Here is a 60,948-nt window from a genome sequence, read left to right on the forward strand (position 1 = left end):
TATGGCCATATGATCACAGAAGCCCTGGGCTCCGCTGAGGACTCTCACCTGAGGGCTGGTGAATAGCATCTACCTCACCATGGCTATCTTGATGCAGAGCTCACAGAATCCTGAATTTCTTGCTACAAAAAAATAAGAAAAGAGTTTGGGTTCATGCATCAGCATAACTATACACCTCCAGCAAATATGTGCAGATGTCTCTTAACTTAGGTGTTTCAAAAGCAAGCTTCACCCTTGAAGGAGCTAAAAGACTAGGGGAAGAGCTTATGCCAAACACCAGCACAAGCTCCCTGACAATCTGATTTGGGGGGATGGAGGGGAAAGGGATATGGCAGTGAAGAGAGGTAGCTAGTTGGCATGGTAGATAGAGTACTGGCCCCAGAGTTGGGAGGACCCAAGTTCAAATCTGGTTTCAGACACTTACTAGCTGTGTGACCCACTTGCTTCTATGTCCCTCCAAAAAAATCTGACATAGGGAATAGTGTATCTTTAAATGGCTCAAAACCCAACCACAGCTCCCAGCTCCTATTTTTATATCTCTATTTTATGATTTCAACATTTAAAAAGAAATTTAAACCAACTACCCCCAAAGCATGGTATTCTGTTATGACAACTCATTTTTGTTTGTGGATCATAAAAGCCTAGACATAAAGCCAGGAGGAATATTAGAGCACATTTAGTCCAACTTCCTCATTTTACAGATGGAAAAAAACCTATGACTCGGAAAGTTCAATAATTTGATTAAGGTCATGTGGGTGGTAAAGAGAGCTAGTACTTGAAACTAAATCATCTGACTCCAAATCTAGTGCCTTTTCTCTGTATCATTTGATAAGAGGCAATAGTCATTAAGATCAAGTATTGGTTGTCCCCTTAACTCTCATCTGGTACAACTGTTGAGTGCTGATCAATGACCCACAAGATGGGAATGTAGGAAACATTTGGAACAAATGTTTCCTACATTTGGGTTCTACTCAAATCCCACCTCCACCAAACCTTCCCTGGCTCTTCAAGCATATGAATTCCTCTATTGTGTGTGACTTTTTAAAATATTCATTTAAAATTCTTTGAAGTCACAGCACCATCAAATAATAGCAGATAGATAGATTGTACAATAACATCATTTTACTCATTTGAAGAAAGAGAACAAGAAAAAAAACCAATTGTCCAAAGTTCCCTAGTGAGCTAGAATTAGAATCCAAATCTCCTGATTCCCAATCCTCAACAAGTAGTCAAATGTGAAGGAAATGGGATGCAGAACAGAATGCTAAGACGTCAAAGCTAGAAACAATTTCATTAAGAGACTAATCCCTTTCCTTCTCCAGCTCATTTTACATATGAGGAAACAGAGGCAAACAGGACTGAGTAACTTGCCCAGGATCACACAGCTAGTAAGTGTCTTTTGAGGCCAGATGAGTCTTAATTCCAGGTCTGGCACTCTGTCCACTTTGCCATTCATCTGTCCATTTATACAACACCTACTATGAGACAGGTACTACGCTAAGCATTCTAGAAATATTAATTCATTTAATCCTGACAAGCAGCTTGTAAGGTAGGTAAGGGTATACTAAATTTCAGTGAGAGGTTAGTGAAAAAAAAAAAAAAAAATATATATATATATATATATATATATATAATATATACACACACACACACACACACACATATTCACACACACACATCCAAGGTGAGGACAAACTAAATGTCAGTGAAAAGTTAGTGAAAAGAGATATATTTTTTTCAAAAAATGATATCTGTTCAAGGACCTTCAGTTAAGAACCTCTTTTCTAGGCCATCCCTAGTTCTACTGTTGAGAAAACAGGTGAGCAGAGGCTAAATAACTTCCTCAAGGTCAAAGAACATAATAAAACCAACAATCTCAGGACCTCTGACTCCATATGGAGAGCAATCATTGAATCTGGACTTCTCTTTGCTTAAATGTTTTTACTTGTTACAAGGAAGAGAGGATTTCTGGGGCCCGTAAGGAGAGGACTGGGAGTAAGACCCTTAAGACGTTAATGACTACGGTGTAAAAAATAAAAAAATAAAAAAGGCAACAATAAAACTTTTCTTTAAAAAAAAGTAAAGAGGTGAGAGACTAGTCCCTTCTCCTTTTACATTACATACCCAGAGAAAGGAAATTACTAGTCCCAACGACTAGTCTTTTAACAATTCTTCATCTTTCCCTGCAAGATTTTTTTCTCCCCAAGTACTTGGGCAGCGGCCTTGGGCCAAGAATTCCAGTTTTTCCACCATCTTTATCAAAATCTAGCACACAATAAACACTAAATAAATATTCGCTGAACCAACACTAAATAAATACTTGGAAACGCAAAGAACATTGATTTGGAAAGAGTTGAAACTTAGTTGATTCTGGGTCATTTCCCCTTTCTAAGACCAAAGATTTGCCGTTCATAACATTCATGGGCCGGACTCGATGATCCCAGAGGACCTTTCAAGAAGGCAAGCCAAAAAGCATTTATTAAGCGCCTACTATATGCCAGGCCTTGAGCCAAGCGCTGGCGATTCGAAGACAGGGAAAAAACGTTTCCGACGTGGAAGTGACAGCCTGACACTCCTGGGACGCTGGAGAACTGAAAGAAGTCACATTCTGGCCCGCCGCCCGCCGATCTGGCGGAGAGGAATCTGAGGTGCGGGGAGGGGGCAGCCTCTGGGGCCTCCCCCGGCCCGGGGGGAGGGGGACGGGAAAAGCTGGGCGGAGCCTCGCTGGTGCAGCGCAAACCTGAGGGGCCCCGAGGGCTGTTACCCCTGGATAAGGAGGGTACGGGGTGTCCTCCTGGCCCCGGAGCTCTCCCCGGAGGCAGCGGCCCCGCGCCAAGCGGGGCACCGGGAAGCAGGAGGTGCTTCCTTCTAGCCCCGGGCTATGCCTGCAGGGTCACCGGACTCTCGGCTCGCCGCCCGGCACCGCCACGCCCTCGGGCTCCCCGCGGCAGCGGCCCGGCCAGGACGCCGCCCTCACCTGCCTTTCCTCCCCATTCTCTCGGGCCCATGGCGGTTGCCTGGGCCCCGGCCCCGGCTCACCTGCAGCCAGGCAGCTCTAGACGTGGCTCCTCCTGCCGGAAGTGCGAACCCGGCTTCTGCAGCCGCCATATTGGGAAGGCGGGGAAAGCACTTCCGGCGGAAACTACGCCTGGCGTCGTGCTGCGCCTGCCCTCCTCTTCCCTCCGCTAGAGAGCCTGGAGCCCCCGGGGTCGCGCGGGCTTCGGAGCTGGAGCCGGCAGTGGAGGGGGCCTGGGGGCAGGCTCGGTTTCTCGGCAGGCTGAGACAGGATAGCCCGGCACCTTCAACGTGCCTCCCCTCAGTTCTAGGTCAGGAGCTCCGTGAGGGCAAGGTCGTGATCAGCCCAGTCCTGTAGTCCCGGGATGTCAACGTTCCCTCCGAAGGCGTTGCTAGCATCCCGTTCTTGCCTGCTCACGTAGCGCACTCCCACCCGTGATCTCCCACGAGTTGCCCTTCACAAGAAGAGCAAAAAGCCTTCCAAGTTTTCTCTGACCGCCCCATCTTTTCCCCCCAGCTGACAGTTTCTTCACGGTAAGAAAATCGGCTGCCAACATTTTCTCAGCATGACCTCATCACTTCCCTATTCAGTAAACTCCAGTGGCTTCCCGTTACCTCCAGAATCAAATATAAAGTCCTTTTCGGCTCCCGGAGCCCTTCCTAAGCCGGCCCCTTCGCGCCCCTCGAGTCTCCTTCCGCTTCTATCCGCGTGTTCTGCCATCACTGAGCATGGGCTGCCCTCTCCCTGGTACACCCTCATCCATCCCCTTCTCCAGACTTAGCATCCCAGCTGAGGTCCCTGTAAGAAACCTTTCCCGGTCCTTAATCTTCCCAGTTTTCCTCTTATCCCTTGCCTATCTTGTTTATATATAGTTCTTTGTGAGCACCTTGAAGTTAGGCATTGTTTGATTTTGTCTGTGTCTCTAGTGCCCAGCAAAGTGCCAGGCATATAGGAGGCACTTCGTGTTAGTTGGTAACTCCTCCACTACTTCCCCATGTACAATTTTTATATTTCACATTTTGTTGCCATGCCCTGAGACCGCTGTTTTCAACATTAATAACAGCGTTGATGTAGCACTTTAAGGTTTACAAGACACTTTTGTCTTTACAAGACAGATCACATGTCATTTGATCTTTACAGCAATCCTAGGTTCCTCCATTTTTCAGAGAAGGAAACTGAAACTGGCAGAGATCGTCACTTGCTCAGGGTCTCAGGTGGTAGAAATTTGAAGCAGGTTTCTTCCAGTCTCTACCTACTACCCCATGTTCACCATTCAATCCACCGTGTCACCTAACTGCCACAATAGTAACAGTGACTAGCCTAACTCCCAGCACCTATGTTACAATTCACCTCTCCTCAAAAGTTCTTTCTTTAAGAGGGCTGAGAAGCCTCTATCCTCTTTCAAGGTTTAGCCTCCACTGATTGTGTTCCCTCAGTTTTAGTTAGTTCAAATATCCCAGTTTCATTTAATCACTTAAAAACCCGATTAGTTTGAAAGCCAAAGGAATGTTTACTTCAAAGGTATACCAAAACCAAACATTTTCCCCAACAACTGGGGGGAACTTCCCAAGTTCCCCAACAACTATAATCCTTGATTTCTGGGAAGGGGAGGGAGAATCACTTCTCAGTTTAGCTACGGTCCTAGATGGCAGCAACTCCACCAACATTCAAATTCAAAGTCCCCCTCAGCTCAAATCCCAGTACCTACCTTCTCAGAGCAGTTTCTCTGCTCAGTTGTAATCACCATCTGGCCTGTAATTTTGGTCTAAGATCAAGCTCCAAAGTTCAGGGACTCCACCTAGAACTGAAGGAACAAATAAAACAGACCAAAACCCCAAACACATTTCTTGGGGACACAGGACCAAAAGAGAAAGGATAAGGTGACTGTTTACTAAACATCTCCTTCTCTTCCCTCACCCCCTAGCCTAGTGCTGTAGGTAGACACAGCATGGACATCCGTGGAGAGTGCTCCACTGGCCTTAGATTTAAAAGTAACAGACAGTAATGGTAGGTGAATGCAGGAATATAGAACTTCAAAGAAGCAGGTCCCTGGCTTGGGGACCACACAGAACCCTCTCCATCCTGGGCAATCTGGATATATGCCAAATAAGTTTCCTTCTAACAGTCTGTTATTCTAAGATATCTTCCAACTCTAACATTGGAAAATGTTTATTATGTACTTGTTATGTGCAACTATATAAGTTCCTGCTACCGAAAGAATGTACATTCTACTCATGTTGTATGGGAGAATAAAGGAATGAATGAAAATATACATAAAACATAGTAAAGATGGGAAAGAGAAGAGCAATAATAGCTGAAGGTATCAGGAAAGGGCTCCTCAGAGTGGTGGCACCTGAACAGAGATGAGGGGGTGCAGAGATAGCTTATTTGAAGGCAAAAGATAGAATATCCTGGGTCATAGAGCCACAACTTGACTAATCTGGTTGGACTGGAAGGATTGAGGGGAGCAATGTGAAATAAATTGAGGAAGAAAGGCTGGGGCTAGATTGTGAAGGACTTTAAATGTCCGGGGTGGTGGTGGGTGGGGGGGGAGGGGGAAGGGAGGAAGGGGAAGGTGTTGACCTATAGAAGCTTCTACAGTAGTGTTATGATATTGTGTAGGCCTGTATCAACACTGTGTTCTTTCTTCTAAAGTGTACTTCCACCCCCCACCTGACATTCTGATTTGTTTCTTGTTTCTTCGTCTGGAATGTATTCCTTCCTTCCCTCTGCTCAGTCCCATAGGGGTCTTCCTCTAAGACGCAGCTGAGTGTGTTTGTGTTTGTGTATGAGTATGTAATTGGATTTTTTAAAGTTTCATGTAAGGATAGTTTTCAACATTCATTTTAAGTTTTTATTACAAATTTTCTCTCCCTCTTTCAAGGCAACAAGCAATCTGATAGAAGTTCTATGTATATATTCATTTTAAATATATTTCCATATTAGTCATGTTGCAAAAGAAAACTCAGAAAAGAAAAAACTAGGAAAAAAAAAAAGCAAGCAACAATAAAAAGGTGAAAATAGCATGCTTTGACTCACATTCAGTCTCCCTCTATTCCAAATCTACTGGAATTGTTCTGGATCAGAAGAGTCAAATCCATCATAAGTTGATCATCACATAATTTTGCTGTTACTGTGCACAATGTTCTCTTGGTTCTGCTCACTTCACTCAGCATAAGATGCAGCTCTTAATCCCATTTTCAGCAAGAATCTTTTCCTAATCCCCCCCAAACATTAGAGGCCTTCCTCCCATGCTACCTTATATTTAGCTACTTTGTAAAGATTTAAATTTATCAACTTGAAAATTATGCTAAATATCATATATGTATTTTTTGTCTTGGAGGCAGCTAAGTGGTAGTGGTCAAGTGTCAGGCTTGAAGTCATGAATATTCAAGTTCAATTTCTGCCTTAGATATAGCTGTGTGACCTTGGACAAGCCATTTAATCTGTTTGAGCCTTATCCAAGGCTCACCTCATAAAATGGTTGTAAAAATAATCATTATTATGGTTGTAATAATAACCATATTATTATATATGGTTATATATAATAGCCCACCCATAAAATGGTTATAATAAAATTCACTTTACATGGAGTTGTTATAAAGATCAATGAAACAATAAAGGGTTTTGTAAACTTCAAAGCACTACACATGCTATTTTTGTTAGTTTTACCCAACAGAATCTGAGTTCATCCTAATAGAGATTTTTTTCATTTTTCTTCCCTGAACCCAATCTTCTCAGTCCAATTCTGAAATGACGTCACATCAGGTGACTTACAGCAAGCTCAAATCAGGGCCTAAAGAAGCTGAAGGCCAAGGCAGAAAGTGGGCTGCTTTCAGCTGCAGGTTGCCATAATGTATCTCTGCCCAAGGTCCCCAGCTCTATTCAGAAATCTTCAAGGCCTGCCTTTTACATGTTTCCTGTGACTACTAAAAGAACTTCTGCCCTTCCCATCCCTCCTCACAACATTGAGAAAAGGTATCCATTTACATCAACACCACCTTCTCCTTCCCCCCCCCCCCCCGCCAATCGCCTCTTCAGCTTTTGAGCAACAGCCTTAAAGCATCAACTGGAAGATCAGATCGGTGTCTCCTTCATGCACAGATCTGGGTGGCTCATTATAAAAATCATGAGGTAGAAGCATAGTGAAGAATCATGTGTATGCAAAGGGGCGGATCTTCCTCTGCTATACCCCTTGAGTTTCTGTAGAAAATAAAAGTCGGCACAGCAATTTCCCCAAACGTAATTAGCCAGGAAAGATAGGGGAAGAGAGTTAGGGGTTCCTGGGAGACAGCTAAGTACTGAATCAGGAGCATTCAAGTCTTTCTAACACATTGGAATAAATGATTGTCAAGGTGAAATCATCCCCTTTGGGCAAGAAGTAAATAGAGAAACATCTGTTAACCGACAACTGCAGTCCATACATGAGAGTATTTATTGAAAACAGTTACTGACAGGACATTCCTCTCCTGCCCTCCTGAGTACTCTTACATTATAATCTTGGCTCAGAGCTCATCTTGTTTTTCCTTCTCTTCCCAATTTCATTTTTTCACAAAACATTCCATCCTAGAATAGGTGGATCTTATATAAATATAAATATTTATATATATGTATGTATATATATACACTTCTGTATAAGTATGGCCTATAGTAGAGAAAATATATAGTACAATCTTCATTGGACCAGTACCTTCCACACAAAACTACCATGACCAAATGCAGCTGTGTTCAAGGGAAATGCCTGGGGGTGTTACATGGTAAGCTAGGGAAGTCCCATTTGCACAGCTATAACCTCAGGCCAACTCCTTGAAAACCAGGCAGGAGGCAAAAGCCAAGTTGGGGGAGTGCAAGGCAGATTTCTTGGGGTCCAGAGACCAAAAGGAAATTGGAAACAGGTCTTAGGGCTGAAAGAGGCTGATCTTTCGATTCAGGTTACCAGGACTGGTTTTTGCTCCAGAAGGAATGAAGAAAATTAGATAGATAGAGGCTGCCTTCAAATATGTGAAAGGCTGTCCTGTGGATTAGACTTATTCTGCCTTGCCCCAGACGGTAAAAGTGACATGAAGGTAGAATAAGGCCCAATATAGGAAGAAGTTCTTAACAGTAAGAACTGTTCCAAATGGAATGGGTTGTCTCTAGAGGTACTGAGCTCCCCATTACTGCAAGTCAGCGAGCAGAAGCCATAGATGACTACTTGTTAGGGATGCTATAAAGAAGGAATTCATGCTTCATGTAGGAGCTGCCCAATCACCTGCCTCTGAGGTCCCTTCCATTTTCTATGTTCTAAGACCTTTTCCAGCACTGATTCAGATACTGTGAAATTAAGTGACATCATCCATTGCCAAAAAACAAGTGTACCAGAGTTTGTTTCCCTCTCTAGCCTCTAAGAGGCCCAAGCTCCTTCTGACAGAGAAGGGAGGAAGCAGCCATATGGCTTTTCAACTCCAAGGAACCCAGATGGGGCTGCCCTGCCAGCTGCTGGGTGCGGAGAGATGTGGCAGTTTCTGAATTTAGAGAAACACTAGAGTTGGACTTCCACAAGAACAGCAGCAATGCCTTGGCACCATGTAGGAAAATGGGCACAAAAGGAGTCCTCCAGCACAGAAGAGGTCAGATTCCGAGCTTCCCTCTCTATATACAGTGCGGGGGCGCTGCCACCTTTGGGCTATCCTTCCTCAAGTTCTCTGCCCCACCCCCGCCGCAGAAGAGCTCTGCTGGGCTGCCTCCAAGTTTGGACAGGGCCGGCCACCTTAGGGGAAGTGTGTGCCTTGTGCCAGCCAGCTGTGGGCTGCCCTTTCTGGAGAGCAGAAGAGATGCTGTCTGCTCGCTAATGTTCCAGCCTTTGCACAGAGCTCCCTTTCCAGTCCCCAGAGTCTGATCCACAGTAGAAAGAAGGTATGGCACAGAGGCCCCATTTCCCTACTCTGAGCTGACTAGAATCAACAGGAAGCTTTGGGGGCTAAAACATGGGGTTGAGAAATAAGTGGCATCAGCCTGGCCACAACAGTCAGCACAGACTCTATACAAGCACAGGACAAGGCCCCAGAACCTAAGCCTCTCTCTCCTGGACCCAATCCCCCCTTCTTGGTTCAGACTCAGCCATAGTGGTAGACAAAGTCATAGCTGCTGGGCTCCTTGGGCACAGGGGGAGGGGCCTCGGGGATCTGGATGTTCTCCAGGTCGAGCAGCCGAAGCTTCATCTCCATGCTCAGCAGCGTGTCCAGGTCACTTTTGGTCAGCTCACTGGACATGTCTTTCCCAAGGAGAGCGCTAAGACCATCGATCCAGATACAGTACTGTGGAGAATAACAACAACTCACACTTCAGTTTTTCTCACAACAGTTCTGTGAAACAGGTAATGTATTAGTTCCATTTTATAATGAATGAGGCTCAGAGAGTGACATGGCTAGGCCCTTGGACACACAACTATAAAGCATTAAGAGGCATGATCTGAATCCTAGGCTCCTGATGAGAAGCCTATCATCTTTTTACACCAAACGATCCCTCTTCTACATGTACTCAATGACAACAATAATGGCTAATATTTAAATAGCACCTATTATATGTCAGACGCTGTGCGATCCTCACATCATTCTGGGAGGCTGGTGCAGTTATTCCTATGAATAATGGGGAAACTGAAACAGACAGATTTAAGTGACTTGTCCAATGTCACCCAGCTAAGTCGTGTTTGAGGCCATATTTGAATCTGAAATCTTCCTGCCTCCAGGCCACCCATGGGGAGGAACACCCATAATGTTCCTCAGATATAGCTTAATATGGGTGGATTTTGTTTTGAGTAACCTTCATCTATGAAAATCCAAATTTATAACAAAGATAAATTAAGCAGTGATTGTTCACTTTACAAAAGGCTCTTTCCCCTCTAATCTTTAAAAAAAAAAAAAAAAAAAAAAAAAAAAAAAGATTTAAGACAGGATTCCTTTGAAAGGTAAGCTTTTCTCATGTATTTAAAACAAGAACTAATTTACAAAAACTCAATTTATGCTTTTCTGGAACTCATGATATAAAGTAAGGGACACCTATAATTAAATTTGATGTACAGTTCATCAACTAGCTGTGTTGTATAGCCTCAGCAATCAGGTTTAGAAGAATGAGACATTATTAGGACCTAAACTGATGGTAAATTAAAAGGGGGAGCATCTTCCCAGCCTCAAGATAATGAAGAGCAGTTTAAATGTCATTTCCCCACAGAAATTCTTTTGGGATGCCTGGCTCACCCTACTGTGTATTCTAGCAGTTTATACTCCTGTCTCAGCTCCACAGCCCTCTGGGGGCCATGTGTGTAATCAGTGCTCAAGGAAAGTGCTAAGGGGGTGCACAGCCTTCCACACACTTGCTGCTCCCTGCCTTTTTCTTTCATCTGAAATATCTTCCTTTTATTTTTTTCTTCAATGGGTAAATCCTAGCCATCTTTCAAGCCTCAACTGAAGGTCCATCTCCTCCAAGAGGAGATCCTGCAGCTTTTCATTACATCTTGTTTTTAACCTAATGCTCTCAAAGAGAAGCAGTTGGACACATGGCCTTGGAGTCAGGAATTCCTAGGTTCAAGCTCTGCCTCTGACATGCTTTGTGGCCACAGGTAAGTCACTGATGCCAACATGAGGACCCAGGGCCCAGTAACAGCAGGCCTCAAGAACCCTTCTCTTTCTCTGCTTCAGTTTCTACTGTTGGATACACTGTTCTGGCTAGATGCTCACTCTATCCTCCTCCTTACTTTACTATAAGGAAGCAACTATAAGGATAGCAACTACTATAAGGAAGGCCCTCCTCCTCTCAAACTCCTAGTCCCACTAACCCCTTTCCCAACAGTCAATTGCTGGGCCACCGTATCCCCAGGTCAATCACTGGCCCATATAGCGTCAGGGCCTTATCATTTGCCCTGATGCTGAACCCACTAGAAAAGAGGTTGTTTAAGTAATTAGAATGAGAGAAAGGACAGCCTCCCTTTTCTGTTGGTATTTTAACACCTAATACAGGGCTGGAACCTAGAAAGTGCTTAAGAAGGGCTTTTCTATTCCATCTCCTGAAATTTCCTCATGTCTTTAGCTAACTCTCTAGGACTGCACATTATAGCTAAGTGGCTGATGTGCATCAGCAAAGTAGTTTCCATACAGAGTTCCTACACTGATGAAATCATGAAACATAAGCATATTTCATGACAAAACCATAAAATCACTGGCTAAGAGGGCACTAATAGTATTCTATATGTAATAATCTGCTGATTTCTGCTAAACTACAGCCCCATGAGATCCAAAGCGAGGCCTCAGCTTTGTATTTCCTAGGCCCAAGCAGTCACAGGTGTTTATTTAATAACCAGTTATTGAATCAATATTTTATAAGAAACCTTGCTCACTTTCATTTCTTTCAGTACTTGCCCTGACATGTGGAGGTGGGAGCAGAGACGCAGGTGCTCATTTTACAAACAGCAGAACATCCCCAGTGATATGATAGCCCTCCATGTTTGAGTGGATGGCAATGGGGGACTTTATCCTTCAGACAATTGTCTTAAACATACCGACCCCCACACTCCAAGGTGAAGGCACTTGGAATCAAATGCAACTACCCTGGGGGCTGAGCCTGTTCCAGCAGCTGAGTTTACCCTTCTCTTCCCCCACTCTAAAGAACTACAATCAAAGCACTTTCTTTCCTACAACTCAGAAGATAGTGCAGGTATTATCAACCCCCTTCTTCCTATCCCGAAACTAAAGCTCAGAGGACTGATTGTGCTGTGGCTAGTGATTGGGGACTGGGAATCCAGCTTCTCTCTTCCCAGGCAAGTGCTTTCCCCATTACAATAGATTATACAAGACCTTCCATCTTTCAAGAAAGGCCTATGCTCACCTCATACTTATTAGGAGCGATGAAATTTAAGGTCTCGTCAGGGTCATAGAGGATAGAGAAGGCCAATTCCAATACTTCCTGAGGGGGAAATCATAGTATTAAAGATTATGAAACACTTTCTGTTGATGTTTTCTGGTATTTTGTTTTCCTTCCCAGGTTTTTTTTCCCCCATATCCAATTTTCTTTGTGCAGCAAGATAACTGTAGAAATGTGTATATGTATATTAGATTTAACATATATTTTAACATATTTAACATGTATTGGACTACCTGCCATCTAGGGAAAGTGGAGGGAAGGAGGGGAAAAGTTGGAAGAGAAAATTTTGCAAAGGTCAATATTGAAAAATTACCCATGCATATGTTTTGTAAATAAAAAGCTTTAATTTAAAAAGAGAGAGAGAGAGAGAGAGAGAATGTGAAAGTTGAAAAGGACCTTAGAATATAAAATGTCAGAAATGGATGAATTCTTTAAACAGAGAATGTCAACACTTGGAAATTATCTTGTCCACATTTTATGGATGAAGTCTTCTAACTCCGTTTGGGACTCTTTTTAGTGCCCCACACTGCTTCTGGGTAGGGTGGGGATTATCACCATTTGAGCAATGAAAACTGAGGTCCAAAAAAGACATGTGACTTGGCCACAGTCACACAGCAAATTAATAAAAGCCCTAAATTAGAAGCCAGCTATTCTAATTCTCAATCAATTGAAACCCTTTCTCCATGTTCAACTGAAGCATTAGAACCTTGTCTTTTCTCAGAAGCCTCAACCTAGACTCTGAACAATTTACTACCTTCAAGTCTTTTAATCCAATGCAAAGAAATAGATGGGACACAAAATGAAGCAAGTCTAATCAAACAACTCACCGATCTTAACATTTTGCCTATGCTCTAATTAGTTCCCTAGTCTTCAGCTGACACACAGATTCCAAAAAGCAACTTCTTCCAAACTCACCTTGTTCTGCTTGAGAGCACTTTTCTCTTTCATATGAGGACAGTCTTTCCCTGTGACAATGGCCTTGATATCTGCAACAGGAACTAAATAAGAGAAAGTCTTATAGAAGAGCAATTTGACTTGTTAAAGCTTGAAACTATAAGCTGGCCTCTAGGCAACGTAGTTTGGTTTTTTAAAAGTTAATATTAAAGGTTATTAACAGGCTGTTTTCAACAAAAGAAATGCAAACTATCAACAACCATATGAAAGAATGTTCTAAGTCACTGATAAAATAAGAAATACAAATTAAAACAATACTAAAGTTTTACTCCTCCATCAGATACCCAATTCATCAGATTGAGACTGGAAACTAATACTCTCTTCTAGTCAAATAGATGGTAAAATATGAGTGCACAATAAAGCAGACACAGCCAGAGACAAAAGTATTGGTATGGCTTAACTTCTTTATTAAAAGTAAAGTTCTATTTGGGGGTAAGGGGCTATTGGGAAGTGATAATGATGACTTTATTTTAAAGCATCAATAAAGCATTCATTAAAAAAAAAAAAAAAAAAGATTGTCCAAGGGGTGGCACCAGGACAGGACAGCTACTCCATTACCACTCCTACTTTTAATTAGCAGATGGGTGTGGAACCTAGTTATTAGTCATGTGATCATGAGCAAGTCACTTAACTTCTCTGAGCCTATTTGCTCATCTGTAAAATGGATTTTACTTCCCTACTTGCCTTAAAGGACTGACCACTGGCCCCTGCTAATCCAAGGCTTAAGCCCAAGGTTAAAAGAGTTAGCTGGAGGTTTCAAGACCTTGACATCTTTGACTCTTCCTTCTCCTTTCCTCCTCACCCCATAGCAATGAAACCATCAACATGTATATATTAAGTGCTTACTATGTACAAGACAAGATAGCAACACACAAAAAAAGCACAAAAAACTCTTCCTATTTTCAAGGATCATACAAGGGAATGGGAGAAATTAACCTATCTCAATGTGAACGTCCAGGATGAATCCCGAATAGATAGGAGGCCACCTTAGAAAGGATATCACCAGCAGCTAGGGAGACAAGGAGAGATCTCCTGGGGGCAATCTGAGTTGTTCCCTCTGTCAACAAGGCCATCAGTTCAGTTCTGGGTCTTATGGGGGTGGGGGGCGTGGGGGGAGGCTTTTTAACCTTTGTATTCACAGTTCCTCACACACTCTCTGCTTTGTGCACAACAAATAATTAAGATCTGTTGAATAAATGGAAGGTCATAGGGCAGTGGGACAACACATCTATCCCTGGGATTTTTCCCAGGTGCAGACCCTCACACCCATTCAATAATGATCATAATATAATCAACACTTTAGACTCAGAGAGCATTTTATATTTTCCAAAGCACTTTAACTGATACTCAACAATCACACGAAATGGATAGTAATAACAGCTCCAAATTCTATACTATTTTACATTTTACAAAGAACTTAAGTGCAGGAGCCCTATAAGTCAAGGAGGGCAAGTATTATTATTCCTGTTTTAAAAATGAAGAAACTAAGACCCAGAGAGCTGAAATAACTTATCTAGCTTATGTATTTAATTTGCCCATGCCTTCTGACCCCAAGAGACTAGTGCTCTTTCCATGATCACACACTACCTCTAGGTAGGAAACAATTTATTATCCCCATTTTACAGAGGAGGAAATGGAGTCAAGAGACAAGCAACTTGCCCAAGGCCATACATAAATTAGAACCCAACCCAATATGACAGCATGAGCTTTCAGTCAGAGTTGTACCTACTTTTCTCCTGCAGAGATTCAAAGGTCACCTCCCCCTGAGGATTGTCATCCAGATCTCCATAGTGCAGAACCTTGTGGTTCAGGGCCAAGCGGCAGTACCAGAACCGCTCTGAAACACAGAGGTAATAATCATACAACATCACAGCTCAGATTTCCAAAATAAAGCCAGGTTAGTGAAATACTTAGCTCACAAATACCCCTTGAAGTATGTTGTCCCAAAATCCCCCTCTACTCTGACTTATAGTTGAAATGACTGTATCTCTGTTCCTTGAACATAACATTCCCATCTCCCCTCTCTGGTCACTTGCTCTGGCTGTCCTGAACTTCCAGAATGCTTTCCTTCCTCACCCCTGCTCCAAAGAATCCCACTCCATCTTTCAAGATGGAGTTCAACAAAGAGTGAAGCATTATTTTTCTATTTTCTTAATTTTTCTTGTTGCCCTTTTTTGGGGAACATGATTAATGTGGAAATGTTTTACATAACATTACATGGACACCCAAAATCATGCTGCTTGATATCTCAATGGGTAGGGGAGGGGTGAAAGGAGGGAGAAAATTTGGAACTCAAAATTTTAAAAAAGAACCTTCCCAAACTACCATGCATTTAACTAACTTTGTATCTTTTCCCTCCTTAGAATATAACCTCTGTAAAAAATACTCCAATAAAACTTTTTTAAAATAGAAGGCAATCCATTCTCAGCAATGAGATCAACCAAATCATTTCCAATGGAGCAGTAATGAACTGAACCAGCTACGCCCAGAGAAAGAACTCTGGGTGATGACTAAAAACCATTACATTGAATTCCCAATCCCTATATTTATGCACACCTGCATTTTTGATTTCCTTCACAAGCTAATTGTACAATATTTCAGAGTCTGATTCTTTTTGTACAGCAAAATAACAGTTTGGTCATGTATACTTATTGTGTATCTAATTTATATTTTAATATATTTAACATCTACTGGTCATCCTGCCATCTGGGGGAGGGGTGGGGGGAAGGAGGGGAAAAATTGGAACAAGAGGTTTAGCAATTGTTAATGCTGTAAAATATATATATTTTACATATAACCTGTAAATAAAAGGCTATTAAATTAAAAAAAAAAAAAAAAAAAAGGCAATCTTCTGTTCAAAAAGGATTGCTTCATCCATTGTGTTTGTATGCCTAGTCCAACACCTAATACATAATAAGCATTAAAAAAAAACTTGATTAATTGTAGTAGGTGGTTGAAATACGATCCCCATTTCTCTAATAAGGAAAGAGTGGCTGAAGAAGAGGAAATCATTTGCCCAGAGTCATATATTTAGTGATGACTAAATCTAGGCTCCCTGACTCCAGGCAAGTCAAGGGGAACAGCTTTGGAAAAGCACTGGGAGTAACAGAAGAAAATTTGTTCTAAGTTTGTTCCTTGTGCCAGATACCAAGTGTGTTGGTGCCAGTGGGACTGGATCCTCCCTTATAGAGTTTTGTGAAGAAGGATCAGGACAAGCTCAAGCTACTTTCCATCTCACCTTGCCGCCGCCGATTCCCGATTTTCCGGAAGCTACTCCCTTCACAGAGCCGATTCAGACGCTGTTGCTTAATTAGCTCCAGGATTTCTGGCTGGATCTTTTCCCTTAACTCCCTAGGGAAGGATACACAACAGAATAAGGATTAGCTCATGGAGGCAGTTGAATCTTTGGAAGGGAGACAGAGCTGGCAAGTGCTTCCTTTATGTCCCACAAGACTTACACAATCGGTGGGGACTGGAAGTCATCCTGACTCATCCTCTCAGACTGGCGCAATCTCAGAATCTCCGAGTAGCTCAGGCTTCTAAGTTTGCTCTTGAACTGATCTAAAGAGTTGGGCTTAGATGGTAAAGCCCGGGTGATCTGCTCTCGTACCACTTGCATAACCTGAGAGAAAAAGATGATGAGCATCACTACTATGATGACCCTGAGCTGGGAGCTGAGAGAGCTGGACCCATCTCTGCCTCCAATTTGGTGTAGTCCAAGGAAACTCACTTTAACATAATTCAGTTCAACAAACAAAGCACTTAGTATGTACAAGGGTCTATGCTAGTCACAATGGCAAGAAAGACAAAACAGTCTGTGCCTTTCTTTTCTGAGGGATTCAACATGTACAAGAATAAATTCAAGAGAAGGAAAATTGAGGAAGGAGAGAATACTCACAACTGAGATCAGGGAAGGCTTCAAATAGGAAATGACACCTGAGATAAGCTTTGAAGGAAGGCTAAGGATTGAGAAGTAGAAATGAGGGAAAAGTTATATTTAGGCATGTGGAAGGCTTATGTAAGTGTATGGAGGTGGAAAAGGAAGTATCAGGCTTATGGAATGGCTAGTAGTTAGGTTGACCAGTGTATAGACTTTTTGAAGGGGAATAGTTATGTAACAGAAATAGAAAGATAGATGGGAGCCAAATTGTGTAGGGCCTTAAATATCAGATTAATTAAAGAGTCTTTTTATCTTATAGGCAATGGGGAGTCACTGAATGTTTAAGGGAGAAGTTACACAATCAGGCCAATGCTTTAGGTGTGAAACAGCCACTCAGTGAAGTGAGATAGAATCAATCAAAGGAGAATAAACATTTTGCCATGCCATCAGTGAAGGCCTGAAACAATAATTCCTAATCATTAGGATTCTTAATTCTTAATTTCCTTCTTTATAAAATGACAGGAGTTAGGGCTAGATTATCTCTAAGGTTGCATCCAGATCAGACATTCTTTAAGTCTGTAAGGCTTTAAAGAACTCTTAGTACCTTAAGGATTTTGCAAATTTTATTTGTAAACATTTGTATACAAATAAAATTTGCTTTTTCACACTGATTTAAGATTCTACAAAATGAAGCAATGAAATCTCTATTTCCTTTTACAGATGAGAAAGCTAAGGCTCTGAGAGATGAGGGACCTTGCCCTAAATGCTACAAAAATAATAGCTTAATGCAATGAACGTGCCTTGGTATTTCAATCCTGGCAAGTGCTAAGAGACATAAAAATAAAGCTTCTTACAATATGTTTAGATAAAAAGGAGTTTACTTGCCCAAGCCTAAGTGCTAGCAAAGTTTCTGAATCAATCACCTTCAATTATTACTTTCAGCTTTATATGAAGACCTATCACTTAAAATGATTCGAACTAGGTGCTGAATGCCATAAATTTCCATGCCCAGGGCAAAGCCCTCACAATGCCCAAATTATAGTATATGGTAGTTGCTGCTAATACATTTGAGTTTACTGTGACAATCCACATCAAACCTAATCTACCCCACAGCATTCTGCAGTCTGATAATAACAATTACAGGGAAGGCATTCTGCTCCTCAATCTGGCTTTAAAAAAGAGTGGTGGGGAAGCTCCAGGCTGACAGTCAAGAGAGTTGTCTTCATTCCCACTAGCCCTGTGCCCCTGGGCCAAGATGATCTCTCCATTTCTCAGTTCCCTCCTCTAGAAAGGGGGAGAGCGGTATCTGCGCTGCCTTCTTCCCAGCAGCCTGGGGGCACACCAGACAAGGGCTCCCATCTCCCAATTCAGTGATGCTTGGATCTCGGCTGGAAGCAGAGTCTGCTCAACTCTCTCTGCCTCAGCAGGTTCCCCACCACAACAATGACCTTGTTGAAATCTTCTGCTGTTGCCCTCATCTCCTTCCAGGTCTTATTCAACAGCTGGATGCAGATTCCAAAGAGCTCCTCAAATGCTCGGTCATGAGTGAAGAACATCGGGTGGTAGTCATTCCGTCCTTCGTTTGCTATGAGGAAAAAGGACACAGGAAAAGGATGAGGGCCCCACTCTCGGATCCAGGCCTAGAGCTTCTGTGGCTTTGAAAGCAGAGGGGGATGTGGCCAAGAATCCCAGCAACTGCTGTGTGAGAGGGGCCTGAGTTTCAGCCTTCCCTTGTCTGCAGGTTTTTCCCGCCTTCCTGACCACTCCACCCTTCTTCTGAACAGGAAAGGACCAGGCCCATCAACTGCCAGGAGCTGCTTCATCCTTATGTCACCACAAGTGCCCACTGGTATCTTTAATCAGCTAATAACTTATGCTTCCTTGACCCACCCTTAGGTCCCATATTTTCTTCTCCTTACTTCACTGGAGAGGTAAGAGAATAGGTGAGTATCAAAGCAGTGCAATCTCATCTCAACCACAGCTAACCTATTAGGAAATGCAATGGGAGCACTAGTAAAGAGTCAAAAGGCCTGACTTACAGATCTAGCTCTGCTATTTATAAGTTGTGTAGCCTTGGGCCAATCCCCACTCCCACAATTTCTCTGATCTTGCCCTCATCTATAAAATAGCCACTCTCTCATTTTCACAATATTTCTACCAGTACTTATGGTAGAGAGATCCCCATTCTGTGGGCCACCCCGTTAGTAGCCAAGTGGCAAAGCTGGGATTCTAATTCAGGTCTCCTGAGATCTGAGCCACTGTTCGTCCTTTCCCAGCACTCCAAATCTTCAGAAGGCAGTGACGAGGCAGACCCACCTCACTTGCTCTCTTGGTCAGTCTACTTTCACACAACCACCACTACTGGGGGTGAGAATCAAAAAATTTGGATTTGAAAAAAAAAACCCAACTCTGCTATTCATTAGCTTGATAACTGAGCAAATTACTTACCCTTTCTATCCTGTTTTCTCATCTGTAAAACAGAGATAATACTGGCACAACCTGCCTTACAAAAGTGTTGTGAAAAAAAATTTAATATAGAGCACTCTGACATAGGACTAGGAAGTACATTGTTATTCTTGTCACAGTGAAGCATACAGGAAAGCAGCAGTTCCAGAAAGACTTACGCAGCTCCCCAACTTGCAGGATCTCACACAGCATTTTGGTGAGCTCAATGGCACTTCTACCAAAGGGACATTCATGCTTGTCCTCCCGACTGCTATTCTCCAGGACAATCTACCAAGAAAGAAAGAATTGGGGTGTAAAGAGAGTCAGAAATATATCCTAGAGGAGAAATGTGATTAAGAACCAGGGCCCAGGACAATCTTTTTTTGCCCTTACCCTGATATAGGTATCCTGATGAACTTTGGCCAAGTAGAGCATGTTGTCTAGAGCCAGCATCCCTGGAGGAGTCTGGGTAAAGTCCATAGCTGGGTTAATGTGGTTCTAGCAGAAAAAAAACAATATGACATGAGCATTATCATCTCTCAGGGTGCGTCCTCATCCAAAGAAAAATCCTGTGAAACCATTGCCCTCTGGCCCAAAGGCTGTGTGCTCAGCTCAACTCTTATGGAGAGTAATGACTCCCTGTTTAAAAGTTTTGTAACCTTGGGTAAATCACTTTACCTCTGTAAAATGGGAACAATAATCCTAGTAGTGTCATGAGCATCAAAGAACATATATATAGACTTTATACCGTCAACATGCTATGAAAATGTAAGCTATGATTCACTTGTGAAAGGCTTGCAGCCATGTATGTAGGTCAGGGTAAAGGAAGGGCCACTGAAGGTACATACAGTGAATCCCAGCATCTTGTAGTCCTTGGTGTACATGGCTTTTCGTTTCTCTGTCCCACTGCCAGTGACGCTTGTAGGGTCAGTCTCTGCATCAAATGCAATTCTCCTTAATTCAAATATGATATCTCTTTGTGCCTAAAGGAAAATAAATATAATTGCTTAGATACCTAACAAATGTCAGGAGAACAAATAGCAGGGCAACCTCTTTGGCAATTCTAGCGCAAAATTATATCATTGGTAGCACTATCTCGCTTTTTTTGTTTTAAAATTTTTTTTGATTTCTTTTATTTTTTATCACCTTCATTTGCCAATATATCCCTACCCCATCCAGCAAACCATTCCTTATAACAAAGAAAAAAGAAATATGGAATAAGCTCCACAAAAATAACTAATACAATCACAACCAAATCTGACATTATATTCTTTGTTCATCACCTACTGTTTTCTCACCTCTGAAAAAAAAAGGAAAAGTACTACCAAATCTTTTTTCAGTACAGAAAAGAAAAAGACTTGGCAATGTGTGATCCCCTGCTCTTGGTTGATCAGAACGGATCTTAAAATTTCCAGGATTAGGTAAAATGTCCTAGAAGAGATGTCACTGACTATGAAGGGTCACAAATATGTTATCACTCACAAAAAGCAGAGTAGGTAACATATACTTGAGATTTTTAATTTCCCTGGTGGAAGAATAGGGAACAGTATCACTGGACCTAGTATTAACCTGATCATTAGGGTCCATCTTGGTCATCATCCTTTCTTCCAGGAGGTTAAAAGTCAGGACTTGAAGTACATAGAGCTGATGAGCCATCTCTGTTTTGATTGGGCGATTACCCCGAATAACATGCTGAAAAATCCAAAGGAAAAGGAAGAAACAATTGAATGAAAATATACACAAGTCTTATACACTTTCTTAAGTGATTTTGGTTGCACTCTGTGAAGAATTTATACCAAAACTGCTCTTCTTAACACCTAACACTGTCATACCCAACCCTACTGAGCAGAAAACCTTCCCCCCAGAAAACCTTCAGAAATATTTTATCAGGCCTCATTTCCAAAATATATAGAGAATTGATTCTAATTTATAAGAAATCAAGCCATTCTCCAATTGATAAATGGTCAAAAGATATGAAGACAATTCTCAGACAAAGAAATTGAAACTATTTCTAGCCATATGAAAAGATGCTCCAAGTCATTATTAATCAGAGAAATGCAAATTAAGACAACTCTGAGATACCACTACACACCTGTCAGACTGGCTAGAATGATAGAAAGATAATACGGAATGTTGGAGGGATGTGGGAAAACAGGGACATTAATACATTGTTGGTGGAACTGTGAATACGTCCAGCCATTCTGGAGAGCGTTTGGAACTATGCTCAAAAAGTTATCAAACTGTGCATACCCTTTGATCCAGCAGGGTCACTACTGGGCTTTACCCCAGTGAGATACTAAAGAAGGGAAAGGGACCTGTATGTGCACGAATGTTTGTGGCAGTCCTTTTCGTAGTGGCCAGAAACTGGAAACTGACTGGATGCCCATCAACTGGAGAATGGCTGAATAAATTGTGGTATGTGAATATTATGGAATATTATTGTTCTGTAAGAAATGACCAACAGGATGATTTCAGAAAGGCTTAGAGACTTACACGAACTGATACTGAGTGAAATGAGCAGGACCAGGAGATCATTATATATTTCAACAACAATACTACATGATGATCATTTCTGATGGATCTGGCCATCTTCAGCAATGAGATGAACCAAATCAGTTCCAACTGAATCAGTAATGAACTGAACCAGCTACACCCAGCGAAAGAACTCTGGGAGATCACTAAGAACCATTACATTGAATTCCCAATCCCTATATTTTTGCCTGCCTGTTTTTTTTTTTTTTTTATTTCCTTCACAGGCTAATTGTACAATATTTCAGAGTCTGATTCTTTTTGTATAGCAAAATAATGGTTTGGACATGTATACTTATTTTGCATTTAATTTATACTTTAATATATTTAATATATATTGGTCATTCTGCCATCTAGGGGAGGGGTAGGGGGAAGGAGGGGAAAAATTGGAACAAAAGGTTTGACAATTGTCAATGCTGTAAAATTACCCATGCATATAACTTGTCAATAAAAAGCTATATATATATATATATATATATATTTTTTTTAAATCAAGAAAGCAGAGACTCTTAATTCAACAATTCAAATCACTTCAACATTATCCACCATTCTTTCTTCCTCAGATATGATCTAGTCAGAAGAGATAGTCCTTTTCCTTGCCAATGCCAAGCCCTTTTTACTTGTGCCCCTTATCCCATTCATTCCCTTTATTTCTCCAGGAGCTTCCCCTTTAATAAACCCTTTTATTCTTCCTAATTTTCTCTTTTTAAAATGGTATTATCTATTGTTATGAATTTAAACATCAATAATCATGAACATTTTCATGATTTTATAATGTCATTTCTAAATATAGTGTTGCTATAACAAGAGGAGTGTATATAAAATTGTGAATTTCTATTGTATGCAGCTTGGTTTTTTAAAAAAAAGTATATTAACTCACCAAGCTGTCCTACTTGTCTGTATCTCCCTCTGAACTGCCTTCTGTTCTCTTCAGAGAATTTTTTAAATGTTTCAATAATGCTTTTTTTTTTTCCTTTGGGGGGCATCATCACTAGCCTCCCTCTCCCCTTCTAATTTTCTCTTCTCCACCCCAAATAAAAACCAAAACTCTCCACCCTTATAAAAGAAGGATGATTATGCACAATCAAGTAAAATAAATCTATTTATTGGCTATCTCCATAAATGTATAGCTCATTTTATACCTTTACTTTATCACCTCTTTATTAAGAAGAGAGAACATGGTCCATTGGGAAATGGGTGGTCTAAAAGATCAAGTACTAGATTTAGGGTCAGGAAGATCTAAATTCTAATCTCCCTTCAACACATACTAGCAAGCAACTTAACCTCTGGCAGGAATAAAACAGGAATAATCAATCATATTACCTCCCTCACAGGATTGTTGTGTGAACCAAACAAAATATAAATAACATTATATGTTACATGTTTTGCATGTACTCTAGAGATGTTAGGTATTATTAACATCATCATCAGTCCTCTGGAGTCATAGCAGGTCACTGAATTTATCAAAGTTCTTAAGTCTTTCAAAATTGTTTTTCTTTGCCATTTAATCACAGTATAAAGTTTTCTCCTGGTTCTGTTCACTTCATTCTGTTTCATTTCATACAAGTCTTTCTATGAATATAATCCTTTTGTCTTTTCCTGTGGTATAATAATATTTCATATTAATGTGCTATAATTTTCTCAATCATTGCCCAGTTAATGGGCACTCCCTAAATCTCCAGTTGTTTACTACAACTAAAAAAAATGCTTCTCTGAATGTTTTTGTACATATAAGCCCTTTCCCTTTTTATTTTACTGCTTGGGGGTGTCTGCCTGCTAGTGATATTGCTGGGTTAAAGAGTATGCACAACGAATGTTTGTGGTAGCCCTTTTTGTAGTGACTAGAAACTGGAAACTGAATGGATGTCCATCAGTTGGAGAATGGCTGAATAAATTGTGGTATATGAAAATTATGGAATATTACTGTTCTGTAAGAAATGACCAACAGGATGATTTCAGAAAGGCCTGGAGAGACTTACACGAACTGATGCTGAGTGAAATGAGCAGGACCAGGAGATCATTATATACTTCAACAACAATACTAGATGATGACCAGTTCTGATGGATCAGGCCATCCTCAGCAACGAGATCAACCAAATCATTTCTAATGGAGCAGTAATGAACTGAACTAGCTATGCCCAGAAAAAGAACTCTGGGAGATGACTAAAAACCATTACATTGAATTCCCAATCCCTATATTTATGCACACAGGCATTTTTGATTTCCTTCACAAGCTAATTGTACAGTAATTCAGAGTCTGATTCTTTTTGTACAGCAAAATAATGTTTTGGTCATGTATACTTATTGTGTATCTAAGTTATATTTTAATATATTTAACATCTACTGGTCATCCTGCCATTTAGGGGAGGGGGTGGGGGGGGAGGTAAGAGGTGAAAAATTGGAACAAGAGGTTTGACAATTGTTAATGCTGTAAAGTTACCCATGTATATATCCTGTAAATAAAAGGCTATTAAATTAAAAAAAAAAAAAAAGAGTATGCACAGTGTAGTGACATTTTAGGAAGTGTCCCAAATTATTTTTCCAAAACAGCTAGCCCAATTCTCAGTCATATCAACAATCCATTAATGTTCCTGTCCTCTCATACCCATCCAAAAATGGTAATTTTCTTTTTTTTTTTTTTCATCTTTGGCAATATAATGGTAGAGCTATGAACTGATCTAACCACTGTGCAAAAGAATTTGGAATTATAAAAAAAAAAGGAACTAAAATGTCCAAAACCTTTGACCCAAAGTTCCAAGTGCTAAGCATCTATTCTTAGCAGATTAAAAACAGAAAGAATTCTTCCAAAGAAACCAAATTATTCATAGTAGTATTTTTTAGCAGTAAGAAAACAACTAGAAACAAAGTAAGTACCCATTAACCGAGAAATGGCTAAATAAATTGTGGTACAAGGATGTAACAAACTATTAGAGAGGCATAAGAAATGACAGATATTGAAGATATCAGAGAAGACTGAGATGAACCAATATAATGCAAAGAGAACCAAGAAAACAATTGTGTGTGCAGAATACAAGAAACTAAATAAAATTTTGTAGTGGCAAGGAACTGGAAACTGAGTGGATGCCCACTACTTGGGGAATGGCTGAATAAGTTATGGTATATGAAAGTTATGGAATATAATTGTTCTATAAGAAATGATCAGAAAGGCCTGGAGAGGCTTGCATGAACTGATACTTAGTGAAGTGAGCAGAAACAGGAGATCATGGGTACACGGCAACAAGATTATATAATGATCAATTCTGATGGACATGGCTCTTTTCAACAACAACATAATTCAGGCCTGTTCCAATGATCTTGTGATAAAGAGAGCCATAAACACCCAGAGAGAGGACTGTGGGAACTGAGTGTGAAACACAACATAGCATCTTCATCTTTTTTGATGCTGTTTGCTTGGTTTTTTTTTCTCATTTTTTTTCCTTTTTGATCTGCTTTTTCTTGTGAATCAAGATAATTGTGGAAACATGTATAGAAGAATTGCACATGTTTAACATATATTGGATTACTTGCTGTCTAGCGGAGGGAGTGAGAAGGGAGGAAAAAAAATTGAAACACAAGGTTTTGCAAGGATGAATGTTGAAAACTTATCTTTGCATATATTTTGAAAATAAAAGACTTAAAAAAAAAAAGAATGTAAAGTGGATTAAAAAAAAAGAAATGACATCATAAACTTTACAAAATAAATTTTTGGGTTATGCAAGAGTCAATGTTGGAAAAATTACCATACATATACTCTGTAAATAAAAAGCTTTAATTAAACAACAACAAAAACAAAACAAAATAAATATTTGTTGAACAGAAGAGCCACATCTGAATAAGTGAAAACTATAATCATTTTTGTAACATTTTATAGTTGACAAAGTTCTTTCCTTACAACAACCATAAGTATTATTATCCTCATTTTCCAAATGAAGAAACTGAGGCTCAAAGTGGTTAAGTAGCTTGCTAGAGGTCACAAATCTAGTAGTACAGAAGCAGGATTCAAACCTTACCTTTTGCACTGCTCTTCACCAAACAAATCAGTTTTAAGGGCCACGTTTCTCTCTGATAGACAAGAGCTTTCTCCTAAGAGATAATATTGGCCTTTTTCCCACAGGGGAATGACTATGTACTCTCCTATCCCTTTCTATGTAAAATTTCAGGGAAAGGTCTCAAGCCCACTTATCCACTAAGCATAGTTCTAGGCAATCTGACACTCTACCATGGAAATGGACTCTGAACTCTTCACTTCTGGTTGACAGAATTTTATGTTTCAGAAGCCTTTGATATCCATCTACATGTCCTACATGCTGTCTCCTTCCCCACAAAAAAAAAAAAAAAAAAAAGGCAGTATATCACAAACTTACATTCAAGATTATGTTCCGAAGGTGCTTCTGTGCAAATGCATTAGCCATATCCTGTTAAGAAAATCAAGGTAAGCATTAGGTGAAAGAGATGGACACACACAGACCAAGATGAGGACCAGAGTTCATAATGGATGGTTCATTACAGGGCACCCTGTCCAATCCTCTCATTTTACAAATGAGTAAACAAGCCAAGAGAGCTTAAGTGATTTGCTTAAGGTCATAGATGTAAGAAGAAGCAGAATCAGGCCGGGAGCCCAGGTCTCTAGATCTGAATGAAATCCATTATTTTTTCCACTGTTCCACACTGCCTTTTTTTTATGGACCCTACCCTACACCATTAACTCCTATTAGGATGAACTCATCATGTGGATCATTATATATATAGATTCTTACTCTTCCTATTATATCAAGTTTTTCTGAAAAAAAAAAACAAAAAAAAAAAACAAAAAAAAAAAAACAAGGAAATGTGATAAAATGAAGAAAATGCAATTGGTTATTTCTAACCAAAAAACAATTATATTTTTATTTCCCAAACTTTTTTTTTTTTGTGCAAGTCCAAATAACTCATAATGTAAACCAGTGTATTGTCTTCAAAAGAAATGTGGATTGGTTCAGTCTGAGAAAGATGTTATGAGAAAATCAAATGGACATTTCACACAGAGAACAGATGGCAAGCAGACAGTGCTGCTCTCTAAGCTATGACGGACACAAGAGACTGTGGCTACATTCGGCTTCCTGGCTAAATCTGCTTCTAAAAGCAACAAGAAAGAATGTCTTTTTGGTCCGTGTCCGAGCTCCCTCAAATCCAATTCACATAATCCATATGTCCTTGATGCTTTACAATTGCAGAGAATTTCATTCTAGTGGAAGGAGTGGAAGAAACCACCAAGAACATTAGATAATCACAAAGTAATTTCTACTCTGTACCAAAAATCATAGATCTTAAAAATAAGAACTAAGATCCAGATGTTTCAATTATGGATTCTTACACTCCTTGGTCCCCTGACCTTAGGCATCTTCATCATTTCACCTTTCCAGGCCACAATTTCCTCATCTGTAAATAGGAAACAATACCTAGCACAAAGGAGTGATGTGAGCAGAGAACTTTGCACATATGAGTCCTTTGTTTTCAACTGGCCTGTGTTTTCATCAGGGTAGAAGCCTTCATTAGGCATTCCCTAGACACTGCAAAACGACAGGCTCTCTGCATCTCAATTGTCTTAAAGTCTCTGAGGGAAGGAGCACAAGAAGAAGCATGTCAGTGACTCCCCAGGGGTTATATGACCAGGATTTTAGAGACAGGGGTTCAATTCAAGCATTCTTAGTCTCTCAAAAAAATTATTGTCACCAAGAACATCATTATCATCATGTAGCTCTATCCTTCTTTACAGAGAAGGGAACTGAAGCTCAAGGAGAAAAAAAAAAAAAAACAACTGCTCAAAGCCATGCTGGGTTCACAATTAGAGGCAGAGATAAGGCCAGAAATTTGATGGGGTCCAGGAGGTCTTATGCTTTCCTCCCACCACATTTACCTTTCCTAAATTCATTCTATTCATACGAAGGGGTTAACATTTCATTATTCTGGCATCATTGGGGAATAAAGTGCTCCATATAACTGGATTTTCAAGTAACTGAAATTTTCCCTTTTTATATGCCAAGATTTCCCCTCCCCCCAATTTTAATTCACCCTGCTACCCCAAAAGAACAATTTTTCTTAAATTTATTACACATCTCTACCTTCTCACATTCAATACAATGAAAGTGATATAATTTTCCTTAGAGGTTCCTGTTATCACCATGATCATCAGTTATTGTTTTGGGCCTTAATAGAGTAATGCCTTTATAGGCCTTGATATTGAGCCTTGCTGGGATTTTTGTCCCTACACTTAATGACCCCAGAAAGACTGTTTTATAGTTCTGCCTATGTTTCTTCTGACTTCCCTTTTCTACTCTCAGAATGTCTTCAATACTTCTAATCTGCTTCCTTATTTTATATACAATTCTAAATTTGTGGATACGAAACTGGCTCTGTACCTTACCTTTGAATTAAAATACACTTTGGATGTCCCTTGTAAGAGACAGCCAGGAAGTATGAAAAGAAAGTTCAGAAGAGACCAGCTGGATGCAGCTACCTTTAGGCAACTGAAACCTCTTACAGGAATGACTCAATCTCATGAAGCATTTATTAATTAGCTCACATCTGTACAGTATTTGAAAATCACAAAGTGCTTTACATCTATTAACTGTAATATATTTTTGAAGGACCATGTCATTTTCTGTCTTTGGTCCTGAGTTTGAATAGCTTAAGTGCATAATATTTGTTGGATGGAAATGAATTTCATTGATCCCTCCAATATACCCTGGAAGATGGCTGTATGTTTTATAGATGAAGAAATTGAAACTAAGAAAGGCAGCATGACTTGCACAGGTCACAGTGAAGGTACACAGCATAAATAGGCCATCCGACTCCAAACCCCATGCTCTTCACAAGCTTGCTGCCATCTCTAATAAAGTGGAAAAGAAATTATTACTTGGGAACTCTGATCTTCCCAGGCTGAACATCAAGGCCTGTATAGACAGGTACTGACTGAGTGTGGAGACAAGGATACAATGTGCAGAACCCCTCAGGCATCCAGACAGCACAGCACATGTCTCCTCCTTCACTGCCAGCCAGGACCTCCCCACCCAAAAGCTGAGGCTATATCTTGGGGGAGCTGGAGTAGGGCCCTTCCAAAGTGGCAGAGCTACTTACAGTAACAGGCAGGTCTAGAGGATTAAGGAGCTTGTCCTGCCGGCAGAGAGCAGAAAGTACAGAGAGAGGCAGACAGGAATTAGCTTTCAGCTTGGTACAAAACGTGTACTGGGAAGGAAAGGTTAACACAGCAAAGCCATATAACAAGGACAGACACAGACAGATGCACTGACACCCCCAATTCTCCAGCCAAGAATACATCAAAAGGTTTGGATAGTCCCATGTGAATTTGGACTGGCACAATTATAAGAACAAATGATAACTACTTGGTATTTGGATAGCACTTGAACCTAATTTCCTCTAGTGCTTTTATATCTATTATTTAATTCCATTCTCATTAACAGCTTTGTGACATAGACAGGACAGGTAATATTACATATACCCTCACTTTATAAATGGGAAAATTGAGTCTCAAAGAGGGCTTGTTATTGGTAGGTTACCAAGGGAACCTAAACTCCCTGAAAGCCCTCTACTTTTGCCTTTTCAAAGGTCCCCACTTTACTGTTTCAGTCCTTGAAATTTGGCCTTATCCTATATGTTTCTTCTTGGGTAAACAATTTCTCCAGAACAGAGATAAAACCATACCAAATTTTCTATTGAGGAAGATGAGAGTCAGCCAGGGTGAGTGAGTCTCTCTTGTCCTCAAAAGGGGCTTCAGTCTCCTTTCCTTTTGACATGTAGATTTTTCCTTAGAACTTGGAGCACAGATCAGGAATATGGCAGGAAATTTACAGATCACAGAATTCTAGAACTTCTAGGAAACCTTAGAGATAATCTGGTCTAACCACCTCTCCTTTGACAGATGAGGAAGTGAGGTCCAGAGAGGTTAAGCAATTTGCATGAGGTTACCCAGGCAGGCAGAATTCAAACCCAACTCCAATGATTCCAAATCCATTATTTTCCCCAAATTCCATTATTTCTGAGACAGAAAATGCTGTCTCAATGTAGGAAAGATAGGATGAATTCTGACTCTTTCTTTTGCAGAAGAAAATTCTCTTAAGAGCCCATATATTCCAGGTGTGAAAGTAATCACTGACCAAAAGGAGGGAAAAAGCTATTTTTAAAAGGCAGCAGAATAAATAAATAAATAAATGATGAAGGCAGTCACACACCTGTCTCTTGTCCTCAGGTGCCTTCAGGAAAAGTGCATTAATCAGCGCGATGGCATAAGTTTGGATCTCTTGATTAGAGCTGTGGGAGGAAAGAAAGCAGAAGGCAATTACTAGTTTCTAAGGTGCAGAATATCTTGGTAAGATTTTCAAAATTATTTTTATTTCATTAAATATTTCCCAATTACATTTAAAAAAATATTTAATAGTCTTTTTTTTTTTGAGTTCCAAATTCTCTCCCTCCATCCCATTAACTCCTTGAGCAGTTGAACAATTTGGTTTTGATTATACAAATAAGGTCATGCATGCAAAATATTTCACATTAGCCATGATGCAAAAGAAAACACAAACCAAATTAAAATAATAAAATTTTTTAAAAATGCTTCAATTTACATAGAGTTCATCAGTTCTCTGTCTCTAGAGGTGAATAAGATCTCTCATCATGGGGCCTTTGGAATTGTCTTGTATCACTGTCTTAATCAGAATAGCATCCTTATATTATTATTGTTACTATTCTCCAGGCTCTATTCATCTCACTTAGCATCATTTCATTTAAATCTTCCCAGATTTTTCTTAACTCATTCTGTTCAATATTTCTTATATGTAGCACAACAGTATTCCATAAATCATATTCCCCAACTGATGGGCATTCCCTCAATTTCCAATTCTTTACCACCACAATAAGGGTTGTTATAAATATTCTTGCATATAGAAGTCCTTTTTCCTTATCTTTTTGGGATACAGACCTAGACCTATTACAAGGTCAAATAGTATACACAGTTTTATAACCCTTTGTGCATAATTCTAGATTGTTCTCCAGAATGGATGAATTAGTTTACAACTCCATCAACAATGCATTAGTATCCTAATTTTCCCTATCTCTTCCAACTGTGGCATTTTCCTTTCCTGTCACATTAGCCAATCTGATAGGTGTAAGGCAATATCTCAAGAATTGCTTTAATTTGCATTTCTCTAATCAACAATGAGTTAAGGCATTTTTTCATGTGACTATTGATAGTTTTAATTTCTTCTTCTGAAAATTGTCTACTCATATCCTCTATTTATCAAATATTTACCAATGGCTCTTATTTTTATAAATTTAGCTCATTTCCCTACAAATTTGAGAAATAAGGCTTTTCTCAGAGAAACCATGCAAATTTCCCTCCTAGTTTCCTGTGCTCCTTCTAATTCTGGCTATATTAATTTTGTTTGTGCAAGTCTTTTAATTTCATGTAATCAAAATTATCTATTTTACTTTCTATAATCCCCTTTTATCTGTTTGTTCAAAAACTCTGGGGAAGTTTTGGAAAAAAAAAAAAAGATAAAAAGACCATTACAACAAAACAACCCTAACCTAATTCCCTGCCCCTGACCAGAATGCAGACTCTGTGATGCATACTGCATGCCATTTCTTCTGAGAGAATTTCAGGCTAAGGCTAACCTAGGCCAGTTTGGTAGTTCAGACTAATGATTAGAATGTAATGAAACACTGGTAGACTATCTAGCACCTTACAGAAAAGATGTTTATTTAACAATGGAGCATGAAAAGGATATTTAGCAAGTACACAGTGCTGTTTGAGGTAGATGAAGTCCCTCACCTTTTGTCTTCAAACAGAAATGTTCTGGTCAGAATGGTGTGCTAACAACAGTGGAACAGCCATCATGTCTAAGGAGTTTTCACTACTAGATTGTTTTTTTTATTTCTAAGGTGATCAGAATGCCAAGTTTGCAACTAAATCTTAAGTCTGTTGAACCACTCATGCCACGAGGACAGCTTAAAGAAAAACAAGACCAGCCAAGTAAATGTTGCTTTTACTGCATTATGATAAGCAGTTAAATCAAAATGAAGAAAAAGGACTCCTATCTACAGAAATTTTCTGTGGAAGCAAAGAATTACAAAATAAGAGGATACCCAGCAATTAAGGAATGGATAAACAAATTATAGTAGATGAATATAATTGGATACCATTGTGCTGTTAATTAATGATGAAAGGGATGGTTTCAGAGAAACCTCAAAATACTTGTATGAACTGATGAAGAGTAAACAGAAGTAAATAGTAAACAGAACAGGAAGAACAACATATATATCAATGTTATACAAAGGAAAAACATCATTCTTCATGACTATATATATTTGTTTTATAAAGTTTTACTTTCCTTTTTTTCTCCCTTCTCAATGGGGGGCAGGAAGATTACAAAGATGAAAAGGAAAATAAAAATTTGTTCATTAAAAACAATTTAATTTTAAGGCATAGGTGATGCACTATGAGCATCAGCCATGAAGTTAAGAGGACCTGAGTTCAAATCTAATCTCAAGACACTTGACACTTCCTGGTTGTGTGACCCTGGGCAAGTCACTTGACTCCAATTGCCTCAGGGGGAAAAGTTTAATTTAAAAAAATTAGCAGTTAACACTGATCCCACTATTTTGTTTTCCATCATTATTAGCCAGGCTGCTGGTCTCGTCTCACTTTACAGAAGAAACAAAATGCAGAAAGCTATGATTAATGAAGTACAAGGTTATGTTATAATTCATATTTGTATAGCACTTCATAGTTTAAAGAATGCTTTCCTCAGAATCTATTCAGTAGTTAGTGCAAGGATTACTAGCTCTATTTTATTGATGAAGAAATTCAGGCTCAGGCTGGCAGAGGGGCTTGTCCAAAGATGTCCAAAGAGGCCTCTAAGTTCAGTGTTCTTTCTATGACACCACACCTGCCTCAGAACACCTCAGAGGAAATTTCCTGGTCTACTGCTTAACCCAATGAATCCATTTGCTTTTTTGCTCTGTAAATTCTGGGAAAATATCCAATGCTGGACTAAAAGGCAAAGACAGGAGATGAAAAGAAAACAGAGTGCACAGCATGCTTCCCTTTTGTTCAAAGTGGTAGAGCAGAGCTAGTTGAAAGTACAGTCAAGAGGGGCCCAAACACTGCTGCCCACATCCTCTTGAGACTCTGCTTTATCAGAATCCTGGCAAGACTGACTATGCCACTAGGAATGGAGCAGGGGTCAGGAAGGGATCACTGATGGGTAACTTGATTTGCAGACCAGCTACAAATGAAGAAAAGAGGAAGCAATAATAGCAGTGTTCCCAGGCGTTCACTTGTTTCATTTCCTAGGGAAAATATTTATAGAATGTAATAAAAGTTACCATTTATATAGTACTTTACAGAATTAGCTCCTCTGAGTCTCAACAGCCCTGATACACTTAATGCACCTATGAGTGGTGGTTTACAAATGAGAGACCAAACCTCAGACACTTACTAACAGTGAGAAACTGGGCACGTTGCTTAGTCTGTATGCCTTAGTTTCCTCAATTATAAAATGTTAGTAATAATAGCGCCTACTTCCCAGGGTTAGTGTAAGGATCAAATGGCACTGTATTTGTAAAAATCATAGCACAGTGCTTGGCCTAAGGTAAGCACTTCATAAATGCTTGTTTCCTTCTTTCCTTCCTTCCTTCAGAGGTGACTTGTTGATACATGCAAGAGCTGGAATTTGAATTTGGGTTCTCTAATTCCAAATCTATTGCTCTCTTCATCCCAAAACTTATCTGCTATATTAACGAACCTGAACCGCAGTTTCCTGACAGGCCTGTTGTAAGGTAAACATTACAAAGTATAAAGCATTAGGCTAGTAGGGGCCATACTCCAGCTGCTTCTTGGCAGTAAGTCCCACAAGGAAACTCCCCAATTCAGCAGCTTCCTCTCACTCCTAGCTTTTCATACAGGACAAGGGGCAGGGAAGTGGGGGTGGTGTATGCACTAAGCAAATATTATTTTGAATGAACCAACAAACCAACAACTTAGAGTCTTCCCAAAGGAGAGACAGGGATGAGAGAGATGAAAGCCAACAAAGCAAAAGGCAGTGTCTCTTACTCACACCTGGAGGTGGGAGATGAGCTGGCCCACGGTGATCTCCTCAGCTATCTTCTGGTACAGGCTCTGACTGTTCAGGACCATGCTCTCCAGGATAGCTAGCGACCGCTGCAGGATGGACACATCCACCATGGGCTGGCTCACATACCCAGCAATCTAAACCCAGAGAAAAAGAAGCAAACTCATCTACAGGTTCGAAGGCAATGTGCTGGGGCATTCCTGACATGTGATAGATTTGGATTTATGAAGCTAGAATTCCAGAAACTGCTTCTTTCCTCCCACACATCAGGAGTGCAGTCTAGGTATGTTGCTATCTATTTTATGACTATTTGGTTCAAACTGAGAGACTTCCTTTCTCCAGATATGTATTATCCAGTCTTAGGTAAAACACAAGATCTTTCTAAGCACACAAATGCATGTGTTCTCTTCTTAATTAATTTAAGAGCCAAAGCCCAGGATTCATAACAGGAAGTAAAGTATAGATAACTGGGGAAAGGACATTGAAATGTGATATGAAGGTTAAAGGTATCAATAAAAGAATGAAAAGAGAGGTAAAGAAAGGACAGTTTACATTACTAAAGGCTCATTTCACTAATTTAATCAGAATAGCCTTTTTTAAAGATGTATCACTCCAACATCTTCACAAAATCATGGAGTCTTAAGACTGGGAAGGCACCCCAGGGATCACCAGTTAATTACCTCCCGACAGCCAATGCAGATATTTCTACCAAGTGACTTACTGTCCCTAGGTCTCCTTTTCCTCATCTATAAAATAAGGGGATTAGAGCAGACAACTCCATGGTTCCCCTTCTGCTCTGCATCTATAATCTAATGAAGGTCCCAGCTCAGTGGTCACCTAGCCTCTGTATGAAAACTGCTGATGGTGAAAGGCAACCTGTTCCTTTGCTGGACAACTCTAAGTGTTAAACAAGTTCTGAGAATGAGAGAAAATCTGCCTCTCAGCAACTTCATTACACTGGTTTTAATTCAGTCGTCTAGGGCCAATGCCAAGTAGAACAAATCTCATCCCTCTTCCATAGACAGTCATCTTGTTCCTCCTAAAAAACATGATGCCATTGGGGAATAGAGACTACATTTCCCTCCTCTGCTGCCAAAGGCATGTGCATATGCACACAAGCACTGCATTCACTCATTAACCAATATGCTCACAGAAAACAAACACTTTAAATCATAAATCACATTTCAAATTTTTGCTCTTCAATGGAAGTGTTCCAGTGTGTCAACATCTCTTCCAACATGTAGCTACCCAGAACTGAATTCTATTCTTCAGGCATGACTGATCTGAATTTGGTAAAAATGCTTTCTAAAGTTCTAATCAAACAGGTTGATCAGCTCTTGGGCCAACCTGCCTTTATGGACACTTTCCCTAACCAGAAAGAACATCCTCTCAGCATCAGAGCACAATAAGCAGCAGGTGGTAGGGGCTTAGGAGGTAAAGGTATTGAGCAGGAGGGTCCTCACCTGCTTAATGAAGGTGATCGAAACCATGTCCCAGGAGACGATACCATGGTCCATGAGTTCCAGGAAGGCAGTCAGGGTGAATGCCAGCATTTCACTGTAACTGAGTAGTGTGAGAAACACATATAAATATTCAGAATAGGGAGCCAAGGCAGGAGGGCAAATTTTTAAAAGTTTTATTGTTACCTTTTTTTTTTTTAAACAACACAATCATTTCACCTGACATGCCCCCTGCCATTCCCCATCTGTTCCCTCCCCCCCCTTCTTTCTCTACTTTTCCCATTTTACAAATGGGAATATTTTTTCCTAGTAACCCTTTTATGGGTGTATTTTCCCCTACTTTTGGGCACATTTTTGTGTGCTGTCTTCTCGCAGAGAATAAATTTCTTTAGGGCAGGGACTATACTATTTTTTTTTGGGGGGGGGGGGGCAATTGGGGTTAAGTGACTTGCCCAGAGTCACACAGCTAGGAAGAGGCCAAATCAAGTCCTCCTGACTTCAGGGCTGGTGCTCTATCTACTCCACTCCCTAGCTGTTCCAACTATACTTCTTTTTGTTTGCGTTTATATCTCCAGTACTTAGCACAGCGCTTGGCACATAAGTACTTAATGCCTGTTACCTTTATGTTAACATAAATTTGTTACAATTACTTTGTCCAACCACCTTATTTTATAGATGAAGCAACTAAGAGTTAGAGAGAAGTGCAAATTGTAAATTTTAGAATGGAAGGATCTAATCTTTCCAGTGACTAAGTGGTCAAAATAGATAAAAGAATTGCAAACTATAAATTGCTATGTGAAAGGCAGCTCTAAAGAACTAAGAGAAGTGCAAATTAAAGCAACTCTGAGATTTCATTTCACACCTAGAAGATTAGCAAAGGTAACAAAAGATGGGAATAGTCAAAGTTGGAGGGCAGAATTGTGGAAAGATACAACTGTCTTGGTAGATTTGTGAATTGGTCCAACCCTTCTGGAAATTAAGAATTATGCTAAAGAAGGGATGTGGATTCAAATCCTATCTCTTTCAGTCACTACCTGCATGATGTTGAGCACTTTTTTATCCCTCTTTGCCTCAAATCTCTTATCTAAAAAAACGAATAGTTGAACTAGATTGCCTCAAAACTTCATGCTGCCCCCCCAACCCCAGCCCAAGGCTTAAATCCATGAGATTTCACCACTAGGTATTTACCCCAAGGACATCAAAGATAGAAAGGATTCATAAATAACAAAATGTTTAGAGGAACACCTTTTATTGTGAAGACCAGGAAGCAAAATATACCATGGCTAAATAAATTTTGGTACATAGATGTAAAGGAACATTGATAAATTGTTAGAAACAAATATAAATATAGAGCAGGAAATACATATAAACAGATGCAAAATGAAGTCAGAAAAATGAAGAAAATAATATACACAATGACTACAACAATGTTAAAAAAAAAAAAAAAAAAGGGGGGAAAAACAAGGCAGCAATACTAAATAAAAGTGATAAATAACTCTGGCTCTGAAGATAAGAAAACAACTCCCTGTCTGCTCCTTCTCCATAAAGGGTAAGAAATATAAATGTGGGACCCTGAGTAAAATGAAAGATTGGACTGAGGGACTAGCTGGTTTAGCTGAGCTATCTTACTTCCTTCTTTATGATTTTTTGTTTTAATAGATTGTTCTCTGGAAAGAAAATGGAGGAGGGATGTGTTTGGAAATCAGGGTGAAATGTCTAAACTTTTCCTAAAACCCAGAAATCATGAAGTCTAAACTACTCACTTTATAGATAAGAAAATTAAGGCTCAGAGAAAAGATGATAAGAGTGAGTTAGTAGCAAGCTAGGAATAGAACCCAGAGTTCTTAGTATCAAATCTGGTATTTTTTCCACGGCATATCATAAGCCTAGGAAATTCCTGACACATGTGACTCCAAAGCCCAAGGAATACACACACAAAACACGATCTTCTCCTTAACTACCAGAATGCCAGACCTTTGTGGCAACAACTATTAAGGCTTGTTCAAGGCCTCAGGTTAACATGCCCAAGAATTTCCTTTCTGTAATTAAGGCATCAGAAAACTCCTTTAGGCAACAAGATTTAAAATATGCACCCAGGCTAAGTGTTGAGCTTAGCTGTAACTCTCAGTGGGTGAGCCATAAGTAGCATATTGGGGACTGTCAAATAAAACATATTCATATTTCTTAGGGCAGCCAAACCTGAAAGAAGATTTCTGACCTTAACATTTATAAAATAAGGTCCGTACTGCCTCTAAATGAAGAATGGAAGTAACACTGCAGCTGATGACATTCTAGGGTACCATTTCCTAACTTGTTCACATGAGCACTGAGGAATTGTGAAGACACTGTACAATGCTGGAAGAACATATTAGACAGTTTGTGAGTTGAGGGTGCAGGGTAGAGGTGGTGACAACCTTTGTGGAGAGAAGGATGGGATAAATGTGACTGAAGAAATAAGTGGATTAAGGATAATCCAGCAACATGGGTATAGGATGAAAGATTGGCAAGCCCTTGTCCTCCACCTCTACCTCATCTTATTTCTTTGTGTCTCAGCAAATTAACAGGTATGTCAAAGACTGATCTCTAATATCTTTGAATTCCTATAGTTCTTGTCTGTACCGGTTACTTGATTCAATCATATTTTATCTCTTACACTTATGAGTTCTGTGATGACATCAATCACTTAATTCTGAATCTCATTCATAAAATATAGATAATACCTACCTCACAGAGTCTTTGTGAGCAAAGTGCTTTATAAACTATGATGCACTGTATAAATAAGAGCTATTATTATTATTCTTACTTTGGCTTTCCATGTAAGTCTTATCTCCCCAACTAGACTGAAGGTAGAAACTATGAATTTCTCATAGTTCACTGTACATAGCAGATACATCACAAACACTTGTTGGATAAGATAAATTAATGAATAATAACAATAAGTATGATAAATATTACCTCCATTTGAGGAACTTGAAATCCAGATGGATTAAGTGATTTACCCAAGAGCACACTGCTTGCCTCTACCAGAGTAGGGATTTAAACTTAGTTCTATTTAACAGCCCTCATATTGTCACAGTACAAGGCCGCCTCCTCTCTCAGGAAGCCCTGAGGACAGGGCTTGTGACACACTTACTGAGACAAAAGCTTGGTGCCACTCTCTACCAGCCTCGTCAATACCACGATTCCCTCCATGTTGATGAATTCAGTGGCAAAGGTCACATCAGCAGAAAGTTTGGCCAATTCCTTCATAGCATCCAGCCGAGTCTCCATGTTAGATGACTGTGTCCTCTCCATAAGCTGGCGTGCAGCCCGAGACTACAAAATCAGATCACAAGTGCGTTATCAGCCCTGCCCACTTTTCCCTCATCTGTTCCTCATGGCAGATTCCTGAATTGGGGACAAATCTTGGGGTCCTTAAGTGACTGAGGCTAAAGCAGAGTCATTTTTTCCATTAATTGCATTTGAGGCAGGTCAATAAACTATCAGTAGCCTACTCTGTGTAGGGCCTGGGGATGACCAAGTTAAAACACCAGGGTTGTCCTTAAGGACAATCTAGTAAGGGGGATATCACATGCACAAATAAGTATGATAAAAGGCTGAATGAAATAGGAACAAAGGAGAGGCCTAGGGAAAATACTATAAGAAATCTGGAGAGAAAACAAAATAATCATTTCCAGCTAGGAAAGCAGACAGAGCTATGTGGAAGAGATGGCATTTCAACTAGCCCTTAAAAAAAGTTAATTTCTACAGGAAGTACACTTCAGGTATCAGTGACACTGAGCAACACCAACTATGGAGGAAAGAGAATATAGGATAAAGCTGGAAGAGAACTATGGGACAAAGTAATCCAATAGGACTGGAATGGAAAATTTGTGAGGGAGAGTGGAACGAGAGAAGATTAAAAAGGTAAGCTGAAATCTGAATGTGAAAAGTCTTAAATGCCAAGCGAAGGAAGAGGTAATCTATCCTATTGATAATAAGAAGCCACTCAATTTTTGAACAGGATAATGGCTTGATCAGATTTTCCCTCTAGCATGGTTATTTTGGCAGCTAAATGAGGTTAATTTAGAGAGGGGAGAGACTGGAGGCAGAAAGAACAGGTGGAATACTATTACAATAGTCCAGAGGAGAAGTAATTAGGGACTTAAGGACTGTGGGAGTGAAAAGAAGGGGGTTGGATGAAAAACAGAATGTGCCAAGACCAACATGGTTATTCAAGTTTTTTTCATATTTTGCCCAAAGGAAAAAGCATAACACTAGAAAAGAGTTCTTAATAAAATCTTTATAAAAATAAGCACTCCTCTACCTTGAATAAACTATTCCTACATGCAGCAGTGTCACTGATTATTCTGAAGGCAGACTGGTATAATGAAAGGGACAACCTAGGGGTCAGGAGACCGGGGCTTCTAAACCTTTCAAAGCCACTTCATAGCTGAGCAATTCACTTATCCTCCCTGGACCTCAATTTCCTCTTTTGTAAAACAGGGATACTACTTACACTTATCTGCCAATCAACAACTAGTTTCTAAAACCTACTGCATGCCAGGGAATTATGCAGGCCCTGAGGATACAAAGACAAAAAAAGAAACAGTTTTTGTTCTCAAGGAACTTACATTCTGTAAGATGTAAAAGGATCAAATGAGATCATGTATGTAGTGTGCTATACAAATAGGAGTGATTTTCTCTTTCTTTGCTACTATTCATCCAAGTAGAGGTCTAGAGGATTTTTCAAGAATGTTATGGAAGCCATGTATGCTAGTTCTCTGGCAGATTTCTTTCTTTTTTTGTTGTTGTTAGGGCAACTGGGGTTAAGTGACTTGTCCAGGGTCACAAAGCTAGGGAGTATTAAGTATCTGAGGTAAGAGTTGAACTCAGGTCTTCCTGACTTCAGAGCTAGTGCTCTATCCCCTGTACCACCTAGCTGCCCCTCTGGCAGATTTCTCATAGTGATGCAAAGTGAAGCACAGCTTTCCTCTATAACATAGTACATTCCCTTAGCCGAATTACCCGTTCTACCACCCATGTTTCAAAGTCCAGCTGCCTCTTTCAGGAAGCCTTTGCCTCCTCTCATCCACAAAGAAGTCTCCCAGTATCTTTACCAAGAAAACCCCTAACAGGATTATAAAGAACTGGACACAACTATACAATAATAATGTATATATTTACATGTGTTCATGTCATTCTCCCATTAAAATATAAGCTAACTGAAGAGAGAGACTGTTTGACTTTTTTCATTGTATTCCTTTTTCTTAATATGGTTCTGGCACATAATAAGTGCTTAATACATGCCTGTTGATTGACTGAAAGGATCAAAAAGTCAACAACAAAATATATGTTATGTCCTGTGCTTAATACCAGTGAAATAGAAGATAAGATAGTCCCTGTCTTCAAGGAATTAACTGTCAAGGGTATATGACATGTTATACATATAGCAAACAAAGAAATAATTCAAAGTGCTCTAGGAAACTATTTCCTATTATGCCAGAACACATAACAGATCCTTTGCTATTTGGTGAATCTAGGATCCATTGTGTGCTCATCACCGCTACTTCTTTAACCTCTCTCTCCTCCCATAAATAAGGGTCTTCCTAACTCTTTTCCTCTTTCAATATGGAGACCCCCTAATCCTTTCTGTAATTCTGTGAAATACTGGTCCTTAAGATAAGGATGATGGGAAAAATTGTTGCAGAATGAAACAATTCATTTGTTTTTTGAGAACCATCCAACTACAAATGCAGAAGCTATCTCAATGCCTCTCAAGCAGTACTACTATATTTTCTATTTCAGAAAACTGACTTCAAAAAGAATCCAGAGGGGCAGCTAGGTGGTACAATGGATAGAGCACCAGCCTTGAAGTCAGGAGTATCTGAATTCAAATCTGGCCTCAGACAATTAACACTTCCTAGCTGTATGACCCTGGGCAAGTCACTTAACCCCAATTGCCTCAGCCAAAAAAAAAAAAAAAAAGAATATAGAAAAATGCTCCATTTGTTCTAGAAAAGTATCTGACACTCAGTTTACATTCAAAGTCAGGTTATTTCAAAAGACTACTGGCTTGATCTAAGAACTTATGGTCACAAATAGGGAGATTACTTACTGGTGAGATGGCCAGCTGCAAGATCGTCCCATTTTTAATGTCACTGCGGGTCTGAGCACAAAGAAATAACAAATAAGAATGTAATATGGCAAGCTTTCAAGCAAACGGGGGCAACAAAGGCTTGCTTTATTAAAGAATGATGTAATAGAGTCTGGCAAATCCTTCACAGAGACAATGGGCTGCTACTGTCCCTGCTTATGCCAATTGAACTGGGAAGAAAAGATTTCCAATCAAAAAGGACAGACAGAGCTAGTATGGTGTAACAGTGCCAACAATGGACTGGGAGTTAGAAGGTCTAGATTCTACTTCCAACTCTGTCCCTGACTTGCCTTGTGACCTTAGACAAATCACTGACCCTTTCTCTCTAGGCTTCAGTTTCCTTAATGGTAAAATGAGAGAAAATGAACCAAATGATCTTCAGATAGGGTAGGTGCTAAAGTTGCTCCTGGCACTGATGCTCCAAGTTCATAAAATCTATCTATGGTCTAAGGGTGCCTCCATCTCTTTGGCCTGTGATTCAAGGTATAGTGTCACCCAATCAGAAAAGAATTCTATACCCTGCATGTGGGAAGCTCCACCCAGCAAACCCACAGATGTGGCAACCTCTGGAACAGCTCTCTTCAGAACTGGCCCAAATTCACTGCCTACCCTTTCTCCAGTACTAACCTGCTCAGTGATGTATAGCTGAGGGCCATCTGCATAACGGAGAGTGTAGTACTCAGGATTTGGTAGTGACCACCTGGTTAAGAGGACAAAAACACATAACAAAACAAAACCACATGCATACATACAGATCCAGTATCTGCCCACATTACTCCTACTCATCCCACCAGCTGCAGTTCTAAAAAATAATTCGTGTCCAAAGCAAAATCCCATGTACAGTAAGTATTAATCAATGTCTCTTAAATCAAATCAAATCATACTGTAAAAGGACAGTCTAACTTCTGTAAAGCATTTTTTAGATGCTTAGTTATAGGCTGTGACCAGTTGTGCCCACGAACCAGAGGGGAAAAATATAAAGAGTATCTAAGTGAAGTGGAGGGAGAAACAGAAAGAATTTTACTATATTACAGACTACCTGGATAGAAGAGATCAGGAAGCACTTCAAGAACTTGCATAACAGATGAACCAAATCAGATCCATTAGAGCAGTAATGAACTGAACCAGCTACACCCAGCGAAAGAACTCTGGGAGATGACTATGAACCACTACATAGAATTCCTAATCCCTCTATTTCTTGTCCGCCTGCATTTTTGATTTTCTTCACAGGTTAATTGTACACTATTTCGAAGTCCGATTTTCTTTGTACAGCAAAATAACTGTTTGGACATGTATACATATATTGTATTTAACTTATACTTCAACATATGTATTGGTCAACCTGCCATCTGGGGAAAGGGGTGGGGGGAAGGAAGGAAAAAGTTGGAACAAAAGGATTTGCAACTGTAAATGATGAAAAATTACCTATGCACATATATTTTGTAAATAAAAAGCTATAATAAAAAAATAAATAAAAAGAACTTGCATAACATGGTACGGATGGAAAATTTCAATTATCCAGAAATCTTCTGGAACCCACCCTTTAACAAAAACAGAGTAGCTAATGATGTGTTGATTTATTTCAATAATGATTCATTCTAGAATATTCTCCTATTCCAGAACACATCCCCCCTTTTGAAGAATGATATTTTACTAGCAGGCAGAAACTGAGTGCTGGAATAGAAATGATATAAACCTTGAACGACTCTTCCTCCCTAATGTTTATAAGAGAGAAACAGTAGATAGTCAATTTTAAGTCTAAAATAATTATTAAATATGGGAAGAGAATATTTTAAAGAGAGTGGGAAAAGGCTACATAAAATCTCGTGGATCAAAATTCCATTGGCCAAGTCAGTCCAGAAGAGGTAAAAAAAACTTGCAAGAATGATACTTTGAAGTCACAAAAAGGGAAACAATTTTAATGAGGAAGAAAAACCTGAAGAGTTATGTGAATAGGGAGCTCAATCAACCTAAATTTTTTAAAAATAAATTAATAGAAAATGCATGCATAGGCAGGTAAAAGAGAATGAATAAAGAACCTAGCTCAATCCTGTAAGGATGTTAGGAGTGCTACAGCTCAGAAATAGCTCAGGTTGAAAAAATAAAAATAAAAAACTAAGGAAAACAAAAGGATTTTTTTTTTTAAATCAATATTAGGGAGGTAGCTAGGTGGTGCAGTGTATAGAGCACCAGCCCTGAAGTCAGGAGGACCTGAGTTTAAAATATGGCCTCAGACACTTAACACTTCCTAGCTAAGTGACCCTGGGCAAGTCACTTAACCCCAATTGCCTCAGCAGAAAAAAAAAATCAATATTAGGGATTAGGAAGACCAAAGGTAGCATAAGACCACTGCCTACAGAGGAGAGGACAACAATAACTGTCAAAGAAAAGGTACAATTGGCTAATTGTCATTTTGCTTAGTTTTTCTAAGGATGATCTTTCTACTGATTGAAAATGACAAAACAGAATTGGCAAACTGGAACTGATTCCTAAGTCACAAAAAGAGATAGTAAAAAATACCCAGTGCCCTTGAAAAAAATCAAGTGTCCTAGCCCAGAGGAACGATATGCTCTGTACTAAAAAAGCTAATAGATACAAATACATGACTGGGGTTAGGTCAGGGTCATGAGCAATGAAGAAGAGAGATGATGCCCAACTAGTCAAGAGCAAACATCACAATCTTCAAAGAGATGAGAGGGTAAAAATTACAGACCAGTAACTTTGACTCTGATTCCTAAGAAAATGCTACAGCAGAACATTGAAGAAAGGGTTAGTGAATATCTAGGAAAGGAAACAGTGATTTCAGAGACCCACCATGGCTTCACTAAAAACAAGTCAAGTTGCCAGGCAAACCTTAATTTCATTTCCAGCTGGGTCACTAACTGGTAGATAGGGAAATTGTGTGTATTTGTATTTGTATTTTTTTTTTTAATTTAATAGCCTTTTATTTACAGGTTATATGCATGGGTAACTTTACAGCATTAACAATTGCCAAACCTCTTGTTCCAATTTTTCACCTCTTACCCCCCACCCTCTCCCCTAGATGGCAGGATGACCAGTAGATGTTAAATACATTAAAATATAAATTAGTGTGTATTTGTATTCTACCTAAGCATCTGAATTCAATCTTCCTGACTCCAAAGTCAGTCCTCTATTTGTTACGCTATCCTGCCAAAAAGTTGAAATTTTTAAAAATTTTATTTTAATAGTATATTATTTTTCCAACTATATGTAAAGATGATTTTTGGCATTTATTTTTGTAAGATTTTGAGTTCAAAAAAATAAAAAGATTTTGAGTTCCAATTTTTTTTCTCCCTCCTTCCCTTAACTCCATCCTCCTCAACAGCAAGCAATATGATATAGGTTATACATATACATTCATTTTAACATATTTCCATATGAGTTATGCTAGGAAAGAAAAATTAGAAAAGGGAAAAACTACAAAACAAAACAAAACAAAACAAAAAAACCAACAAAAAAAGTGATGATTTCATCTATATTCAATCTCCAGGATTCTTTCTTTGGATGCAGATGGCATTTTCCATCCAAAGTCTTTTGGAATTGTTTTGGAAGAATTATATCTGTCCTAGTTGATCATCACACAATCTTGCTGTTACTATGTATAATATATTCCTGGTTCTGCTTAAGAAGTTGAAATTTAATGGACATAAGTGTAAACATATATACCAGTTAAAAACAATCAACTTCACAAGTATAAGATGGGAAAAGCACTAGCCACAGTAGTAGCTTGTATGAAAAAGTTCTAGGAGCTTAAGTAGAGTTCAAGCTCAGTATGAGCTGGTGATATAGTTTGCCAAAGCTAACAGGATTTCAGGATGTATTAGGAGCACAGCTTTCCTGAGCGGTATTAGGCTCTGAAGTTTAGGAAGGATACTGATAAACTCAAGAGTTTCCAAAAATATCCAGCAAAGATGGTTAAGATTTTGAATCTATATCACATGATGACAGATCAAAAGAACTAGCTGGGGAAGAGCAGACTTGGGGAATTCTCATAACTGTATTCAAATATCTGAAAAGCATTTATGTGAAAGAGGAATTAAGACTGATTCTGTTTAGCCACAGAGGACAGAAAGAGGACTAATGTATGGAAGCTGCAATAAGATAAATGTATGCCTGATGTTAATAATAATACATAATAAGCTAGCATTTAGTATTTACATAGCACCTACTATTTGTCAGGCACTGTGCTAAGCACTTCACAAACATTATTCCGTCTGATTCTAACAACCCTGGGAATTGAATGCTATTATTACTCTCATTTTATAATTGAGCAAACTGAGGCAAACAAATGTGAAGTGACTTGCACAGGGTTACACAGCTAGTAAATGTCTGAGTTGGATTTGAACTCGGGTCTTCCTGACTCCAGGCCCAGCACTGCACCACCAAACTACACTCAGGAAGTTTCCTAATTATTAAGGCTACACAAAGTGAAACAGGCTGCCTAGACAGACAGTGGGGTCCTCCTCACTGGTGATCTTCAAATACAGACTGACTTTTTGTAGGACATGGTATAGCAGAACTTCTTTTCAAACCCAAGCTAAACCAGAAGACTAATGAAATTATTTTCCAATTTGAAAATTCTGAGATTTTTTTGATTTTAGGGAAATCACTTCAATTCTCTGGCTGCTATAAAACAAGAGGATTAGACTAAATGATATTTAAGTTCTAACCACATTTCTCTCATAATAATTTGGTAAAAACCAGGGATCTAGATTATAGTGTGAACCATCACTAACTTGTGTGAGTTTGGGTAAGTCATCTCTCTGCTGAGCCTTAGCTTCCTCCTCTGTACCATAAGGAAACTGAATTCAACCTCTAAACTTTACAGCTTGGCATTCCCCAGTGAATAAATGGTCAAAGGACATGAACAGACCATTTTCAGATGAAGAAATTACAGCTATTTCTATTTGGACAGCGAATCCATAACGTCTCCTTCAGGGGATGGGTAGAATGTTTCAACATTCTTGTGTCACAGTTTCACAACTTCTTTCATTGAAGCACAAACTTGTCACCAGTTCTATTATCTGGTGATATGAAAAATGCTCTAAATCACTATTGATTAAAGAAATGCAAATTAAAACAATCTCAGATACCACTTCACATCTCTCAGGTTGGCTAAAATGACAGGAAAAGATAATGATAAATGTCAAAGAGAAGGTAGGAAAATTAGTACACTATTGCATTGTTGGTGGAGTTGTGAAATGATCTAACCATTCTGGAAAGCAATTTGGAATTATGCCCAAAGGGCTATCAAACTGTGCATATCTTTTGAATTCAGCACTGTCTAGTAGAGACAGTCTATAGCCCAAAAAGATCATTAAAGAGGGAAAAGGACCCACATGTGCAAAAATGTTTGTAGCAATCCTTTTGTAAACTGCAAGGAACTGGAAACTGACTGGATGCCCATCAGCTAGGGAATGGCTGACTAAGTTAAGGTATATGAAGGTAATATAATATTATTGTTGTATCAGAAATAATGAGCAGACTGATTTCAGAAAAGCCTGGATCACTTACATGAGTAAGTGATGCTAAGTAAAGTGAGTAGAACCAAGAGAACATTGTACATAGTAATAAGAAGATAATAAGATGATCAATTCTGATGGACGTGGCTCTTTTCAACAATGAGGTGATTCAAGGCAATTTCAATAGACTTCTATGGAAAGTGCCGTCTGAATCCAGAAAGACTACTATGGAGACCGAATGTGGATCAAAGCATAGCATTTTCACCTTTTGTTGTTTTTGTTTGATTTTTTTTTCTTTCTTGTGTTTTTTTTCCCTTCTAATCAGATTTTTCTTGTGCAACATGACAAATATGTAAATTATATTTAGAAAAACTGCACATGTTTAACCTATATCAGATTGCTTGCTGTCCTGGGGAGAGGAGAGGTAAAGGAGGGAACGAAAAAAATCTGGAATATAAAATTTTACAAAAATAAATGTTGAAAACTCTTTACATGTATTTGGAACAATAAAATACTATTTGAAAAAATCTCCATAAAACATAAGAAAAACTATACTTTTTGGCTTGGGCACTTTATAAATTTATTATAATTCTAAATAATCCATTTTGCAATCTTAGGTTTTAGATCAGCTTTTTTAAAGTGGAGAGCTAAAATCAAAGAGCCCCATTCTTATGTCAATAATATATACATGGGGAAAAAAGGGTTCTCCTGTGTGACTACATCATGTTCACATGAAAATATGCATCAATTTTCATGGCAGGGAGTAGAAACAGTAAAAAAAATTGAAAGAATATGGTGATTAAAAGATTTCCTTGGTGATGGCAACTATATCCTTAGACAGGGATAATAGAACTGGTGACAAGTTTGTGCTTCAATGAAAGAAGCTGTGAAACTGTGACACAAGAATGTTGAAACATTCTACCCATCCCCTGAAAGAGATGTTATGGATTCACTGTCCAAAATGACACATATGTATTTTTTTAACTTGCCCAAAGCAAGAATTTTTTTTCTTGAATATGCCCATGTTACAAGGGTTCTTTTTCTTTCTTTATAAATTAGGGGTGGGAAACAGTGAAAGAAGGTAGAGTTTTCATTTTAAAAAATGAAATTAAAAATTTTTTAAAGTGGGGATAGTAAGCAGTCTTGGGCAGTGAAGTATATGAATTGTTAATCCCTCATTTGTTATGCAAACCTTTATAAAAACAGAGCAAGCTACTGCAATTGGCAGAAAACTGTTACCAGAGGTCTTGAGAGCCTGCCTAATCTGCCGTACCTCCTTAAGGGCTAGAAAGATTGTTATATCTGGTCTGCTGCCAATCCCTTAGTAGGACCCTAGCGCAAAGACCTCTGCCAAATGAATGCTTATCAAGATCCATTAGTGTTGCTTTAGTCTTTGGAGACCAGCAATTGGGGCTGTGGAATTTATTAGTGGACCAAACTTACCCATCACAAACCTCTTTGATAATGGATGCCAGGGGCCGTTTCTGTAAAGAAAAAGATATAATTTCTTACTAGTGATCACCTTCTAGTCATACCAAGGCTATTAATGGAGTAGATGTTAAGTAGGACTATCTCAAGAGAGAGGAGTAGAATAATTGCCTTTATTAAAGAATAAGCAATTTTAGTACAAGCTAACCTGATCTACTTCTAGCACAGAATTACCAGACAAAATCTTCAGAGCTGAGGCTTATTCCTGACTTCAGTGCTCCCCCTTGCTTCCTTTCTTCCTTTTCCCACACAAACATATACATACACTCTCTTCTCTTATCACATCTGAAACTCTCACCTGATCAATTTCCAGCAGCTGGGCATTAGCACCTGGCCATTCAATTGCCACTTTGACAATATCAGATGGGGGTGGCATTTTCATAAATGGACCCAACTTCCTCTGATGCAAGAAGAAAATGGGGGTCCCTGGTTATATACACACATATAAAACCCAATTCAGCTACCTGTAGAGAGAAGATCAGACAGAAAGGAAAAGTCACAGGACATAATAATCTTACTTTTAATTCTTTTGTTACACACAGTTCAAAGATGAAGAATATTCAATGTGATTGTTGATACATTTGTAAGAGACTATCTAGGTTGAATGATCTTAATCCCAACTGCTGCCAGCCGAGATTTAAGGTTATTGGAAGGTTATTATTTTCTTTGTATTAGGGACAAGAGGTCATAAACATCGGAGACAGGTAGCTCTCACAAGAATATATCCATTTTTAGCAGCACCTTTAAAACATAGAAGGCAGGCTTATAAAATTAGGTCAGGTCAAATCTGAAATATGCTCAGTTCTCAGTTCATATTTTAAGAATGTTGACATCTAGGATCATGCTCAAAGAAGGAATCAGGAATGTTTGTTCTGGAGAAGAGAAACCTTTAAGCAGAGAGCAAGACAAGATAGACAGGATGAACTGATAATTAATTTATAAAACTGTGAAATAGTCAGGGAAGCCTAGTTCTTTGGGTACTCACCAGGAAAGACCATGACTGGCAGCAGGGAAATAGCAGCAATCACATTTAAATAACCTCAAAGAGTTTGAGAGCAGAACACAGAAAATACTGAGACAAACAGCCAAGAAGTGGAGACAGATACAGACGTAGATGGCTTAGGAACAAGGAATAGAGTGGTAAAAGGAGTTAGATAGTTTGAAGAGAATGGGGAGAATGAGAGGCAGAGAATATCACTCACACAACCATTATTAGGTTAGATAAAATTAGAGTTGGGAGCACTCAGTAGCAAGAACCTTTTAAGACATAGAAGAGTATCAGGGTGTCGGGAAGTGAAGAGTTTGTTATGTAATTTTATAGAATTTTGGGGGGAAACAGATCAACTTATATCAGTGCCACCTTGTGGTTAATTTATTTACAAACAAATTATCTCAAAGGGAAAACTTCAAAGTTGCAATGGCAAAGCTTTCAGCACCTTTTAAATATTCTGCTAGTCTGAAGCAGTGAAGATCTGGAATTTACATATCATAGGACCAGAACCAGACAGCAGCACCTAGATGGCTTCTGCTGATTAATCATGGATTTCCGGGATGTGAACTTTGGTTAATATACTTTGTAAATTACATTCCTTTGATTTAGGAGACAGTTTCTAAGTGACTTTGCAATCTTTCTTCCTGCTATTGTCCTTTTATACTGGCTACTTACTTAATAACTTCCTTACTAAAGGTGGTCAGGAGACGAAAACAAGCTACATGCATGTGAAGTGAACTCATGTAGAAAAAGGAGCTAACTTGTTATATACTGACAACCCCAAAAGGTAGAACCAGAACCACTGAAAATAATCAGAAAGACAGATTTCACAGGACATTCAAAGTCAAGTCAAACCTAGTCAACAAATACTTAACTATTTAATTCTCAGCAAAGACCCTTACTTGGAGGCAAACCTAAGCTGAGTCTTGAGAGGAGTGAATTTTCAAGAAGCTAAGCATTCCAACAGTTGAAGGTGAAAAGAAAGAGCTTTCCAGGCACCTGGGACAACCTATACGAAAGCATGGAAATGGAAGATGAAATATCACATATGGAGAAAATATGTGAAGTTTACATTTTATTTACTGGAAGCAACAGAAAGCCACTGAAAATTTTTGAGCAAGGAAGTGATACGGTTAGACCTGTGATTTAGGGCAATCAATTTGGTAGCTATAAAGACAGATTAGAAAGTGGAGAGAAAAGGAAAATTACTTAGGAAGCTAGTGTAATAACCCAGGGGAAAAGTAATAAGGCCCTGTGCTGAACTGTGGTAGTAGCTGTGTAAGTGGAGGTAAATGATTACAAGAGACAGGGTAAAGAAAAAAATTGCTAGGAATGAGAGAAAGTAAAGAGACTCAGTAAGTAAATAAGTAAGAAAGAAAGAAAGTAAAGAGAAAGTAAAAGACTCAGATAGAGTCAAAAACTAAGATTTGGGACAGCTGGATGGCATTAGAGTACCAATCCTAGAATCATGACTACGTGAATTCAAATATGGCCTCAGACACACTTAATGTTTGCTAGCTGTGTGACCGTGGGAAAGTCACTTAACACCACAATAAAAAAAGACTTTAAGATTGTCATCCTGAGTCACTAAAAAGATAGCAGCTCCTGCCACAGAAACTAGGGAGTCAAGAAGAGAGATAAGTTTTGGGGAAAGATAATGAGCTTTATTTTAGACATGCTAAATGTGAAATGTCTATAAGAAATTGAAGTAGAGCTCTCCAGCAAGTAGTTCATAATAGAAGACTGGGAATCTAGAGAGAATAGGACTGAACATGGGAGCTAATGAAATCAACAAAAAATGACTGTAGAAAAAAAAAGAGTCAAAGAGATATCACTGAGGTACATCCATACATAGTGGGTGAACATGGATAATGATCCAGTTAAGGAGACGGAGAAGTTCAAAAATGGAAGGGTTCAAATCTGGCCTCAGACACTTAATATTTCCTAGCTATGTGATCCTGGACAGGTCACTTGACCCCAATTGCCTCTCAAAACAAAAAAAAAGGGAAAAAAATACAATAAAAGAAAAAATAAAAGGGGGGAAGAAGGTACTAAATATAGTAAACAACAAAAATGTCACACAAAAATGGAAGGGAATAGAATCCTTTTAAGGTAATAAGGTCCCACAACATAGCATTCTCACTCTGTTGTTGTTTGCTTGCATTTTGTTTTCTTTCCCAGTTTTTTTTTTCTTTTTGTTCTGATTTTTCTTGTGCAACAAGATAAGTGTATAAATATGTATACATAGATTAGATTTAACATATATTTTAAGTATTTAACATGCATTGGACTACCTGCCATCTAGGGGAGAGGGTGGAGGGAAAAGGGAAACAGAAGGCTTTGCAAGAGTTAATGTTGAAAAATTACCCATGTATGTTTTGTAAATAAAAAGCTTTAATAATAACAATAATAATAATAAAAAGTTAGTAAGGTCCCTGTCTTCCACAGCACACAAGCAGAGGCTAAATGTTCATTTATCAGGGATGCTGTATCAGTTAACAATAGGAAAAGATAATGATAAATATTGGAGGGGATGTGGGAAAACTGGGACACTAATACATTATTGGTGGAGTTGTGAACTGATCCAACCAGTCTGGAGAGTAATGTGAAGCTACACCCAAAGGGTTATCAAACTATGCAAACCCTTTGACCTAGCAGCGTCTCTACTGAGTGTGTATCCTGAAGAAATCATAAAAAGGAAAAAAGGACCCACATATCCAAAAACTGTTTGTAGCAGCCCTTTTTGTAGTGGTGAGGAACTAGAAATTGAATAGATGCCCATCAATTGGGGAATGGCTAAATAAGTTAAGGTATATGAAGGTAATGGAATATTATAGTTTTATTAGAAACAATGAGCAGACTGATATCAGAAAATCCTAGAAAGACTTATATGAATTGATGCTGAGTGAAGTGAGCAGAACCAAGAGAACACTGCACCCAGCCACAAGATTATCTGATGATCAACTGTAACAGACTTAGTTCTTCTCAGCGATGCAAGGATCCAAGGCAATTCCAATAGACTTGGGATGAAAATGCTATCTGCATCCAGAGAAAGAACTATGGAAACTCAATGTGGGTCAAAGCATACTATTTTAACCATTTTGTTGTTTGCTTTTTCTTCCTCATAGTTTTTTTTCCCTTTTGGTCTGAGTTTTTTTTTGGCACAGCATTACAAATTTGAAAATATGTTTAGAAGGATTGTATATGTTTAACTTATATCATATTGCTTGCTTTCTTAGAAAGAAGGAAGGTATGGAAGGGAGAAAAAAATTTGAAACACAGAATCTTATAAAAATGAATGCTGAAAACTATCTTTACATGTATTTGGAAAAATAAAATAATATTGGGAAAAATACTTTTTTTTTTTTAAAAAGAGGCACTGTGCTACTTGAATTCTGCAGTCTTAGAAAGAGCTCTAGATAGAAAAACAGGCCTATTTTCAAATCCCAGTTCTGCCACTTATTCCCTAGCAACCCTAGGTAAGTCATTTCACTTTTCTGGGATCCAGTAGTTCCTCTGTAAAAAGGAGTGGGACTAAGATCCCTTCCAACTCTAAAATCTTATGACCTTATTCTTAAGTCAGATTTTTCAGATCACAATTCAATCTCCTTTTAGACTTTCATTGCTTTAGATCTAAGCAACAAAAACAGGATCAGATTAGGAGCAGCACATAGTTGTACATGGCACTACTTGGAAATCTATGACAAAGCTTTCAAAAGGAAAAATTCTCTCTTAAAAGAAGGGGAAAAAATGAATCCCAGTTTAAGCAAGGCTGGAGGATGGGCCATGTGACTAGTATCCTAGGCAACTAGTTCTGGCTCAGTGGTACTCTAAGTGATAGCTATAGCATCCTTTCCCTCCAAGGTCAGATTAAGGTTAGTCACCAAACTGATGGATGATTTCAAAGGACATTTGCACAAAGTATTCTCCCAGTCTACAGATCTGCAAAAAGCCCAGTTACTTAAAAGAAAAACTTTTGGTTAATTTTCCACACTTATCCAGCCAGTCAGCAACCAAGAGTTCCACAGTAATTGCCAAGTCTTCCTGGAATAAGAAGAGGCAAGCTAGTGTTAGGGACTCATCTTTGCCACCGATAAGCAGATTAAGTTACCTCCCCCTTTTGGGGTCTCAACTTCTTCAACTTGAACCAGTTGGTCTTTATAACAATTCTTCTAACTCTTAAATTCTATCATGCTGCCCTGAGAACTGTTAAGATGTAATGGCAAGAGTGTTCAGAAATCACAAAACTTCTCAATACCCTCAGAAATTTTCTGGGTCTGTAAGTCACAAAACAGCTGCCAAACTGCATCAGTGCACACGAGTTCCATACATGAAGTTCTCTACACTGATGAAATTACAGATTCAGATCCAATCAAGACTATCTCCCAGATTGAATATTTCATGGTCTAACCATCTTTTTCTTTTGTTCTGTATCTCTTCCTTCTAACATGATTCCAAATTGCCAAGTTGTAATTCAGAGCTATATTGGTCTGAGAAGTACAGACTAACACTCAAGAGTTCAGCAAGAGGGAATTCTAAGAATGACCTATGAGTGGCTGAAAAACAGATAAGCTTCAGAAAGAGAGAAATCATAAATACCACCTGCTACCACATGGGCTACCATATTCTGAGTGGGATAAGACCACATTGCTGAGACACCAACATTCTCTGAACCAATTCAATGAATGGGAGATAGAAACTGCCAACTCTTACCTCTAAGACATCTCATGGGGAAGGAGAACAGTTTCAGTCTGACCTGAGGGCCCCAGAGATCTGATTTGCTATTTATGGCTTTTGTATGCACATATTCACAAGAGGCACACAAAACAGAACTGGCCATCATTACACACCTGCAACTCTTTTAATTGTAAATCCTCTGTCTCAAAGGTATAACTGGAAACAAGAGGTTGGGGACACAACAGAGAGATTGAATTCCAAATTGACCCTGAATTTACAATTTAACTGATTCGGGCATCCTTACCCATTAAAAAATTGGTCTACAGGCAGCTAGGTGGCGCAGTGGAAGGAGCACCAGCCCTAAAGTCAGGAGGACCTGAGTCTCAGAAACTTAACACTTTCTAGCTGTGTGATCCTGGGCAAGTCACTTAACCCCAAGAGTCTGGGGAGAGGGGAGGGAGGTCCACTTAGAAGATATAATTCTATTGCAACAAGATTGACTTCTAAATACAAGTAAGCAGCACAGTGTAGTGGAAAGAAGATCGAACAGAGTTAAGAAACTTGGGCTCTCAGCCTGGCTCTGCCACTATTGGGTCATATAAATATGGACATAGAATTAGAACATTACTGATAGAAGGGTCCCTGGAGATCATTTAGTTCACCCCTCTTATTTTAAAGAGAGAAAATAAGAGGCAGAGAGGAAGTTAGATCACTGGATTCACAAAAATAACTGGCAGAGATAAGGCTAGAACTCAAGTTTTTTCCTCAATCCAGAGCTTCTTGCATTCCATATCCTAATTTATAAAATGAGCCTGATGAAATGCTATCTATCATTCTTTCTGGTTCTAAAAGTCTATAAATCTTATGACTCTATGTAAGAAGTTACATACTAAAAAGAGCACTGTCTTCTTCAAAAGACCCTTTGGGAAGCTACATATTTATTCCAACAATGCTTTCATTGTGCAACATTTGGAACTCCTCTTTGGGAACGGCTTTCTGAGCTTTTCCACAAGTAGGACAAGAAACTAGCTTCATTACTTTCCAGAGTCATTTTTGACCCCAAACAGCACCAACCAGCTTGAGCAAACACCTTATTCTTCCAACAGCAGTATTGTGGGATAAGTATATGATTTCTCAAGGGAATTGTTTTGAAGAGAACAGCATCTGTTTGAAGGTAGAAATTCAGTTTGTTAAAAACCAGTGACTTGACATCTATCTAAGTGGGATAAGATGAAATTGAAAATTTAAATCATATAATAGACAGGACTGCTGTACCAAATCACTACTACTATACCTATGTCTGCTTATGACTTCTAAGGTAAAAGAAACTGACTAATAATTTTCAGTTACCTGGTAAATGTTTTCTCTCAAAGGATCCAACAGGAATCATTCCACATTAAACTATTTCTCTAAATCTAATTCAGTATCAAAGAACATCAGAGCCACAAGGGACCTGACAGTGGTCTTATCCAAAACACCTGAAATACAAATCCTTCTCTAAGTGGTCATGCAGATTCAGCCTCTAAGCCATCTAGCTACAGGATCAGGGAACTGATCTTTCACTCCTTTGTTGGATAATTCAGATTGCAATGAAAGTCTTTTATATATTAAGCTAAAACATGATTCACTATAACTACTACCTATTGATTTAGACTTTTCTTGAAAAGGGCAAGAGATTGGGTCTTCTGACCCAGATAAGCAAATGCTGGCACCTAAGCAGGGAGAAAAAGAAACCCATCTACAGAAACCCATCTGCTAGAGTTTACAATTCAACAGGGCACATATTAGGATGTTCCTTCACGTGAATTTTGCACTGTGTGTGTGTGTGTGTGTGTGTTTAGGATGCTGACACTGAAGATTATTCTCCCTCCAGATAAGCCCTCTCAACAGAGAACCCATGCTTGCTCATTTTCTTCATTTTCATTTTTGAAAGGAAGTGGAAATCAGGATGAAGCAATTCAACTACCACTGCAAAATTCACAAGGTTATAAATAGCCTCTCTCACTCTTCTACTCAGCAGTAGTGCAGAGTTCAGGAGAAATTGGCCAGGGATAGCTGAGCTGTGTCTCTCAGTCCAGCCCCAGGGGGACAATGAAGTAATTTGCCCATTCTCAATAAAATGACTCTTTTCCCACCCTTTCTGCATTGGATATAAAAGAAAACCTTTGAAAACTCAAATCACAAGCAAATTGGAAAAGAAGTCCTTTGGCATGCACTGATCTAAGGAAGATAATTTAGCTACATATTAGGAAGAACTAAAACCCAAGTTTCATACACAAAGTCATAGTGAGAAGAATGGGCATCACAGAGTGATGGAACACTCTTTTAAAGGGAATTTGAAAGATGTGCTTATAGACTTGTCATTGTTACAAAAACTCCTTGACTTTATAGTTATAAAAACTCCTTGACTTTTTTATAAATCACATAAATGTGATATGATTACTTCACAGGGCTGGATTATGATGGTGCACATCTTAAAAAAGGAAGTGAAAAATGACTGTCCCATTACCAAGAAATTAGGGGACAAGAGGAAGGCACAATAAGGGTAAAACCCTCTAATCCTTTAATGAAAAGGTTCTAAGATTCTTTACTGACATTTTTGAAGGAAATTTGGTTCTATAAAATCTCCCCATTATAGTGGAAAGCACTTGAAATCCTAAGATTTGAGATCAAATCTTTTTTTTCCACACTTGCTCTGTGACCTTAAATTATGTTACTTCACTTTTTTGGGTACTCAATTTCCCATCTGTGAAATGAGGGGTTAGACAGAATAAGGGACTTAAAGTTCCTTTTGAATTCTGCCATTCTGTGTTCTAATAATGTTCTTCCTTTCATTCTAATCTGTATACTAAGTTCCCTTCCATCTCTGACATTACATGATTCTAGGAAAGATCATCAAGAGAGAAACTTGAGAGCACACCCATTATTTAATCACCAATACCACCTTTAGTATCTCTGGTTTTCCCCAGAACTCTCTCCATCTGAGCACTGACTCAGCTTCCAACACGCAGACCACAATGCGTCTAGAGTAGGATCTGACTAACCAACAGATTCAGGTTCTGACATTTATTGCTAGAAGTATCAGCAGATCACCACCACACAAACAAACCGACTCATGTGTCTTGTCAGTATTTAGTCAAAATTTGTAGTAAGTAGAAATTCACCCCAGAAGTGGACTTGCAAACCACAACCAACAACAAAGTAGAAAAAGGATAGAAGGGAGGAGTTCATAACAAAGTGGGGAGTTTTCTTAGCCAACCCTGGCTTTTGAGATCACTTCTCTCCTTCTATCCCACTATATTACACCACTCAGGAGGGCAAGAGAAAATTAGAATCCGTCTTAAGCAGAAAAAAAAAATAGCTGGCTTAGTCAGCTGTATATAGATAATACTGTATATAGATAAAGCAAGAACACAGGAAAATTGGTTCCTTTATTGACAGTAGAGTTAGCAAAGGTCTGCCCACAGAACCACTTCCTTCAGTACTTGGGGCTTCCAAAAAGGAAAAGAAAAAAAGAACATAGGGTGAAGAGTATAGCTGGGGCTTTAGAACAACAGTCCCCCTTTAACAGGCTAATAAGACTTAGCAAGAAGTCCAAGAAGTTCAGGCAGGACTATGTGAGGCAGGCAGTGTTATGTAGGGAAAACAATCCTAAGTGAATCAAAGAGACTGCCATTACTACTAGTATAATATGATGATATAATATTAGGTTTCATGAGACTCCTAGGCTATCATCCCTAAGCGATATGTCGCCAATCAGCAATATGTCCTTGGATAAGTCACTTATCTCTAAGTCTCTACTTTTCCATCTCTTAAAATCAGGGAACTAATACAAGGCAAATAAATCTCAGTTCCCTCAGCTATAAAGTACCCTACATTTCAAGAATGCTTTAAAGTTTATTTGGCAATTTCCTCATAGGTGTGTGATTATGTTTCCCCATTTTACAGATGATTAATGTTAAGAGGTTTAACTGTTTTGCCCAGAGTCATACAGCTACTAAGTGTCAGTCAGGATTTGAACACAGATCTCCTGACTCTAAGTTCATTGCTCTTTTTACTACACTGCTGCCTGCCAGGAATGTGGTAAAAACAGAAAACTACAGACATACATTTGGAAATTAAAACAAGAAACAAAACCAAAAACACCACTATAAGAATGTAAGGTGGTGGTATCATTGTTCGTTTTCTGAAGCACTATTATGTATCTGAGTAAGGTCCTCAGCTGCTTTAGGAGTCTGCATCTGCTCTTCTACATTTGCTGCTCTAAAACCAAACTGGCACTTACTGTCTGCACCACCCACTATTCACTTAATCATACTGAATACTGCTTTATAATGTCATCTGCTTTGAATGTGTACTGAATTCCAACAAAACTGAGTTCCCTGAGGATAAGCAGTGTCCCGTAGGTCTGTATTTCCATTCTTCTCTATATTCTAACACCACTTCCAGGTCAATGTCCACACACATAGTAAATGTTCTATAAATTCTTGTTCACTGAAGCAAACCCATGAACAGAACCTGGGTGTAACTAGACACCAATTTAGAGAGTGACAATGGATATTATGCTAAGTTTAGAATTAGATGTCTTGGGCTCAAATCCTGGTTCTGAATTGGGGAAGTTGTTTCTTTTCTCTGGGCCTCGATTTCCTCATCTACAAAATGAAGAGTGTGGTTCAAAAGATTATAGATTTAAGAATTGACAAGAATCACAAAGTTCATCTAATCCAATCCTCTTATTTTGGATATGAGGAAACAGACCTTGAGAGGATAAATAACTCATCCAAAAACACAGTAATAAGTAGTGAGGCTGCATAAACCCAAGTCTTCTGACTTTACTACACAATTTCCTAGAGGAACTATGATCTTCAAATTTCCCTCCAGCTCAAAATCCTAGGCTTGATTTTGATAGAGTGCACTCTCAGATCATTGCTTTGGTTTGCCTGAGCTAAATAGCTTACAAAGCATCTTGTATAATGGTCATCATCCCTGGGGGTCCTTGTCCTGGGTATATCTCCAACATTCAGGTTAGTCGGAGGGTGATTGAGAGATCGTACCAATTCCTAGTGAACTAAGTCACGTGTCTCAATCACATGACGCCGTCTTCAAGAAGTTCTGATTGATCACAATCACCTACAGAGCGCTGGGACACCTCATTGGGAACGATACATAGGCATGGATTCGAATCCCAAGATACTTTTGTGACTTGGCCCTCTGTGGAGATTAGTGAGCACTACTCGGTCATTTATGAGCTATATGATCTTGGGCAAATCATTCCTGGAATTCATCACCCAATCAACAAGCACCAGTTAGGCGCTTGCCTGCCAGACCCTGCACTAAATGCTAGGGGCTGGAATACAGAAAAGTAAAGACAGTCCCAGCCCTTGCAGACTTTTTAAAAACCTCATCTGAAAATGGCAGGTCCATATGGACTGGAAGATGATCCTAGGAACCTTAGAGTCTGAAAGCCTGCATATGCGTTCGAGACCACTCAGGGCTCTCTGCTCTTCCAAATCTGCCCCCTACTCAGCCAGCCTTTCCCCCCCATTCTCAGTCACCTATTTCCACCACCTCCCCTTTCCTGACCTTTCCCCATGATGATCCCCCTTCCCCAAATATTTTTTCCTCCATCTCCCCCTTTCCAGATAGCCTTTCTTCCCCATTCCCCCAGGATCTCCCCCTCCTCTCCCCTCCCCAGGCATTTCTTCCGCCAGGCTCCCCCCTCCCCGGATCACCTCTTCCCCCGTTCTCCCCTCCCCCAGGCACCCTTTCTCCGCCATTCTCCCCCCTCCCCATTTGTCCCCCAATAACTTGACAATTATTTCCCCAATCTCCCCGAGACATCCTTGCCCCCTCCCCAGACATCCTTCCCCCCATCCTCCCCCCTCCCTTCCTCCATTCCCCTTCCCAGACATCCCTTACCCCCGTTGCACCTCTTCCCCCCCTCCCGCCCCGCGCTCCATTCCTCCAATCCCCTCCCCCAGCTGCTCGGGACCCCTCCCCTCCCCCGCCCCGCTTCCACAGCCCCTCCAGCCCAGGTCCCCAGGGCCCTCTCGCCCCTCAGACCTCACCCTCCGCGCCCCGCGCCCCCAGGGAGACTCGGCCGAGGTTTTCATCCTCCCGCCCCCAGAGCGGGCTGCAGCCCCAGCCTAGGCGACCGTTACTCACCGGGGCCCACAGTCTGGGCCCTGCCGTCGCGCCCAGGGCTCCGCGGCTGCCGCTTAGCCAGGCGGACCCCTCGGCCCAGCCTTGTAAGGTCCCGCCTCCGCGAAGGCTGTCCCGCGCTCCTATTGCTCGGTGACCGACACCTTCTGTTTCTATTGGGCCATTTCTTGTCGATCAGGAGGAGGGTGGAGCTGTTACCCGGCCGGCGGGGAAGCCTGGGACTCTGCTGGAGGACCCCGCCCACTAGGGCTGGAATTTAAAGGGACCGGAGTCTTTTTCTTTTTTTTTTTTTTTTGTCTTGGGCCTGGAAGCTAGGACCTCTTTTTTTTTTTTTTTTTTTTTTTAAACTTGCTGGGACTAGCGCTGGAATTGTCACGAAAACCTCCAGCCCAGGTCTTCGAGCTGTGTCGAGGAGCCCCTTTCTCCCTAAACGATCGCACAGTGGGGCAGGGCCGCGTAGCACGGAATAGCCAACAAGCACCATGGCGCTGAGGGGCCCCGTGGGAGGTGACAGCCTGTGCCAGAGGCGCTGCTCCCCGCCATCGTGGCCCCGATAACACCGTAGCCCAGGGCTGGCCGTGGGCGCCGAGCGGCCCCTGCCTGAGGGATGCAGCCGGGCCGGGGATGCTAGAGGCGCCGCGGGAGGCGGCTATTGTCGCCGGCACTTCGGAGGAGTGAGCCGAGAGCAGGCTCTGCCATTGGCCCGG

The 60,948-nt window shown here is 39.7% G+C and overlaps 2 protein-coding genes across 5 annotated transcripts in view; both read right to left on the bottom strand.

Moving 5' to 3' along the window:
- Positions 1–4,832, bottom strand: part of SLC35C2 (solute carrier family 35 member C2) — a 13,578-nt gene extending 8,746 nt beyond the window's left edge. Inside the window, exons 1-2 of one of the 3 annotated variants that reach the window (XM_031954596.1) lie at positions 4,725–4,832; positions 1–122 (exon numbers count right to left, since the gene is read on the bottom strand). The exon at positions 1–122 is cut by the window's left edge and continues 319 nt beyond it. The gene's annotated coding sequence lies outside the window, so the exon portion shown is untranslated. The other 2 variants (XM_031954594.1, XM_031954595.1) reach the window with 2 other exon arrangements.
- A 2,582-nt stretch (positions 4,833–7,414) lies between these two features.
- ELMO2 (engulfment and cell motility 2) lies at positions 7,415–60,569 on the bottom strand. Of its 2 annotated transcripts, XM_031954598.1 has the most exons (22): positions 60,245–60,569; positions 48,710–48,875; positions 48,367–48,407; positions 42,068–42,140; positions 41,402–41,452; positions 38,438–38,619; positions 35,308–35,407; positions 33,830–33,981; positions 29,948–30,026; positions 28,836–28,871; positions 26,084–26,134; positions 20,760–20,882; positions 20,039–20,173; positions 19,584–19,688; positions 19,370–19,478; positions 18,194–18,330; positions 16,324–16,487; positions 16,104–16,216; positions 14,595–14,702; positions 12,827–12,909; positions 11,876–11,953; positions 7,415–9,312 (listed from the first exon to the last, which is right to left on the bottom strand). In XM_031954598.1, the coding sequence occupies exons 2-22, from the start codon at positions 48,791–48,793 to the stop codon at positions 9,112–9,114; spliced, it is 2,205 nt and encodes a 734-aa protein (XP_031810458.1). In that variant the 5' UTR covers positions 48,794–48,875; positions 60,245–60,569; the 3' UTR covers positions 7,415–9,111. The 2 variants fall into 2 exon arrangements, with proteins under 2 accessions (XP_031810458.1, XP_031810459.1); XM_031954599.1 differs by lacking the exon at positions 28,836–28,871.
- Positions 60,570–60,948: the final 379 nt, after the last annotated feature.

The sequence above is a fragment of the Sarcophilus harrisii genome, chromosome 2, assembly GCF_902635505.1.
Source record: "Sarcophilus harrisii chromosome 2, mSarHar1.11, whole genome shotgun sequence".
In the NCBI taxonomy this organism is placed as follows: Eukaryota; Metazoa; Chordata; class Mammalia; order Dasyuromorphia; family Dasyuridae; genus Sarcophilus; species Sarcophilus harrisii.

Excerpts from the sequence above, each read along its gene's own strand:
- ELMO2 (XM_031954598.1), bottom strand. The coding sequence starts at position 48,793 with ATGAAAATGCCACCCCCATCTGATATTGTCAAAGTGGCAATTGAATGG. Across the intron at positions 20,174-20,759 it reads AGATGGACCCTAATGATCAG|GCACAAAGAGATATCATATT; the intron begins GTTAATACTAGG and ends ATTTTCCTTTAG. Across the intron at positions 19,479-19,583 it reads ATCAGGATACCTATATCAGG|ATTGTCCTGGAGAATAGCAG; the intron begins GTAAGGGCAAAA and ends CTTTCTTGGTAG.